This window comes from Procambarus clarkii, chromosome 93 (genome assembly GCF_040958095.1).
Source record: "Procambarus clarkii isolate CNS0578487 chromosome 93, FALCON_Pclarkii_2.0, whole genome shotgun sequence".
Lineage (NCBI taxonomy): Eukaryota > Metazoa > Arthropoda > Malacostraca > Decapoda > Cambaridae > Procambarus > Procambarus clarkii.
Window position 1 is genome coordinate 15,069,185 of NC_091242.1, and position 72,089 is coordinate 15,141,273.

The window sequence follows — 72,089 nt, forward strand, 5'->3', positions numbered from 1 at the left end:
TACTTCATTTTCAACAATCTATTTGTTTCTCGTTAAAATACTGAGTAAGACATTGAAAAAGGGAGAAGTTCTGTTTTTATGGCATATATCGACGTTTCAGCTGGATTAGAGCGGTTTTACGTGTACATCTTCCATCGGTAATATAAACGGAAAATCAGGAACATTTTAGTTAATTATAATGAAAACACATTGATTTTTATCATTTGTATTGGAAGCAACATCTTTATACGTCTTTTCTAGGGTCTAAAAAATACGAAACGTCGCTCTATGATTCTAAGTTAAAATCCTCAAATTTCGTATAATAATGACTTTTTTCACGTTTTTGATGTAGTTTGATATTACGTAAATATATTAATTTTTACCAATATTTCGATAATATTTCATGTAGTATCACGATATGTGTTTTGGCCTTCAAATCTCAGATTTTCGCATAAAATTGCATTTTTAAGCAAGTTTTCTTGCATTTTGTTTTGTACTAAAAATCATCGAATTTAGCAATATTTTGACCTTTATCATCCCCTTTTCCTTTATGTGATTTAGACAAAATATCATCGAATTAGGCAATATTTTGCTGTTTTTCCACGTTTTTGTGAATTTTCAGTTTATTGTTATTAATTCATAAAATATACGATAAAAATTATACAAACACATAATTGATCAGAAAATAACCTAAAATACTTCATTTTCAACAATCTATTTGTTTCTCGTTAAAATACTGAGTAAGACATTGAAAAGGGGAGAAGTTCTGTTTTTATTGCATATATCGACGTTTCAGCCGGATTAGAGCGGTTTTACGTGTACATCTTCCATCGGTAATATAAACGGAAAATTAGGAACATTTTAGTTAATTCTAATGAAAACACATTGATTTTTATCATTTGAATTTGAAACAACATTGTCTTTCCTTGGATCTAAATAATACGAAACCTCGCTCTATGATTTGAAGTTAAAATCCTCAAATATGGTAACATAGTGACTTTTTTCACGTTATTCAAGTAGTGTGATTTTACGTATGTATATTCGTTTTTACCAATATTTCGATACTACTTCATGTTTTCTAACATTATGTGATTTGGCCTTCAAATCTCAGAATTTCGCAAATTTTGCATTTTTAAGCAAGTTTTCTTGCATTATGTTTTGTACTAAAAATCATCGAATTTAGCAATATTTTGACCTTTATCATCCCCTTTTCCTTTATGGGATTTAGACAAAATATCATCGAATTAGGCAATATTTTGCTGATTTTCCACGTTTTTGTGAATTTTCAGTTTATTGTTATTAATTCATTAAATATACGATAAAAATTATACAAACATATAATTGATCAGAAAATAACCTAAAATACTTAATTTTCAACAATCTATTTGTTTCTCGTTAAAATACTGAGTAAAATACTGAAAAGGGGAGAAGTTCTGTTTTTATGGCATATATCGACGTTTCAGCTGGATTAGAGCGGTTTTACGTGTACATCTTCCATCGGTAATATAAACGGAAAATCAGGAACATTTTAGTTAATTCTATTGAAAACACATTGATTTTTATCATTTGCATTTGAAACAACATTGTTATATTTCTTGGATCTAAATAATACGAACCATCGCTCTATGATTTGAAGTTAAAATCCTCAAATATGGTAATATAGTGACTTTTTTCACGTTATTCATGTAGTGTGATTTTACGTATATATATTCGTTTTTACCAATATTTCGATACTACTTCATTTTTTCTAACAATATGTGATTTGGCCTTCAAATCTCAAATTTTCGCATAAAATTGCATTTTAAGCAAGTTTTCTTGCATTTTGTTTCGTACTAAAAATCATCGAATTCAGCAATATTTTGACGTTTATCATCCCCTTTTCATTTAAGTGATATAAAAAAATATCATCGAATTAGGCAATATTTTGCTGTTTTTCCACGTTTTTGTGAGCTTTCAGTTTATTGCTATTAATTCAATAAATATACGATAAAAATGATCATTTGTATTGGAAGCAACATCTTTATACGTCTTTTCTCGGGTCTAAAAAATACGAAACGTCGCTCTATTATTCGAAGTTAAAATCCTCAAATTTGGTATTTAAATGACTTTTTTCACGTTTTTGATATAGTTTGATATTACGTAAATATATTCATTTTTACCAATATTTCGATACTATTTCACGTAGTATCACGATATGTGTTTTGGCCTTCAAATCTCAGATTTTCGCATAAAATTGCATTTTAAGCAAGTTTTCTTGCATTTTGTTTCGTACTAAAAATCATTGAATTCAGCAATATTTTGACGTTTATCATCCCCTTTTCCTTTATGTGATATAAACAAAATATCATCGAATTAGGCAATATTTTGCTGTTTTTCCACGTTTTTGTGAGTTTTCAGTTTATTGCTATTAATTTATTAAATATACGATAAAAATGATGCAAACACATAATTGATTAGAAATTAACCGTAAACACTTCATTTTCAATCAACTATTTGTTTCTCGTTAAAATACTGAGTAAGATATTGGAAAGGGGAGAAGTTCTGTTTTTATTGCATATATCGACGTTTCAGCCGGATTAGAGCGGTTTTATGTGTACATCTTTCGTCGGTAATATAAACGGAAAATTAGGAACATTTTAGTTAATTCTAATGAAAACACATTGATTTTTATCATTTGAATTTGAAACAACATTGTCTTTCCTTGGATCTAAATAATACGAAACCTCGCTCTATGATTTGAAGTTAAAATCCTCAAATATGGTAATATAGTGACTTTTTTCACGTTATTCATGTAGTGTGATTTTACGTATATATATTCGTTTTTACCAATATTTCGATACTACTTCATTTTTTCTAACAATATGTGATTTTCCCTTCAAATCTCAGAATTTAGCAAATTTTGCATTTTTAAGCAAGTTTTCTTGCATTTTGTTTTGTACTAAAAATCATCGAATTTAGCAATATTTTGACCTTTATCATCCCCTTTTCCTTTATGGGATTTAGACAAAATATCATCGAATTAGGCAATATTTTGCTGATTTTCCACGTTTTTGTGAATTTTCAGTTTATTGTTATTAATTCATTAAATATACGATAAAAATTATACAAACATACAATTGATCAGAAAATAACCTAAAATACTTAATTTTCAACAATCTATTTGTTTCTCGTTAAAATACTGAGTAAGATATTGAAAAGGGGAGAAGTTCTGTTTTTATTGCATATATCGACGTTTCAGCCGGATTAGAGCGGTTTTACGTGTACATCTTCCATCGGTAATATAAACAAAAAATCAGGAACATTTTAGTTAATTCTAATGAAAACACATTGATTTTTATCATTTGCATTTGAAACAACATTGTCATATGTCTTTTCTTGGATCTAAATAATATGAAACCTCGCTCTATGATTTGAAGTTAAAATCCTCAAATATGGTAATATAGTGACTTTTTTCACGTTATTCATGTAGTGTGATTCTCCGTATATATATTCGTTTTTACCAATTTTTCGATACTACTTCATGTTTTCTAACAATATGTGATTTGGCCTTCAAATCTCAGAATTTCGCAAATTTTGCATTTTTAAGCAAGTTTTCTTGCATTTTATTTTGTACTAAAAATCATCGAATTTAGCAATATTTTGACCTTTATCATCCCCTTTTCCTTTATGTGATTTAGACAAAATATCATCGAATTAGGCAATATTTTGCCGTTTTTCCACGTTTTTGTGAATTTTCAGTTTATTGGTTTTAATTCATTAAATATACGATAAAAATTATACAAACATATAATTGATCAGAAAATAACCTTAAATACTTCATTTTCAACTATCTATTTGTTTCTCGTTAAAATACTGAGTAAAATATTAAAAAGGGGAGAAGTTCTGTTTTTATGGCATATATCGACGTTTCAGCAGGATTAGAGCGGTTTTATGTGTACATCTTCCATCGGTAATATAAACGGAAAATCAGGAACATTTTAGTTAATTCTAATGAAAACACATTGATTTTTATCATTTGCATTTGAAACAACATTGTCATATTTCTTGGATCTAAATAATACGAACCATCGCTCTATGATTTGAAGTTAAAATCCTCAAATATGGTAATAAAGTGACTTTTTTCACGTTATTCATGTAGTGTGATTTTACGTATATATATTCGTTTTTACCAATATTTCGATACTACTTCATTTTTTCTAACAATATGTGATTTGGCCTTCAAATCTCAAATTTTCGCATAAAATTGCATTTTAAGCAAGTTTTCTTGCATTTTGTTTCGTACTAAAAATCGTCGAATTCAGCAATATTTTGACGTTTATCATCCCCTTTTCATTTAAGTGATATAAAAAAATATCATCGAATTAGGCAATATTTTGCTGTTTTTCCACGTTTTTGTGAGCTTTCAGTTTATTGCTATTAATTCAATAAATATACGATAAAAATGATCATTTGTATTGGAAGCAACATCTTTATACGTCTTTTCTCGGGTCTAAAAAATACGAAACGTCGCTCTATTATTCGAAGTTAAAATCCTCAAATTTGGTATTTAAATGACTTTTTTCACGTTTTTGATATAGTTTGATATTACGTAAATATATTCGTTTTTACCAATATTTCGATACTATTTCATGTAGTATCACGATATGTGCTTTGGCCTTCAAATCTCAGAATTTCGCAAAATTTGCATTTTTAAGCAAGTTTTCTTTCATTTTCTTTTGTACTAAAAATCATCGAATTTAGCAATATTTTGACCTTTATCATCCCCTTTTCCTTTATGTGATATAAACAAAATATCATCGAATTAGGCAATATTTTGCTGTTTTTCCACGTTTTTGTGAGTTTTCAGTTTATTGCTATTAATTTATTAAATATACGATAAAAATGATGCAAACACATAATTGATTAGAAATTAACCGTAAACACTTCGTTTCATCAATCTATTTGTTTCTCGTTAAAATACTGAGTAAGATATTGGAAAGGGGAGAAGTTCTGTTTTTATTGCATATATCGACGTTTCAGCCGGATTAGAGCGGTTTTATGTGTACATCTTCCGTCGGTAATATAAACGGAAAATTAGGAACATTTTAGTTAATTCTAATGAAGACACATTGATTTTTATCATTTGAATTTGAAACAACATTGTCTTTCCTTGGATCTAAATAATACGAAACCTCGCTCTATGATTTGAAGTTAAAATCCTCAAATATGGTAATATAGTGACTTTTCTCACGTTATTCATGTAGTGTGATTTTACGTATATATATTCGTTTTTACCAATATTTCGATACTACTTCATGTTTTCTAACATTATGTGATTTGGCCTTCAAATCTCAGAATTTAGCAAATTTTGCATTTTTAAGCAAGTTTTCTTGCATTTTGTTTTGTACTAAAAATCATCGAATTTAGCAATATTTTGACCTTTATCATCCCCTTTTCCTTTATGGGATTTAGAGAAAATGTCATCGAATTAGGTAATATTTTGCTGATTTTCCACGTTTTTGTGAATTTTCAGTTTATTGTTATTAATTCATTAAATATACGATAAAAATTATACAAACATATAATTGATCAGAAAATAACCTAAAATACTTCATTTTCAACAATCTATTTGTTTCTCGTTAAAATACTGAGTAAGATATTGAAAAGGGGAGAAGTTCTGTTTTTATTGCATATATCGACGTTTCAGCCGGATTAGAGCGGTTTTACGTGTACATCTTCCATCGGTAATATAAACAAAAAATCAGGAACATTTTAGTTAATTCTAATGAAAACACATTGATTTTTATCATTTGCATTTGAAACAACATTGTCATATGTCTTTTCTTGGATCTAAATAATACGAAACCTCGCTCTATGATTTGAAGTTAAAACCCTCAAATATGGTAATATAGTGACTTTTTTCACGTTATTCATGTAGTGTGATTTTACGTATATATATTCGTTTTTACCAATTTTTCGATACTACTTCATGTTTTCTAACAATATGTGATTTGGCCTTCAAATCTCAGAATTTCGCAAATTTTGCATTTTTAAGCAAGTTTTGTTGCATTTTGTTTTGTACTAAAAATCATCGAATTTAGCAATATTTTGACCTTTATCATCCCCTTTTCCTTTATGTGATTTAGACAAAATATCATCGAATTAGGCAATATTTTGCCGTTTTTCCACGTTTTTGTGAATTTTCAGTTTATTGTTATTAATTCATTAAATATACGATAAAAATTATACAAACATATAATTGATCAGAAAATAACCTTAAATACTTCATTTTCAACTATCTATTTGTTTCTCGTTAAAATACTGAGTAAAATATTGAAAAGGGGAGAAGTTCTGTTTTTATGGCATATATCGACGTTTCAGCTGGATTAGAGCGGTTTTACGTGTACATCTTCCATCGGTAATATAAACGGAAAATCAGGAACATTTTAGTTAATTCTATTGAAAACACATTGATTTTTATCATTTGCATTTGAAACAACATTGTTATATTTCTTGGATCTAAATAATACGAACCATCGCTCAATGATTTGAAGTTAAAATCCTCAAATATTGTAATATAGTGACTTTTTTCACGTTATTCATGTAGTGTGATTTTACGTATATATATTCGTTTTTACCAATATTTCGATACTACTTCATTTTTCTAACAATATGTGATTTGGCCTTCAAATCTCAAATTTTCGCATAAAATTGCATTTTAAGCAAGTTTTCTTGCATTTTGTTTCGTACTAAAAATCATCGAATTCAGCAATATTTTGACGTTTATCATCCCCTTTTCATTTAAGTGATATAAAAAAATATCATCGAATTAGGCAATATTTTGCTGTTTTTCCACGTTTTTGTGAGCTTTCAGTTTATTGCTATTAATTCAATAAATATACGATAAAAATGATCATTTGTATTGGAAGCAACATCTTTATACGTCTTTTCTCGGGTCTAAAAAATACGAAACGTCGCTCTATTATTCGAAGTTAAAATCCTCAAATTTGGTATTTAAATGACTTTTTTCACGTTTTTGATATAGTTTGATATTACGTATATATATTCATTTTTACCAATATTTCGATACTATTTCATGTAGTATCACGATATGTGTTTTGGCCTTCAAATCTCAGATTTTCGCATAAAATTGCATTTTTAGCAAGTTTTCTTGCATTTTGTTTCGTACTAAAAATCATTGAATTCAGCAATATTTTGACGTTTATCATCCCCTTTTCCTTTATGTGATATAAACAAAATATCATCGAATTAGGCAATATTTTGCTGTTTTTCCACGTTTTTGTGAGTTTTCAGTTTATTGCTATTAATTTATTAAATATACGATAAAAATGATGCAAACACATAATTGATTAGAAATTAACCGTAAACACTTCATTTTCAATCAACTATTTGTTTCTCGTTAAAATACTGAGTAAGATATTGGAAAGGGGAGAAGTTCTGTTTTTATTGCATATATCGACGTTTCAGCCGGATTAGAGCGGTTTTATGTGTACATCTTTCGTCGGTAATATAAACGGAAAATTAGGAACATTTTAGTTAATTCTAATGAAAACACATTGATTTTTATCATTTGAATTTGAAACAACATTGTCTTTCCTTGGATCTAAATAATACGAAACCTCGCTCTATGATTTGAAGTTAAAATCCTCAAATATGGTAATATAGTGACTTTTTTCACGTTATTCATGTAGTGTGATTTTACGTATATATATTCGTTTTTACCAATATTTCGATACTACTTCATGTTTTCTAACATTATGTGATTTGGCCTTCAAATCTCAGAATTTAGCAAATTTTGCATTTTTAAGCAAGTTTTCTTGCATTTTGTTTTGTACTAAAAATCATCGAATTTAGCAATATTTTGACCTTTATCATCCCCTTTTCCTTTATGGGATTTAGACAAAATATCATCGAATTAGGCAATATTTTGCTGATTTTCCACGTTTTTGTGAATTTTCAGTTTATTGTTATTAATTCATTAAATATACGATAAAAATTATACAAACATATAATTGATCAGAAAATAACCTAAAATACTTCATTTTCAACAATCTATTTGTTTTTCGTTAAAATACTGAGTAAGATATTGAAAAGGGGAGAAGTTCTGTTTTTATTGCATATATCGACGTTTCAGCCGGATTAGAACGGTTTTACGTGTACATCTTCCATCGGTAATATAAACAAAAAATCAGGAACATTTTAGTTAATTCTAATGAAAACACATTGATTTTTATCATTTGCATTTGAAACAACATTGTCATATGTCTTTTCTTGGATCTAAATAATACGAAACCTCGCTCTATGATTTGAAGTTAAAATCCTCAAATATGGTAATATAGTGACTTTTTTTACGTTATTCATGTAGTGTGATTTTACGTATATATATTCGTTTTTACCAATTTTTCGATACTACTTCATGTTTTCTAACAATATGTGATTTGGCCTTCAAATCTCAGAATTTCGCAAATTTTGCATTTTTAAGCAAGTTTTCTTGCATTTTGTTTTGTACTAAAAATCATCGAATTTAGCAATATTTTGACCTTTATCATCCCCTTTTCCTTTATGTGATTTAGACAAAATATCATCGAATTAGGCAATATTTTGCCGTTCTTCCACGTTTTTGTGAATTTTCAGTTTATTGTTATTAATTCATTAAATATACGATAAAAATTATACAAACATATAATTGATCAGAAAATAACCTTAAATACTTCATTTTCAACTATCTATTTGTTTCTCGTTAAAATACTGAGTAAAATATTGAAAAGGGGAGAAGTTCTGTTTTTATGGCATATATCGACGTTTCAGCTGGATTAGAGCGGTTTTACGTGTACATCTTCCATCGGTAATATAAACGGAAAATCAGGAACATTTTAGTTAATTCTAATGAAAACACATTGATTTTTATTATTTGCATTTGAAACAACATTGTTATATTTCTTCGATCTAAATAATACGAACCATCGCTCTATGATTTGAAGTTAAAATCCTCAAATATGGTAATATAGTGACTTTTTTCACGTTATTCATGTAGTGTGATTTTACGTATATATATTCGTTTTTACCAATATTTCGATACTACTTCATTTTTTCTAACAATATGTGATTTGGCCTTCAAATCTCAAATTTTCGCATAAAATTGCATTTTAAGCAAGTTTTCTTGCATTTTGTTTCGTACTAAAAATCATCGAATTCAGCAATATTTTGACGTTTATCATCCCCTTTTCATTTAAGTGATATAAAAAAATATCATCGAATTAGGCAATATTTTGCTGTTTTTCCACGTTTTTGTGAGCTTTCGGTTTATTGCTATTAATTCAATAAATATACGATAAAAATGATCATTTGTATTGGAAGCAACATCTTTATACGTCTTTTCTCGGGTCTAAAAAATACGAAACGTCGCTCTATTATTCGAAGTTAAAATCCTCAAATTTGGTATTTAAATGACTTTTTTCACGTTTTTGATATAGTTTGATATTACGTAAATATATTCATTTTTACCAATATTTCGATACTATTTTATAGTAGTATCACGATATGTGCTTTGGCCTTCAAATCTCAGAATTTCGCATAAAATTGCATTTTAAGCAAGTTTTCTTGCATTTTGTTTCGTACTAAAAATCATTGAATTCAGCAATATTTTGACGTTTATCATCCCCTTTTCCTTTATGTGATATAAACAAAATATCATCGAATTAGGCAATATTTTGCTGTTTTTCCACGTTTTTGTGAGTTTTCTGTTTATTGCTATTAATTTATTAAATATACGATAAAAATGATGCAAACACATAATTGATTAGAAATTAACCGTAAACACTTCATTTTCAATCAACTATTTGTTTCTCGTTAAAATACTGAGTAAGATATTGGAAAGGGGAGAAGTTCTGTTTTTATTGCATATATCGACGTTTCAGCCGGATTAGAGCGGTTTTATGTGTACATCTTCCATCGGTAATATAAACGGAAAATCAGGAACATTTTAGTTAATTCTAATGAAAACACATTGATTTTTATCATTTGCATTTGAAACAACATTGTCATATTTCTTGGATCTAAATAATACGAACCCTCGCTCTATGATTTGAAGTTAAAATCCTCAAATATGGTAATATAGTGACTTTTTTCACGTTATTCATGTAGTGTGATTTTACGTATATATATTCGTTTTTACCAATATTTCGATACTACTTCATTTTTTCTAACAATATGTGATTTGGCCTTCAAATCTCAAATTTTCGCATAAAATTGCATTTTAAGCAAGTTTTCTTGCATTTTGTTTCGTACTAAAAATCGTCGAATTCAGCAATATTTTGACGTTTATCATCCCCTTTTCATTTAAGTGATATAAAAAAATATCATCGAATTAGGCAATATTTTGCTGTTTTTCCACGTTTTTGTGAGCTTTCAGTTTATTGCTATTAATTCAATAAATATACGATAAAAATGATCATTTGTATTGGAAGCAACATCTTTATACGTCTTTTCTCGGGTCTAAAAAATACGAAACGTCGCTCTATTATTCGAAGTTAAAATCCTCAAATTTGGTATTTAAATGACTTTTTTCACGTTTTTGATATAGTTTGATATTACGTAAATATATTCATTTTTACCAATATTTCGATACTATTTTATGTAGTATCACGATATGTGCTTTGGCCTTCAAATCTCAGAATTTCGCAAAATTTGCATTTTTAAGCAAGTTTTCTTGCATTTTCTTTTGTACTAAAAATAATCGAATTTAGCAATATTTGGACCTTTATCATCCCCTTTTCCTTTATGTGATTTAGACAAAATATCATCGAATTAGGCAATATTTTGCCGTTTTTCCACGTTTTTGTGAATTTTCAGTTTATTGTTATTAATTCATTAAATATACGATAAAAATTATACAAACATATAATTGATCAGAAAATAACCTTAAATACTTCGTTTCATCAATCTATTTGTTTCTCGTTAAAATACTGAGTAAGATATTGAAAAGGGGAGAAGTTTTGTTTTTATGGCATATATCGACGTTTCAGCCGGATTAGAGCGGTTTTACGTGTACATCTTCCATCGGTAATATAAACGGAAAATCAGGAACATTTTAGTTAATTATAATAAAAACACATTGATTTTTATCATTTGTATTGGAAGCAACATCTTTATACGTCTTTTCTCGGGTCTAAAAAATACGAAACGTCGCTCTATGATTCGAAGTTAAAATCCTCAAATTTCGTATAATAATGACTTTTTTCACGTTTTTGATGTAGTTTGATATTACGTAAATATATTAATTTTTACCAATATTTCGATACTATTTCATGTAGTATCACGATATGTGTTTTGGCCTTCAAATCTCAGATTTTAGCATAAAATTGCATTTTAAGCAAGTTTTCTTGCATTTTGTTTCGTACTAAAAATCATTGAATTCAGCAATATTTTGACGTTTATCATCCCCTTTTCCTTTATGTGATATAAACAAAATATCATCGAATTAGGCAATATTTTGCTGTTTTTCCACGTTTTTGTGAGTTTTCAGTTTATTGCTAATTAATTTATTAAATATTCGATAAAAATGATGCAAACACATAATTGATTAGAAATTAACCGTAAACACTTCATTTTCAATCAACTATTTGTTTCTCGTTAAAATACTGAGTAAGATATTGGAAAGGGGAGAAGTTCTGTTTTTATTGCATATATCGACGTTTCAGCCGGATTAGAGCGGTTTTATATGTACATCTTCCCATCGGTAATATAAACGGAAAATTAGGAACATTTTAGTTAATTCTAATGAAAACACATTGATTTTTATCATTTGAATTTGAAACAACATTGTCTTTCCTTGGATCTAAATAATACGAAACCTCGCTCTATGATTTGAAGTTAAAATCCTCAAATATGGTAATATAGTGACTTTTTTCACGTTATTCATGTAGTGTGATTTTACGTATATATATTCGTTTTTACCAATTTTTCGATACTACTTCATGTTTTCTAACAATATGTGATTTGGCCTTCAAATCTCAGAATTTCGCAAATTTTGCATTTTTATGCAAGTTTTCTTGCATTTTGTTTTGTACTAAAAATCATCGAATTTAGCAATATTTTGACCTTTATCATCCCCTTTTCCTTTATGTGATTTAGACAAAATATCATCGAATTAGGCAATATTTTGCCGTTTTTCCACGTTTTTGTGAATTTTCAGTTTATTGTTATTAATTCATTAAATATACGATAAAAATTATACAAACATATAATTGATCAGAAAATAACCTTAAATACTTCATTTTCAACTATCTATTTGTTTCTCGTTAAAATACTGAGTAAAATATTGAAAAGGGGAGAAGTTCTGTTTTTATGGCATATATCGACGTTTCAGCTGGATTAGAGCGGTTTTACGTGTACATCTTCCATCGGTAATATAAACGGAAAATCAGGAACATTTTAGTTAATTCTAATTGAAAACACATTGATTTTTATCATTTGCATTTGAAACAACATTGTTATATTTCTTGGATCTAAATAATACGAACCATCGCTCTATGATTTGAAGTTAAAATCCTCAAATATGGTAATATAGTGACTTTTTTCACGTTATTCATGTAGTGTGATTTTACGTATATATATTCGTTTTTACCAATATTTCGATACTACTTCATTTTTTCTAATCAATATGTGATTTGGCCTTCAAATCTCAAATTTTCGCATAAAATTGCATTTTAAGCAAGTTTTCTTGCATTTTGTTTCGTACTAAAAATCATCGAATTCAGCAATATTTTGACGTTTATCATCCCCTTTTCATTTAAGTGATATAAAAAAATATCATCGAATTAGGCAATATTTTGCTGTTTTTCCACGTTTTTGTGAGCTTTCAGTTTATTGCTATTAATTCAATAAATATACGATAAAAATGATCATTTGTATTGGAAGCAACATCTTTATACGTCTTTTCTCGGGTCTAAAAAATACGAAACGTCGCTCTATTATTCGAAGTTAAAATCCTCAAATTTGGTATTTAAATGACTTTTTTCACGTTTTTGATATAGTTTGATATTACGTAAATATATTCATTTTTACCAATATTTCGATACTATTTCATGTAGTATCACGATATGTGTTTTGGCCTTCAAATCTCAGATTTCGCATAAAATTGCATTTTAAGCAAGTTTTCTTGCATTTTGTTTCGTACTAAAAATCATTGAATTCAGCAATATTTTGACGTTTATCATCCCCTTTTCCTTTATGTGATATAAACAAAATATCATCGAATTAGGCAATATTTTGCTGTTTTTCCACGTTTTTGTGAGTTTTCAGTTTATTGCTATTAATTTATTAAATATACGATAAAAATGATGCAAACACATAATTGATTAGAAAATTAACCGTAAACACTTCATTTTCAATCAACTATTTGTTTCTCGTTAAAATACTGAGTAAGATATTGGAAAGGGGAGAAGTTCTGTTTTTATTGCATATATCGACGTTTCAGCCGGATTAGAGCGGTTTTATGTGTACATCTTCCATCGGTAATATAAACGGAAAATCAGGAACATTTTAGTTAATTCTAATGAAAACACATTGATTTTTATCATTTGCATTTGAAACAACATTGTCATATTTCTTGGATCTAAATAATACGAACCCTCGCTCTATGATTTGAAGTTAAAATCCTCAAATATGGTAATATAGTGACTTTTTTCACGTTATTCATGTAGTGTGATTTTACGTATATATATTCGTTTTTACCAATATTTCGATACTACTTCATTTTTTCTAACAATATGTGATTTGGCCTTCAAATCTCAAATTTTCGCATAAAATTGCATTTTAAGCAAGTTTTCTTGCATTTTGTTTCGTACTAAAAATCGTCGAATTCAGCAATATTTTGACGTTTATCATCCCCTTTTCATTTAAGTGATATAAAAAAATATCATCGTAATTAGGCAATATTTTGCTGTTTTTCCACGTTTTTGTGAGCTTTCAGTTTATTGCTATTAATTCAATAAATATACGATAAAAATGATCATTTGTATTGGAAGCAACATCTTTATACGTCTTTTCTCGGGTCTAAAAAATACGAAACGTCGCTCTATTATTCGAAGTTAAAATCCTCAAATTTGGTATTTAAATGACTTTTTTCACGTTTTTGATATAGTTTGATATTACGTAAATATATTCATTTTTACCAATATTTCGATACTATTTCATGTAGTATCACGATATGTGCTTTGGCCTTCAAATCTCAGAATTTCGCAAAATTTGCATTTTTAAGCAAGTTTTCTTGCATTTTCTTTTGTACTAAAAATCATCGAATTTAGCAATATTTTGACCTTTATCATCCCCTTTTCCTTTATGTGATTTAGACAAAATATCATCGAATTAGGCAATATTTTGCCGTTTTTCCACGTTTTTGTGAATTTTCAGTTTATTGTTATTAATTCATTATATATACGATAAAAATTATACAAACATATAATTGATCAGAAAATAACCTTAAATACTTCGTTTCATCAATCTATTTGTTTCTCGTTAAAATACTGAGTAAGATATTGAAAAGGGGAGAAGTTCTGTTTTTATGGCATATATCGACGTTTCAGCTGGATTAGAGCGGTTTTACGTGTACATCTTCCATCGGTAATATAAACGGAAAATCAGGAACATTTTAGTTAATTATAATGAAAACACATTGATTTTTATCATTTGTATTGGAAGCAACATCTTTATACGTCTTTTCTAGGGTCTAAAAAATACGAAACGTCGCTCTATGATTCGAAGTTAAAATCCTCAAATTTCGTATAATAATGACTTTTTTCACGTTATTGATGTAGTTTGATATTACGTAAATATATTAATTTTTACCAATATTTCGATACTATTTCATGTAGTATCACGATATGTGTTTTGGCCTTCAAATCTCAGATTTTCGCATAAAATTGCATTTTAAGCAAGTTTTGTTGCATTTTGTTTCGTACTTAAAAATCATTGAATTCGGCAATATTTTGACGTTTATCATCCCCTTTTCCTTTATGTGATATAAACAAAATATCATCGAATTAGGCAATATTTTGCTATTTTTCCACGTTTTGGTGAGTTTTCAGTTTATTGCTATTAATTTATTAAATATACGATAAAAATGATGCAAACACATAATTGATTAGAAATTAACCGTAAACACTTCATTTTCAATCAACTATTTGTTTCTCGTTAAAATACTGAGTAAGATATTGGAAAGGGGAGAAGTTCTGTTTTTATTGCATATATCGACGTTTCAGCCGGATTAGAGCGGTTTTATGTGTACATCTTCCATCGGTAATATAAACGGAAAATTAGGAACATTTTAGTTAATTCTAATGAAAACACATTGATTTTTATCATTTGAATTTGAAACAACATTGTCTTTCCTTGGATCTAAATAATACGAAACCTCGCTCTATGATTTGAAGTTAAAATCCTCAAATATGGTAATATAGTGACTTTTTTCACGTTATTCATGTAGTGTGATTTTACGTATATATATTCGTTTTTACCAATATTTCGATACTACTTCATGTTTTCTAACATTATGTGATTTGGCCTTCAAATCTCAGAATTTAGCAAATTTTGCATTTTTAAGCAAGTTTTCTTGCATTTTGTTTTGTACTAAAAATCATCGAATTTAGCAATATTTTGACCTTTATCATCCCCTTTTCCTTTATGGGATTTAGACAAAATATCATCGAATTAGGCAATATTTTGCTGATTTTCCACGTTTTTGTGAATTTTCAGTTTATTGTTATTAATTCATTAAATATACGATAAAAATTATACAAACATATAATTGATCAGAAAATAACCTAAAATACTTCATTTTCAACAATCTATTTGTTTCTCGTTAAAATACTGAGTAAGATATTGAAAAGGGGAGAAGTTCTGTTTTTATTGCATATATCGACGTTTCAGCCGGATTAGAGCGGTTTTACGTGTACATCTTCCATTCGGTAATATAAACAAAAAATCAGGAACATTTTAGTTAATTCTAATGAAAACACATTGATTTTTATCATTTGCATTTGAAACAACATTGTCATATGTCTTTTCTTGGATCTAAATAATACGAAACCTCGCTCTATGATTTGAAGTTAAAATCCTCAAATATGGTAATATAGTGACTTTTTTCACGTTATTCATGTAGTGTGATTTTACGTATATATATTCGTTTTTACCAATTTTTCGATACTACTTCATGTTTTCTAACAATATGTGATTTGGCCTTCAAATCTCAGAATTTCTCAAATTTTGCATTTTTAAGCAAGTTTACTTGCATTTTGTTTTGTACTAAAAATCATCGAATTTAGCAATATTTTGACCTTTATCATCCCTTTTTCCTTTATGTGATTTAGACAAAATATCATCGAATTAGGCAATATTTTGCCGTTCTTCCACGTTTTTGTGAATTTTCAGTTTATTGTTATTAATTCATTAAATATACGATAAAAATTATACAAACATATAATTGATCAGAAAATAACCTTAAATACTTCATTTTCAACTATCTATTTGTTTCTCGTTAAAATACTGAGTAAAATATTGAAAAGGGGAGAAGTTCTGTTTTTATGGCATATATCGACGTTTCAGCTGGATTAGAGCGGTTTTACGTGTACATCTTCCATCGGTAATATAAACGGAAAATCAGGAACATTTTAGTTAATTCTAATGAAAACACATTGATTTTTATCATTTGCATTTGAAACAACATTGTTATATTTCTTCGATCTAAATAATACGAACCATCGCTCTATGATTTGAAGTTAAAATCCTCAAATATGGTAATATAGTGACTTTTTTCACGTTATTCATGTAGTGTGATTTTATGTATATATATTCGTTTTTACCAATATTTCGATACTACTTCATTTTTTCTAACAATATGTGATTTGGCCTTCAAATCTCAAATTTTCGCATAAAATTGCATTTTAAGCAAGTTTTCTTGCATTTTGTTTCGTACTAAAAATCATCGAATTCAGCAATATTTTGACGTTTATCATCCCCTTTTCATTTAAGTGATATAAAAAAATATCATCGAATTAGGCAATATTTTGCTGTTTTTCCACGTTTTTGTGAGCTTTCAGTTTATTGCTATTAATTCAATAAATATACGATAAAAATGATCATTTGTATTGGAAGCAACATCTTTATACGTCTTTTCTCGGGTCTAAAAAATACGAAACGTCGCTCTATTATTCGAAGTTAAAATCCTCAAATTTGGTATTTAAATGACTTTTTTCACGTTTTTGATATAGTTTGATATTACGTAAATATATTCATTTTTACCAATATTTCGATACTATTTCATGTAGTATCACGATATGTGTTTTGGCATTCAAATCTCAGATTTTCGCATAAAATTGCATTTTAAGCAAGTTTTCTTGCATTTTGTTTCGTACTAAAAATCATTGAATTCAGCAATATTTTGACGTTTATCATCCCCTTTTCCTTTATGTGATATAAACAAAATATCATCGAATTAGGCAATATTTTGCTGTTTTTCCACGTTTTTGTGAGTTTTCAGTTTATTGCTATTAATTTATTAAATATACGATAAAAATGATGCAAACACATAATTGATTAGAAATTAACCGTAAACACTTCATTTTCAATCAACTATTTGTTTCTCGTTAAAATACTGAGTAAGATATTGGAAAGGGGAGAAGTTCTGTTTTTATTGCATATATCGACGTTTCAGCCGGATTAGAGCGGTTTTATGTGTACATCTTCCATCGGTAATATAAACGGAAAATCAGGAACATTTTAGTTAATTCTAATGAAAACACATTGATTTTTATCATTTGCATTTGAAACAACATTGTCATATTTCTTGGATCTAAATAATACGAACCCTCGCTCTATGATTTGAAGTTAAAATCCTCAAATATGGTAATATAGTGACTTTTTTCACGTTATTCATGTAGTGTGATTTTACGTATATATATTCGTTTTTACCAATATTTCGATACTACTTCATTTTTTCTAACAATATGTGATTTGGCCTTCAAATCTCAAATTTTCGCATAAAATTGCATTTTAAGCAAGTTTTCTTGCATTTTGTTTCAGTACTAAAAATCGTCGAATTCAGCAATATTTTGACGTTTATCATCCCCTTTTCATTTAAGTGATATAAAAAAATATCATCGAATTAGGCAATATTTTGCTGTTTTTCCACGTTTTTGTGAGCTTTCAGTTTATTGCTATTAATTCAATAAATATACGATAAAAATGATCATTTGTATTGGAAGCAACATCTTTATACGTCTTTTCTCGGGTCTAAAAAATACGAAACGTCGCTCTATTATTCGAAGTTAAAATCCTCAAATTTGGTATTTAAATGACTTTTTTCACAGTTTTTGATATAGTTTGATATTACGTAAATATATTCATTTTTACCAATATTTCGATACTATTTTATGTAGTATCACGATATGTGCTTTGGCCTTCAAATCTCAGAATTTCGCAAAATTTGCATTTTTAAGCAAGTTTTCTTGCATTTTCTTTTGTACTAAAAATCATCGAATTTAGCAATATTTTGACCTTTATCATCCCCTTTTCCTTTATGTGATTTAGACAAAATATCATCGAATTAGGCAATATTTTGCCGTTTTTCCACGTTTTTGTGAATTTTCAGTTTATTGTTATTAATTCATTAAATATACGATAAAAATTATACAAACATATAATTGATCAGAAAATAACCTTAAATACTTCGTTTCATCAATCTATTTGTTTCTCGTTAAAATACTGAGTAAGATGTTGAAAAGGGGAGAAGTTCTGTTTTTATGGCATATATCGACGTTTCAGCCGGATTAGAGCGGTTTTACGTGTACATCTTCCATCGGTAATATAAACGGAAAATCAGGAACATTTTAGTTAATTATAATAAAAACACATTGATTTTTATCATTTGTATTGGAAGCAACATCTTTATACGTCTTTTCTAGGGTCTAAAAAATACGAAACGTCGCTCTATGATTCGAAGTTAAAATCCTCAAATTTCGTATAATAATGACTTTTTTCACGTTTTTGATGTAGTTTGATATTACGTAAATATATTAATTTTTACCAATATTTCGATACTATTTCATGTAGTATCACGATATGTGTTTTGGCCTTCAAATCTCAGATTTTCGCATAAAATTGCATTTTAAGCAAGTTTTCTTGCATTTTGTTTCGTACTAAAAATCATTGAATTCAGCAATATTTTGACGTTTATCATCCCCTTTTCCTTTATGTGATATAAACAAAATATCATCGAATTAGGCAATATTTTGCTGTTTTTCCACGTTTTTGTGAGTTTTCAGTTTATTGCTATTAATTTATTAAATATACGATAAAAATGATGCAAACACATAATTGATTAGAAATTAACCGTAAACACTTCATTTTCAATCAACTATTTGTTTCTCGTTAAAATACTGAGTAAGATATTGGAAAGGGGAGAAGTTCTGTTTTTATTGCATATATCGACGTTTCAGCCGGATTAGAGCGGTTTTATGTGTACATCTTCCATCGGTAATATAAACAGAAAATCAGGAACATTTTAGTTAATTCTAATGAAAACACATTGATTTTTATCATTTGCATTTGAAACAACATTGTCATATTTCTTGGATCTAAATAATACGAACCCTCGCTCTATGATTTGAAGTTAAAATCCTCAAATATGGTAATATAGTGACTTTTTTCACGTTATTCATGTAGTGTGATTTTACGTATATATATTCGTTTTTACCAATATTTCGATACTACTTCATTTTTTCTAACAATATGTGATTTGGCCTTCAAATCTCAAATTTTCGCATAAAATTGCATTTTAAGCAAGTTTTCTTGCATTTTGTTTCGTACTAAAAATCGTCGAATTCAGCAATATTTTGACGTTTATCATCCCCTTTTCATTTAAGTGATATAAAAAAATATCATCGAATTAGGCAATATTTTGCTGTTTTTCCACGTTTTTGTGAGCTTTCAGTTTATTGCTATTAATTCAATAAATATACGATAAAATTGATCATTTGTATTGGAAGCAACATCTTTATACGTCTTTTCTCGGGTCTAAAAAATACGAAACGTCGCTCTATTATTCGAAGTTAAAATCCTCAAATTTGGTATTTAAATGACTTTTTTCACGTTTTTGATATAGTTTGATATTACGTAAATATATTCATTTTTACCAATATTTCGATACTATTTTATGTAGTATCACGATATGTGCTTTGGCCTTCAAATCTCAGAATTTCGCAAAATTTGCATTTTTAAGCAAGTTTTCTTGCATTTTCTTTTGTACTAAAAATCATCGAATTTAGCAATATTTTGACCTTTATCATCCCCTTTTCCTTTATGTGATTTAGACAAAATATCATCGAATTAGGCAATATTTTGCCGTTTTTCCACGTTTTTGTGAATTTTCAGTTTATTGTTATTAATTCATTAAATATACGATAAAAATTATACAAACATATAATTGATCAGAAAATAACCTTAAATACTTCGTTTCATCAATCTATTTGTTTCTCGTTAAAATACTGAGTAAGATGTTGAAAAGGGGAGAAGTTCTGTTTTTATGGCATATATCGACGTTTCAGCCGGATTAGAGCGGTTTTACGTGTACATCTTCCATCGGTAATATAAACGGAAAATCAGGAACATTTTAGTTAATTATAATAAAAACACATTGATTTTTATCATTTGAATTGGAAGCAACATCTTTATACGTCTTTTCTAGGGTCTAAAAAATACGAAACGTCGCTCTATGATTCGAAGTTAAAATCCTCAAATTTCGTATAATAATGACTTTTTTCACGTTTTTGATGTAGTTTGATATTACGTAAATACATTAATTTTTTCCAATATTTCGATACTATTTCATGTAGTATCACGATATGTGTTTTGGCCTTCAAATCTCAGATTTTCGCATAAAATTGCATTTAAGCAAGTTTTCTTGCATTTTGTTTCGTACTAAAAATCATTGAATTCAGCAATATTTTGACGTTTATCATCCCCTTTTCCTTTATGTGATATAAACAAAATATCATCGAATTAGGCAATATTTTGCTGTTTTTCCACGTTTTTGTGAGTTTTCAGTTTATTGCTATTAATTTATTAAATATACGATAAAAATGATGCAAACACATAATTGATTAGAAATTAACCGTAAACACTTCATTTTCAATCAACTATTTGTTTCTCGTTAAAATACTGAGTAAGATATTGGAAAGGGGAGAAGTTCTGTTTTTATTGCATATATCGACGTTTCAGCCGGATTAGAGCGGTTTTATGTGTACATCTTCCATCGGTAATATAAACGGAAAATCAGGAACATTTTAGTTAATTCTAATGAAAACACATTGATTTTTATCATTTGCATTTGAAACAACATTGTCATATTTCTTGGATCTAAATAATACGAACCCTCGCTCTATGATTTGAAGTTAAAATCCTCAAATATGGTAATATAGTGACTTTTTTTCACGTTATTCATGTAGTGTGATTTTACGTATATATATTCGTTTTTACCAATATTTCGATCCTACTTCATTTTTTCTAACAATATGTGATTTGGCCTTCAAATCTCAAATTTTCGCATAAAATTGCATTTTAAGCAAGTTTTCTTGCATTTTGTTTCGTACTAAAAATCGTCGAATTCAGCAATATTTTGACGTTTATCATCCCCTTTTCATTTAAGTGATATAAAAAAATATCATCGAATTAGGCAATATTTTGCTGTTTTTCCACGTTTTTGTGAGCTTTCAGTTTATTGCTATTAATTCAATAAATATACGATAAAAATGATCATTTGTATTGGAAGCAACATCTTTATACGTCTTTTCTCGGGTCTAAAAAATACGAAACGTCGCTCTATTATTCGAAGTTAAAATCCTCAAATTTGGTATTTAAATGACTTTTTTCACGTTTTTGATATAGTTTGATATTACGTAAATATATTCATTTTTACCAATATTTCGATACTATTTTATGTAGTATCACGATATGTGCTTTGGCCTTCAAATCTCAGAATTTCGCAAAATTTGCATTTTTAAGCAAGTTTTCTTGCATTTTCTTTTGTACTAAAAATCATCGAATTTAGCAATATTTTGACCTTTATCATCCCCTTTTCCTTTATGTGATTTAGACAAAATATCATCGAATTAGGCAATATTTTGCCGTTTTTCCACGTTTTTGTGAATTTTCAGTTTATTGTTATTAATTCATTAAATATACGATAAAAATTATACAAACATATAATTGATCAGAAAATAACCTTAAATACTTCGTTTCATCAATCTATTTGTTTCTCGTTAAAATACTGAGTAAGATATTGAAAAGGGGAGAAGTTCTGTTTTTATGGCATATATCGACGTTTCAGCCGGATTAGAGCGGTTTTACGTGTACATCTTCCATCGGTAATATAAACGGAAAATCAGGAACATTTTAGTTAATTATAATAAAAACACATTGATTTTTATCATTTGTATTGGAAGCAACATCTTTATACGTCTTTTCTAGGGTCTAAAAAATACGAAACGTCGCTCTATGATTCGAAGTTAAAATCCTCAAATTTCGTATAATAATGACTTTTTTCACGTTTTTGATGTAGTTTGATATTACGTAAATATATTAATTTTTACCAATATTTCGATACTATTTCATGTAGTATCACGATATGTGTTTTGGCCTTCAAATCTCAGATTTTCGCATAAAATTGCGTTTTAAGCAAGTTTTCTTGCATTTTGTTTCGTACTAAAAATCATTGAATTCAGCAATATTTTGACGTTTATCATCCCCTTTTCCTTTATGTGATATAAACAAAATATCATCGAATTAGGCAATATTTTGCTGTTTTTCCACGTTTTTGTGAGTTTTCAGTTTATTGCTATTAATTTATTAAATATACGATAAAAATGATGCAAACACATAATTGATTAGAAATTAACCGTAAACACTTCATTTTCAATCAACTATTTGTTTCTCGTTAAAATACAGAGTAAGATATTGGAAAGGGGAGAAGTTCTGTTTTTATTGCATACATCGACGTTTCAGCCGGATTAGAGCGGTTTTATGTGTACATCTTCCATCGGTAATATAAACGGAAAATTAGGAACATTTTAGTTAATTCTAATGAAAACACATTGATTTTTATCATTTGAATTTGAAACAACATTGTCTTTCCTTGGATCTAAATAATACGAAACCTCGCTCTATGATTTGAAGTTAAAATCCTCAAATATGGTAATATAGTTATTTTTTTCACGTTATTCATGTAGTGTGATTTTACGTATATATATTCGTTTTTACCAATTTTTCGATACCACTTCATGTTTTCTAACAATATGTGATTTGGCCTTCAAATCTCAGAATTTCGCAAATTTTGCATTTTTAAGCAAGTTTTCTTGCATTTTGTTTTGTACTAAAAATCATCGAATTTAGCAATATTTTGACCTTTATCATCCCCTTTTCCTTTATGTGATTTAGACAAAATATCATCGAATTAGGCAATATTTTGCCGTTTTTCCACGTTTTTGTGAATTTTCAGTTTATTGTTATTAATTCATTAAATATACGATAAAAATTATACAAACATATAATTGATCAGAAAATAACCTTAAATACTTCATTTTCAACTATCTATTTGTTTCTCGTTAAAATACTGAGTAAAATATTGAAAAGGGGAGAAGTTCTGTTTTTATGGCATATATCGACGTTTCAGCTGGATTTCAGCGGTTTTACGTGTATATCTTCCATCGGTAATATAAACGGAAAATCAGGAACATTTTAGTTAATTCTAATGAAAACACATTGATTTTTATCATTTGCATTTGAAACAACATTTTCATATTTCTTGGATCTAAATAATACGAACCATCGCTCTATGATTTGAAGTTAAAATCCTCAAATATGGTAATATAGTGACTTTTTTCACGTTATTCATGTAGTGTGATTTTACGTATATATATTCGTTTTTACCAATATTTCGATACTACATCATTTTTTCTAACAATATGTGATTTGGCCTTCAAATCTAAAATTTTCGCATGAAATTGCATTTTAAGCAAGTTTTCTTGCATTTTGTTTCGTACTAAAAATCATCGAATTCAGCAATATTTTGACGTTTATCATCCCCTTTTCATTTAAGTGATATAAAAAAATATCATCGAATTAGGCAATATTTTGCTGTTTTTCCACGTTTTTGTGAGCTTTCAGTTTATTGCTATTAATTCAATAAATATACGATAAAAATGATCATTTGTATTGGAAGCAACATCTTTATACGTCTTTTCTCGGGTCTAAAAAATACGAAACGTCGCTCTATTATTCGAAGTTAAAATCCTCAAATTTGGTATTTAAATGACTTTTTTCACGTTTTTGATATAGTTTGATATTACGTAAATATATTCATTTTTACCAATATTTCGATACTATTTCATGTAGTATCACGATATATGTTTTGGCCTTCAAATCTCAGATTTTCGCATAAAATTGCATTTTAAGCAAGTTTTCTTGCATTTTGTTTCGTACTAAAAATCATTGAATTCAGCAATATTTTGACGTTTATCATCCCCTTTTCCTTTATGTGATATAAACAAAATATCATCGAATTAGGCAATATTTTGCTGTTTTTCCACGTTTTTGTGAGTTTTTAGTTTATTGCTATTAATTTATTAAATATACGATAAAAATGATGCAAACACATAATTGATTAGAAATTAACCGTAAACACTTCATTTTCAATCAACTATTTGTTTCTCGTTAAAATACTGAGTAAGATATTGGAAAGGGGAGAAGTTCTGTTTTTATTGCATATATCGACGTTTCAGCCGGATTAGAGCGGTTTTATGTGTACATCTTCCATCGGTAATATAAACGGAAAATCAGGAACATTTTAGTTAATTCTAATGAAAACACATTGATTTTTATCATTTGCATTTGAAACAACATTGTCATATTTCTTGGATCTAAATAATACGAACCCTCGCTCTATGATTTGAAGTTAAAATCCTCAAATATGGTAATATAGTGACTTTTTCACGTTATTCATGTAGTGTGATTTTACGTATATATATTCGTTTTTACCAATATTTCGATACTACTTCATTTTTTCTAACAATATGTGATTTGGCTTTCAAATCTCAAATTTTCGCATAAAATTGCATTTAAGCAAGTTTTCTTGCATTTTGTTTCGTACTAAAAATCGTCGAATTCAGCAATATTTTGACGTTTATCATCCCCTTTTCATTTAAGTGATATAAAAAAATATCATCGAATTAGGCAATATTTTGCTGTTTTTCCACGTTTTTGTGAGCTTTCAGTTTATTGCTATTAATTCAATAAATATACGATAAAAATGATCATTTGTATTGGAAGCAACATCTTTATACGTCTTTTCTCGGGTCTAAAAAATACGAAACGTCGCTCTATTATTCGAAGTTAAAATCCTCAAATTTGGTATTTAATTACTTTTTTCACGTTTTTGATATAGTTTGATATTACGTAAATATATTCATTTTTACCAATATTTCGATACTATTTCAATGTAGTATCACGATATGTGCTTTGGCCTTCAAATCTCAGAATTTCGCAAAATTTGCATTTTTAAGCAAGTTTTCTTGCATTTTCTTTTGTACTAAAAATCATCGAATTTAGCAATATTTTGACCTTTATCATCCCCTTTTCCTTTTATGTGATTTAGACAAAATATCATCGAATTAGGCAATATTTTGCCGTTTTTCCACGTTTTTGTGAATTTTCAGTTTATTGTTATTAATTCATTAAATATACGATAAAAATTATACAAACATATAATTGATCAGAAAATAACCTTAAATACTTCGTTTCATCAATCTATTTGTTTCTCGTTAAAATACTGAGTAAGATATTGAAAAGGGGAGAAGTTCTGTTTTTATGGCATATATCGACGTTTCAGCCGGATTAGAGCGGTTTTACGTGTACATCTTCCATCGGTAATATAAACGGAAAATCAGGAACATTTTAGTTAATTATAATAAAAACACATTGATTTTTATCATTTGTATTGGAAGCAACATCTTTATACGTCTTTTCTAGGGTCTAAAAAATACGAAACGTCGCTCTATGATTCGAAGTTAAAATCCTCAAATTTCGTATAATAATGACTTTTTTCACGTTTTTGATGTAGTTTGATATTACGTAAATATATTAATTTTTACCAATATTTCGATACTATTTCATGTAGTATCACGATATGTGTTTTGGCCTTCAAATCTCAGATTTTCGCATAAAATTGCGTTTTAAGCAAGTTTTCTTGCATTTTGTTTCGTACTAAAAATCATTGAATTCAGCAATATTTTGACGTTTATCATCCCCTTTTCCTTTATGTGATATAAACAAAATATCATCGAATTAGGCAATATTTTGCTGTTTTTCCACGTTTTTGTGAGTTTTCAGTTTATTGCTATTAATTTATTAAATATACGATAAAAATGATGCAAACACATAATTGATTAGAAATTAACCGTAAACACTTCATTTTCAATCAACTATTTGTTTCTCGTTAAAATACTGAGTAAGATATTGGAAAGGGGAGAAGTTCTGTTTTTATTGCATACATCGACGTTTCAGCCGGATTAGAGCGGTTTTATGTGTACATCTTCCATCGGTAATATAAACGGAAAATTAGGAACATTTTAGTTAATTCTAATGAAAACACATTGATTTTTATCATTTGAATTTGAAACAACATTGTCTTTCCTTGGATCTAAATAATACGAAACCTCGCTCTATGATTTGAAGTTAAAATCCTCAAATATGGTAATATAGTTATTTTTTTCACGTTATTCATGTAGTGTGATTTTACGTATATATATTCGTTTTTACCAATTTTTCGATACTACTTCATGTTTTCTAACAATATGTGATTTGGCCTTCAAATCTCAGAATTTCGCAAATTTTGCATTTTTAAGCAAGTTTTCTTGCATTTTGTTTTGTACTAAAAATCATCGAATTTAGCAATATTTTGACCTTTATCATCCCCTTTTCCTTTATGTGATTTAGACAAAATATCATCGAATTAGGCAATATTTTGCCGTTTTTCCACGTTTTTGAGAATTTTCAGTTTATTGTTATTAATTCATTAAATATACGATAAAAATTATACAAACATATAATTGATCAGAAAATAACCTTAAATACTTCATTTTCAACTATCTATTTGTTTCTCGTTAAAATACTGAGTAAAATATTGAAAAGGGGAGAAGTTCTGTTTTTATGGCATATATCGACGTTTCAGCTGGATTTCAGCGGTTTTAAGTGTATATCTTCCATCGGTAATATAAACGGAAAATCAGGAACATTTTAGTTAATTCTAATGAAAACACATTGATTTTTATCATTTGCATTTGAAACAACATTTTCATATTTCTTGGATCTAAATAATACGAACCATCGCTCTATGATTTGAAGTTAAAATCCTCAAATATGGTAATATAGTGACTTTTTTCACGTTATTCATGTAGTGTGATTTTACGTATATATATTCGTTTTTACCAATATTTCGATACTACATCATTTTTTCTAACAATATGTGATTTGGCCTTCAAATCTAAAATTTTCGCATGAAATTGCATTTTAAGCAAGTTTTCTTGCATTTTGTTTCGTACTAAAAATCATCGAATTCAGCAATATTTTGACGTTTATCATCCCCTTTTCATTTAAGTGATATAAAAAAATATCATCGAATTAGGCAATATTTTGCTGTTTTTCCACGTTTTTGTGAGCTTTCTGTTTATTGCTATTAATTCAATAAATATACGATAAAAATGATCATTTGTATTGGAAGCAACATCTTTATACGTCTTTTCTCGGGTCTAAAAAATACGAAACGTCGCTCTATTATTCGAAGTTAAAATCCTCAAATTTGGTATTTAAATGACTTTTTTCACGTTTTTGATATAGTTTGATATTACGTAAATATATTCATTTTTACCAATATTTCGATACTATTTCATGTAGTATCACGATATGTGTTTTGGCCTTCAAATCTCAGATTTTCGCATAAAATTGCATTTTAAGCAAGTTTTCTTGCATTTTGTTTCGTACTAAAAATCATTGAATTCAGCAATATTTTGACGTTTATCATCCCCTTTTCCTTTATGTGATATAAACAAAATATCATCGAATTAGGCAATATTTTGCTGTTTTTCCACGTTTTTGTGAGTTTTTAGTTTATTGCTATTAATTTATTAAATATACGATAAAAATGATGCAAACACATAATTGATTAGAAATTAACCGTAAACACTTCATTTTCAATCAACTATTTGTTTCTCGTTAAAATACTGAGTAAGATATTGGAAAGGGGAGAAGTTCTGTTTTTATTGCATATATCGACGTTTCAGCCGGATTAGAGCGGTTTTATGTGTACATCTTCCATCGGTAATATAAACGGAAAATCAGGAACATTTTAGTTAATTCTAATGAAAACACATTGATTTTTATCATTTGCATTTGAAACAACATTGTCATATTTCTTGGATCTAAATAATACGAACCCTCGCTCTATGATTTGAAGTTAAAATCCTCAAATATGGTAATATAGTGACTTATTCACGTTATTCATGTAGTGTGATTTTACGTATATATATTCGTTTTTACCAATATTTCGATACTACTTCATTTTTTCTAACAATATGTGATTTGGCTTTCAAATCTCAAATTTTCGCATAAAATTGCATTTAATCAAGTTTTCTTGCATTTTGTTTCGTACTAAAAATCGTCGAATTCAGCAATATTTTGACGTTTATCATCCCCTTTTCATTTAAGTGATATAAAAAAATATCATCGAATTAGGCAATATTTTGCTGTTTTTCCACGTTTTTGTGAGCTTTCAGTTTATTGCTATTAATTCAATAAATATACGATAAAAATGATCATTTGTATTGGAAGCAACATCTTTATACGTCTTTTCTCGGGTCTAAAAAATACGAAACGTCGCTCTATTATTCGAAGTTAAAATCCTCAAATTTGGTATTTAAATTACTTTTTTCACGTTTTTGATATAGTTTGATATTACGTAAATATATTCATTTTTACCAATATTTCGATACTATTTCAAGTAGTATCACGATATGTGCTTTGGCCTTCAAATCTCAGAATTTCGCAAAATTTGCATTTTTAAGCAAGTTTTCTTGCATTTTCTTTTGTACTAAAAATCATCGAATTTAGCAATATTTTGACCTTTATCATCCCCTTTTCCTTTTATGTGATTTAGACAAAATATCATCGAATTAGGCAATATTTTGCCGTTTTTCCACGTTTTTGTGAATTTTCAGTTTATTGTTATTAATTCATTAAATATACGATACAAATTATACAAACATATAATTGATCAGAAAATAACCTTAAATACTTCATTTTCAACTATCTATTTGTTTCTCGTTAAAATACTGAGTAAAATATTGAAAAGGGGAGAAGTTCTGTTTTTATGGCATATATCGACGTTTCAGCTGGATTAGAGCGGTTTTACGTGTATATCTTCCATCGGTAATATAAACGGAAAATCAGGAACATTTTAGTTAATTCTAATGAAAACACATTGATTTTTATCATTTGCATTTGAAACAACATTGTCATATTTCTTGGATCTAAATAATACGAACCATCGCTCTATGATTTGAAGTTAAAATCCTCAAATATGGTAATATAGTGACTTTTTTCACGTTATTCATGTAGTGTGATTTTACGTATATATATTCGTTTTTACCAATATTTCGATACTACTTCATTTTTTCTAACAATATGTGATTTGGCCTTCAAATCTCAAATTTTCGCATAAAATTGCATTTTAAGCAAGTTTTCTTGCATTTTGTTTCGTACTAAAAATCATCGAATTCAGCAATATTTTGACGTTTATCATCCCCTTTTCATTTAAGTGATATAAAAAAATATCATCGAATTAGGCAATATTTTGCTGTTTTTCCACGTTTTTGTGAGCTTTCAGTTTATTGCTATTAATTCAATAAATATACGATAAAAACGATCATTTGTATTGGAAGCAACATCTTTATACGTCTTTTCTCGGGTCTAAAAAATACGAAACGTCGCTCTATTATTCGAAGTTAAAATCCTCAAATTTGGTATTTAAATGACTTTTTTCACGTTTTTGATATAGTTTGATATTACGTAAATATATTCATTTTTACCAATATTTCGATACTATTTTATGTAGTATCACGATATGTGCTTTGGCCTTCAAATCTCAGAATTTCGCAAAATTTGCATTTTTAAGCAAGTTTTCTTGCATTTTCTTTTGTACTAAAAATCATCGAATTTAGCAATATTTTGACCTTTATCATCCCCTTTTCCTTTATGTGATTTAGACAAAATATCATCGAATTAGGCAATATTTTGCCGTTTTTCCACGTTTTTGTGAATTTTCAGTTTATTGTTATTAATTCATTAAATATACGATAAAAATTATACAAACATATAATTGATCAGAAAATAACCTTAAATACTTCGTTTCATCAATCTATTTGTTTCTCGTTAAAATACTGAGTAAGATATTGAAAAGGGGAGAAGTTCTGTTTTTATGGCATATATCGACGTTTCAGCCGGATTAGAGCGGTTTTACGTGTACATCTTCCATCGGTAATATAAACGGAAAATCAGGAACATTTTAGTTAATTATAATAAAAACACATTGATTTTTATCATTTGTATTGGAAGCAACATCTTTATACGTCTTTTCTAGGGTCTAAAAAATACGAAACGTCGCTCTATGATTCGAAGTTAAAATCCTCAAATTTCGTATAATAATGACTTTTTTCACGTTTTTGATGTAGTTTGATATTACGTAAATATATTAATTTTTACCAATATTTCGATACTATTTCATGTAGTATCACGATATGTGTTTTGGCCTTCAAATCTCAGATTTTCGCATAAAATTGCATTTTAAGCAAGTTTTCTTGCATTTTGTTTCGTACTAAAAATCATTGAATTCAGCAATATTTTGACGTTTATCATCCCCTTTTCCTTTATGTGATATAAACAAAATATCATCGAATTAGGCAATATTTTGCTGTTTTTCCACGTTTTTGTGAGTTTTCAGTTTATTGCTATTAATTTATTAAATATACGATAAAAATGATGCAAACACATAATTGATTAGAAATTAACCGTAAACACTTCATTTTCAATCAACTATTTGTTTCTCGTTAAAATACTGAGTAAGATATTGGAAAGGGGAGAAGTTCTGTTTTTATTGCATATATCGACGTTTCAGCCGGATTAGAGCGGTTTTATGTGTACATCTTCCATCGGTAATATAAACGGAAAATTAGGAACATTTTAGTTAATTCTAATGAAAACACATTGATTTTTATCATTTGAATTTGAAACAACATTGTCTTTCCTTGGATCTAAATAATACGAAACCTCGCTCTATGATTTGAAGTTAAAATCCTCAAATATGGTAATATAGTGACTTTTTTCACGTTATTCATGTAGTGTGATTTTACGTATATATATTCGTTTTTACCAATTTTTCGATACTACTTCATGTTTTCTAACAATATGTGATTTGGCCTTCAAATCTCAGAATTTCGCAAATTTTGCATTTTTAAGCAAGTTTTCTTGCATTTTGTTTTGTACTAAAAATCATCGAATTTAGCAATATTTTGACCTTTATCATCCCCTTTTCCTTTATGTGATTTAGACAAAATATCATCGAATTAGGCAATATTTTGCCGTTTTTCCACGTTTTTGTGAATTTTCAGTTTATTGTTATTAATTCATTAAATATACGATAAAAATTATACAAACATATAATTGATCAGAAAATAACCTTAAATACTTCATTTTCAACTATCTATTTGTTTCTCGTTAAAATACTGAGTAAAATATTGAAAAGGGGAGAAGTTTTGTTTTTATGGCATATATCGACGTTTCAGCTGGATTAGAGCGGTTTTACGTGTATATCTTCCATCGGTAATATAAACGGAAAATCAGGAACATTTTAGTTAATTCTAATGAAAACACATTGATTTTTATCATTTGCATTTGAAACAACATTGTCATATTTCTTGGATCTAAATAATACGAACCATCGCTCTATGATTTGAAGTTAAAATCCTCAAATATGGTAATATAGTGACTTTTTTCACGTTATTCATGTAGTGTGATTTTACGTATATATATATTCGTTTTTACCAATATTTCGATACTACTTCATTTTTTCTAACAATATGTGATTTGGCCTTCAAATCTCAAATTTTCGCATAAAATTGCATTTTAAGCAAGTTTTCTTGCATTTTGTTTCGTACTAAAAATCATCGAATTCAGCAATATTTTGAAGTTTATCATCCCCTTTTCATTTAAGTGATATAAAAAAATATCATCGAATTAGGCAATATTTTGCTGTTTTTCCACGTTTTTGTGAGCTTTCAGTTTATTGCTATTAATTCAATAAATATACGATAAAAATGATCATTTGTATTGGAAGCAACATCTTTATACGTCTTTTCTCGGGTCTAAAAAATACGAAATGTCGCTCTATTATTCGAAGTTAAAATCCTCAAATTTGGTATTTAAATGACTTTTTTCACGTTTTTGATATAGTTTGATATTACGTAAATATATTCATTTTTACCAATATTTCGATACTATTTCATGTAGTATCACGATATGTGTTTTGGCCTTCACATCTCAGATTTTCGCATAAAATTGCATTTTAAGCAAGTTTTCTTGCATTTTGTTTCGTACTAAAAATCATTGAATTCAGCAATATTTTGACGTTTATCATCCCCTTTTCCTTTATGTGATATAAACAAAATATCATCGAATTAGGCAATATTTTGCTGTTTTTCCACGTTTTTGTGAGTTTTCAGTTTATTGCTATTAATTTATTAAATATACGATAAAAATGATGCAAACACATAATTGATTAGAAATTAACCGTAAACACTTCATTTTCAATCAACTATTTGTTTCTCGTTAAAATACTGAGTAAGATATTGGAAAGGGGAGAAGTTCTGTTTTTATTGCATATATCGACGTTTCAGCCGGATTAGAGCGGTTTTATGTGTACATCTTCCATCGGTAATATAAACGGAAAATCAGGAACATTTTAGTTAATTCTAATGAAAACACATTGATTTTTATCATTTGCATTTGAAACAACATTGTCATATTTCTTGGATCTAAATAATACGAACCCTCGCTCTATGATTTGAAGTTAAAATCCTCAAATATGGTAATATAGTGACTTTTTTCACGTTATTCATGTAGTGTGATTTTACGTATATATATTCGTTTTTACCAATATTTCGATACTACTTCATTTTTTCTAACAATATGTGATTTGGCCTTCATATCTCAAATTTTCGCATAAAATTGCATTTTAAGCAAGTTTTCTTGCATTTTGTTTCGTACTAAAAATCGTCGAATTCAGCAATATTTGACGTTTATCATCCCCTTTTCATTTAAGTGATATAAAAAAATATCATCGAATTAGGCAATATTTTGCTGTTTTTCCACGTTTTTGTGAGCTTTCAGTTTATTGCTATTAATTCAATAAATATACGATAAAAATGATCATTTGTATTGGAAGCAACATCTTTATACGTCTTTTCTCGGGCCTAAAAAATACGAAACGTCGCTCTATTATTCGAAGTTAAAATCCTCAAATTTGGTATTTAAATGACTTTTTTCACGTTTTTGATATAGTTTGATATTACGTAAATATATTCATTTTTACCAATATTTCGATACTATTTTATGTAGTATCACGATATGTGCTTTGGCCTTCAAATCTCAGAATTTCGCAAAATTTGCATTTTTAAGCAAGTTTTCTTGCATTTTCTTTTGTACTAAAAATCATCGAATTTAGCAATATTTTGACCTTTATCATCCCCTTTTCCTTTATGTGATTTAGACAAAATATCATCGAATTAGGCAATATTTTGCCGTTTTTCCACGTTTTTGTGAATTTTCTGTTTATTGTTATTAATTCATTAAATATACGATAAAAATTATACAAACATATAATTGATCAGAAAATAACCTTAAATACTTCGTTTCATCAATCTATTTGTTTCTCGTTAAAATACTGAGTAAGATATTGAAAAGGGGAGAAGTTCTGTTTTTATGGCATATATCGACGTTTCAGCCGGATTAGAGCGGTTTTACGTGTACATCTTCCATCGGTAATATAAACGGAAAATCAGGAACATTTTAGTTAGTTATAATAAAAACACATTGATTTTTATCATTTGTATTGGAAGCAACATCTTTATACGTCTTTTCTAGGGTCTAAAAAATACGAAACGTCGCTCTGTGATTCGAAGTTAAAATCCTCAAATTTCGTATAATAATGACTTTTTTCACGTTTTTGATGTAGTTTGATATTACGTAAATATATTAATTTTTACCAATATTTCGATACTATTTCATGTAGTATCACGATATGTGTTTTGGCCTTCAAATCTCAGATTTTCGCATAAAATTGCATTTTAAGCAAGTTTTCTTGCATTTTGTTTCGTACTAAAAATCATTGAATTCAGCAATATTTTGACGTTTATCATCCCCTTTTCCTTTATGTGATATAAACAAAATATCATCGAATTAGGCAATATTTTGCTGTTTTTCCACGTTTTTGAGAGTTTTCAGTTTATTGCTATTAATTTATTAAATATACGATAAAAATGATGCAAACACATAATTGATTAGAAATTAACCGTAAACACTTCATTTTCAATCAACTATTTGTTTCTCGTTAAAATACTGAGTAAGATATTGGAAAGGGGAGAAGTTCTGTTTTTATTGCATATATCGACGTTTCAGCCGGATTAGAGCGGTTTTATGTGTACATCTTCCATCGGTAATATAAACGGAAAATTAGGAACATTTTAGTTAATTCAAATGAAAACACATTGATTTTTATCATTTGAATTTGAAAAAACATTGTCTTTCCTTGGATCTAAATAATACGAAACCTCGCTCTATGATTTGAAGTTAAAATCCTCAAATATGGTAATATAGTGACTTTTTTCACGTTATTCATGTAGTGTGATTTTACGTATATATATTCGTTTTTACCAATATTTCGATACTACTTCATTTTTTCTAACAATATGTGATTTGGCCTTCAAATCTCAAATTTTCGCATAAAATTGCATTTTAAGCAAGTTTTCTTGCATTTTGTTTCGTACTAAAAATCGTCGAATTCAGCAATATTTTGACGTTTATCATCCCCTTTTCATTTAAGTGATATAAAAAAATATCATCGAATTAGGCAATATTTTGCTGTTTTTCCACGTTTTTGTGAGCTTTCAGTTTATTGCTATTAATTCAATAAATATACGATAAAAATAATCATTTGTATTGGAAGCAACATCTTTATACGTCTTTTCTCGGGTCTAAAAAATACGAAACGTCGCTCTATTATTCGAAGTTAAAATCCTCAAATTTGGTATTTAAATGACTTTTTTCACGTTTTTGATATAGTTTGATATTACGTAAATATATTCATTTTTACCAATATTTCGATACTATTTTATGTAGTATCACGATATGTGCTTTGGCCTTCAAATCTCAGAATTTCACAAAATTTGCATTTTTAAGCAAGTTTTCTTGCATTTTCTTTTGTACTAAAAATCATCGAATTTAGCAATATTTTGACCTTTATCATCCCCTTTTCCTTTATGTGATTTAGACAAAATATCATCGAATTAGGCAATATTTTGCCGTTTTACCACGTTTTTGTGAATTTTCAGTTTATTGTTATTAATTCATTAAATATACGATAAAAATTATACAAACATATAATTGATCAGAAAATAACCTTAAATACTTCGTTTCATCAATCTATTTGTTTCTCGTTAAAATACTGAGTAAGATATTGAAAAGGGGAGAAGTTCTGTTTTTATGGCATATATCGACGTTTCAGCCGGATTAGAGCGGTTTTACGTGTACATCTTCCATCGGTAATATAAACGGAAAATCAGGAACATTTTAGTTAATTATAATAAAAACACATTGATTTTTATCATTTGTATTGGAAGCAACATCTTTATACGTCTTTTCTAGGGTCTAAAAAATACGAAACGTCGCTCTATGATTCGAAGTTAAAATCCTCAAATTTCGTATAATAATGACTTTTTTCACGTCTTTGATGTAGTTTGATATTACGTAAATATATTAATTTTTACCAATATTTCGATACTATTTCATGTAGTATCACGATATGTGTTTTGGCCTTCAAATCTCAGATTTTCGCATAAAATTGCATTTTAAGCAAGTTTTCTTGCATTTTGTTTCGTACTAAAAATCATTGAATTCAGCAATATTTTGACGTTTATCATCCCCTTTTCCTTTATGTGATATAAACAAAATATCATCGAATTAGGCAATATTTTGCTGTTTTTCCACGTTTTTGTGAGTTTTCAGTTTATTGCTATTAATTTATTAAATATACGATAAAAATGATGCAAACACATAATTGATTAGAAATTAACAGTAAACACTTCATTTTCAATCAACTATTTGTTTCTCGTTAAAATACTGAGTAAGATATTGGAAAGGGGAGAAGTTCTGTTTTTATTGCATATATCGACGTTTCAGCCGGATTAGAGCGGTTTTATGTGTACATCTTCCATCGGTAATATAAACGGAAAATTAGGAACATTTTAGTTAATTCTAATGAAAACACATTGATTTTTATCATTTGAATTTGAAACAACATTGTCTTTCCTTGGATCTAAATAATACGAAACCTCGCTCTATGATTTGAAGTTAAAATCCTCAAATATGGTAATATAGTGACTTTTTTCAAGTTATTCATGTAGTGTGATTTTACGTATATATATTCGTTTTTACCAATATTTTGATACTACTTCATTTTTTCTAACAATATGTGATTTGGCCTTCAAATCTCAAATTTTCGCATAAAATTGCATTTTAAGCAAGTTTTCTTGCATTTTGTTTCGTACTAAAAATCATCGAATTCAGCAATATTTTGACGTTTATCATCCCCTTTTCATTTAAGTGATATAAAAAAATATCATCGAATTAGGCAATATTTTGCTGTTTTTCCACGTTTTTGTGAGCTTTCAGTTTATTGCTATTAATTCAATAAATATACGATAAAAATGATCATTTGTATTGGAAGCAACATCTTTATACGTCTTTTCTCGGGTCTAAAAAATACGAAACGTCGCTCTATTATTCGAAGTTAAAATCCTCAAATTTGGTATTTAAATGACTTTTTTCACGTTTTTGATATAGTTTGATATTACGTAAATATATTCATTTTTACCAATATTTCGATACTATTTCATGTAGTATCACGATATGTGTTTTGGCCTTCAAATCTCAGATTTTCGCATAAAATTGCATTTTAAGCAAGTTTTCTTGCGTTTTGTTTCGTACTAAAAATCGTTGAATTCAGCAATATTTTGACGTTTATCATCCCCTTTTCCTTTATGTGATATAAACAAAATATCATCGAATTAGGCAATATTTTGCTGTTTTTCCACGTTTTTGTGAGTTTTCAGTTTATTGCTATTAATTTATTAAATATACGATAAAAATGATGCAAACACATAATTGATTAGAAATTAACCGTAAACACTTCATTTTCAATCAACTATTTGTTTCTCGTTAAAATACTGAGTAAGATATTGGAAAGGGGAGAAGTTCTGTTTTTATTGCATATATCGACGTTTCAGCCGGATTAGAGCGGTTTTATGTGTACATCTTCCATCGGTAATATAAACGGAAAATTAGGAACATTTTAGTTAATTCTAATGAAAACACATTGATTTTTATCATTTGAATTTGAAAAAACATTGTCTTTCCTTGGATCTAAATAATACGAAACCTCGCTCTATGATTTGAAGTTAAAATCCTCAAATATGGTAATATAGTGACTTTTTTCACGTTATTCATGTAGTGTGATTTTACGTATATATATTCGTTTTTACCAATATTTCGATACTACTTCATTTTTTCTAACAATATGTGATTTGGCCTTCAAATCTCAAATTTTCGCATAAAATTGCATTTTAAGCAAGTTTTCTTGCATTTTGTTTCGTACTAAAAATCGTCGAATTCAGCAATATTTTGACGTTTATCATCCCCTTTTCATTTAAGTGATATAAAAAAATATCATCGAATTAGGCAATATTTTGCTGTTTTTCCACGTTTTTGTGAGCTTTCAGTTTATTGCTATTAATTCAATAAATATACGATAAAAATAATCATTTGTATTGGAAGCAACATCTTTATACGTCTTTTCTCGGGTCTAAAAAATACGAAACGTCGCTCTATTATTCGAAGTTAAAATCCTCAAATTTGGTATTTAAATGACTTTTTTCACGTTTTTGATATAGTTTGATATTACGTAAATATATTCATTTTTACCAATATTTCGATACTATTTTATGTAGTATCACGATATGTGCTTTGGCCTTCAAATCTCAGAATTTCACAAAATTTGCATTTTTAAGCAAGTTTTCTTGCATTTTCTTTTGTACTAAAAATCATCGAATTTAGCAATATTTTGACCTTTATCATCCCCTTTTCCTTTATGTGATTTAGACAAAATATCATCGAATTAGGCAATATTTTGCCGTTTTTCCACGTTTTTGTGAATTTTCAGTTTATTGTTATTAATTCATTAAATATACGATAAAAATTTTACAAACATATAATTGATCAGAAAATAACCTTAAATACTTCGTTTCATCAATCTATTTGTTTCTCGTTAAAATACTGAGTAAGATATTGAAAAGGGGAGAAGTTCTGTTTTTATGGCATATATCGACGTTTCAGCCGGATTAGAGCGGTTTTACGTGTACATCTTCCATCGGTAATATAAACGGAAAATCAGGAACATTTTAGTTAATTATAATAAAAACACATTGATTTTTATCATTTGTATTGGAAGCAACATCTTTATACGTCTTTTCTAGGGTCTAAAAAATACGAAACGTCGCTCTATGATTCGAAGTTAAAATCCTCAAATTTCGTATAATAATGACTTTTTTCACGTCTTTGATGTAGTTTGATATTACGTAAATATATTAATTTTTACCAATATTTCGATACTATTTCATGTAGTATCACGATATGTGTTTTGGCCTTCAAATCTCAGATTTTCGCATAAAATTGCCTTTTAAGCAAGTTTTCTTGCATTTTGTTTCGTACTAAAAATCATTGAATTCAGCAATATTTTGACGTTTATCATCCCCTTTTCCTTTATGTGATATAAACAAAATATCATCGAATTAGGCAATATTTTGCTGTTTTTCCACGTTTTTGTGAGTTTTCAGTTTATTGCTATTAATTTATTAAATATACGATAAAAATGATGCAAACACATAATTGATTAGAAATTAACAGTAAACACTTCATTTTCAATCAACTATTTGTTTCTCGTTAAAATACTGAGTAAGATATTGGAAAGGGGAGAAGTTCTGTTTTTATTGCATATATCGACGTTTCAGCCGGATTAGAGCGGTTTTATGTGTACATCTTCCATCGGTAATATAAACGGAAAATTAGGAACATTTTAGTTAATTCTAATGAAAACACATTGATTTTTATCATTTGAATTTGAAACAACATTGTCTTTCCTTGGATCTAAATAATACGAAACCTCGCTCTATGATTTGAAGTTAAAATCCTCAAATATGGTAATATAGTGACTTTTTTCAAGTTATTCATGTAGTGTGATTTTACGTATATTTATTCGTTTTTACCAATATTTTGATACTACTTCATTTTTTCTAACAATATGTGATTTGGCCTTCAAATCTCAAATTTTCGCATAAAATTGCATTTTAAGCAAGTTTTCTTGCATTTTGTTTCGTACTAAAAATCATCGAATTCAGCAATATTTTGACGTTTATCATCCCCTTTTCATTTAAGTGATATAAAAAAATATCATCGAATTAGGCAATATTTTGCTGTTTTTCCACGTTTTTGTGAGCTTTCAGTTTATTGCTATTAATTCAATAAATATACGATAAAAATGATCATTTGTATTGGAAGCAACATCTTTATACGTCTTTTCTCGGGTCTAAAAAATACGAAACGTCGCTCTATTATTCGAAGTTAAAATCCTCAAATTTGGTATTTAAATGACTTTTTTCACGTTTTTGATATAGTTTGATATTACGTAAATATATTCATTTTTACCAATATTTCGATACTATTTCATGTAGTATCACGATATGTGTTTTGGCCTTCAAATCTCAGATTTTCGCATAAAATTGCATTTTAAGCAAGTTTTCTTGCGTTTTGTTTCGTACTAAAAATCGTTGAATTCAGCAATATTTTGACGTTTATCATCCCCTTTTCCTTTATGTGATATAAACAAAATATCATCGAATTAGGCAATATTTTGCTGTTTTTCCACGTTTTTGTGAGTTTTCAGTTTATTGCTATTAATTTATTAAATATACGATAAAAATGATGCAAACACATAATTGATTAGAAATTAACCGTAAACACTTCATTTTCAATCAACTATTTGTTTCTCGTTAAAATACTGAGTAAGATATTGGAAAGGGGAGAAGTTCTGTTTTTATTGCATATATCGACGTTTCAGCCGGATTAGAGCGGTTTTATGTGTACATCTTCCATCGGTAATATAAACGGAAAATTAGGAACATTTTAGTTAATTCTAATGAAAACACATTGATTTTTATCATTTGAATTTGAAAAAAACATTGTCTTTCCTTGGATCTAAATAATACGAAACCTCGCTCTATGATTTGAAGTTAAAATCCTCAAATATGGTAATATAGTGACTTTTTTCACGTTATTCATGTAGTGTGATTTTACGTATATATATTCGTTTTTACCAATATTTCGATACCACTTCATTTTTTCTAACAATATGTGATTTGGCCTTCAAATCTCAAATTTTCGCATAAAATTGCATTTTAAGCAAGTTTTCTTGCATTTTGTTTCGTACTAAAAATCGTCGAATTCAGCAATATTTTGACGTTTATCATCCCCTTTTCATTTAAGTGATATAAAAAAATATCATCGAATTAGGCAATATTTTGCTGTTTTTCCACGTTTTTGTGAGCTTTCAGTTTATTGCTATTAATTCAATAAATATACGATAAAAATAATCATTTGTATTGGAAGCAACATCTTTATACGTCTTTTCTCGGGTCTAAAAAATACGAAACGTCGCTCTATTATTCGAAGTTAAAATCCTCAAATTTGGTATTTAAATGACTTTTTTCACGTTTTTGATATAGTTTGATATTACGTAAATATATTCATTTTTACCAATATTTCGATACTATTTTATGTAGTATCACGATATGTGCTTTGGCCTTCAAATCTCAGAATTTCACAAAATTTGCATTTTTAAGCAAGTTTTCTTGCATTTTCTTTTGTACTAAAAATCATCGAATTTAGCAATATTTTGACCTTTATCATCCCCTTTTCCTTTATGTGATTTAGACAAAATATCATCGAATTAGGCAATATTTTGCCGTTTTTCCACGTTTTTGTGAATTTTCAGTTTATTGTTATTAATTCATTAAATATACGATAAAAATTTTACAAACATATAATTGATCAGAAAATAACCTTAAATACTTCGTTTCATCAATCTATTTGTTTCTCGTTAAAATACTGAGTAAGATATTGAAAAGGGGAGAAGTTCTGTTTTTATGGCATATATCGACGTTTCAGCCGGATTAGAGCGGTTTTACGTGTACATCTTCCATCGGTAATATAAACGGAAAATCAGGAACATTTTAGTTAATTATAATAAAAACACATTGATTTTTATCATTTGTATTGGAAGCAACATCTTTATACGTCTTTTCTAGGGTCTAAAAAATACGAAACGTCGCTCTATGATTCGAAGTTAAAATCCTCAAATTTCGTATAATAATGACTTTTTTCACGTCTTTGATGTAGTTTGATATTACGTAAATATATTAATTTTTACCAATATTTCGATACTATTTCATGTAGTATCACGATATGTGTTTTGGCCTTCAAATCTCAGATTTTCGCATAAAATTGCATTTTAAGCAAGTTTTCTTGCATTTTGTTTCGTACTAAAAATCATCGAATTCAGCAATATTTTGACGTTTATAAACAAAATATCATCGAATTAGGCAATATTTTGCTGTTTTTCCACGTTTTTGTGAGTTTTCAGTTTATTGCTATTAATTTATTAAATATACGATAAAAATGATGCAAACACATAATTGATTAGAAATTAACCGTAAACACTTCATTTTCAATCAACTATTTGTTTCTCGTTAAAATACTGAGTAAGATATTGGAAAGGGGAGAAGTTCTGTTTTTATTGCATATATCGACGTTTCAGCCGGATTAGAGCGGTTTTATGTGTACATCTTCCATCGGTAATATAAACGGAAAATTAGGAACATTTTAGTTAATTCTAATGAAAACACATTGATTTTTATCATTTGAATTTGAAACAACATTGTCTTTCCTTGGATCTAAATAATACGAAACCTCGCTCTATGATTTGAAGTTAAAATCCTCAAATATGGTAATATAGTGACTTTTTTCAAGTTATTCATGTAGTGTGATTTTACGTATATATATTCGTTTTTACCAATATTTTGATACTACTTCATTTTTTCTAACAATATGTGATTTGGCCTTCAAATCTCAAATTTTCGCATAAAATTGCATTTTAAGCAAGTTTTCTTGCATTTTGTTTCGTACTAAAAATCATCGAATTCAGCAATATTTTGACGTTTATCATCCCCTTTTCATTTAAGTGATATAAAAAAATATCATCGAATTAGGCAATATTTTGCTGTTTTTCCACGTTTTTGTGAGCTTTCAGTTTATTGCTATTAATTCAATAAATATACGATAAAAATGATCATTTGTATTGGAAGCAACATCTTTATACGTCTTTTCTCGGGTCTAAAAAATACGAAACGTCGCTCTATTATTCGAAGTTAAAATCCTCAAATTTGGTATTTAAATGACTTTTTTCACGTTTTTGATATAGTTTGATATTACGTAAATATATTCATTTTTACCAATATTTCGATACTATTTCATGTAGTATCACGATATGTGTTTTGGCCTTCAAATCTCAGATTTTCGCATAAAATTGCATTTTAAGCAAGTTTTCTTGCGTTTTGTTTCGTACTAAAAATCGTTGAATTCAGCAATATTTTGACGTTTATCATCCCCTTTTCCTTTATGTGATATAAACAAAATATCATCGAATTAGGCAATATTTTGCTGTTTTTCCACGTTTTTGTGAGTTTTCAGTTTATTGCTATTAATTTATTAAATATACGATAAAAATGATGCAAACACATAATTGATTAGAAATTAACCGTAAACACTTCATTTTCAATCAACTATTTGTTTCTCGTTAAAATACTGAGTAAGATATTGGAAAGGGGAGAAGTTCTGTTTTTATTGCATATATCGACGTTTCAGCCGGATTAGAGCGGTTTTATGTGTACATCTTCCATCGGTAATATAAACGGAAAATTAGGAACATTTTAGTTAATTCTAATGAAAACACATTGATTTTTATCATTTGAATTTGAAAAAACATTGTCTTTCCTTGGATCTAAATAATACGAAACCTCGCTCTATGATTTGAAGTTAAAATCCTCAAATATGGTAATATAGTGACTTTTTTCACGTTATTCATGTAGTGTGATTTTACGTATATATATTCGTTTTTACCAATATTTCGATACTACTTCATTTTTTCTAACAATATGTGATTTGGCCTTCAAATCTCAAATTTTCGCATAAAATTGCATTTTAAGCAAGTTTTCTTGCATTTTGTTTCGTACTAAAAATCGTCGAATTCAGCAATATTTTGACGTTTATCATCCCCTTTTCATTTAAGTGATATAAAAAAATATCATCGAATTAGGCAATATTTTGCTGTTTTTCCACGTTTTTGTGAGCTTTCAGTTTATTGCTATTAATTCAATAAATATACGATAAAAATAATCATTTGTATTGGAAGCAACATCTTTATACGTCTTTTCTCGGGTCTAAAAAATACGAAACGTCGCTCTATTATTCGAAGTTAAAATCCTCAAATTTGGTATTTAAATGACTTTTTTCACGTTTTTGATATAGTTTGATATTACGTAAATATATTCATTTTTACCAATATTTCGATACTATTTTATGTAGTATCACGATATGTGCTTTGGCCTTCAAATCTCAGAATTTCACAAAATTTGCATTTTTAAGCAAGTTTTCTTGCATTTTCTTTTGTACTAAAAATCATCGAATTTAGCAATATTTTGACCTTTATCATCCCCTTTTCCTTTATGTGATTTAGACAAAATATCATCGAATTAGGCAATATTTTGCCGTTTTTCCACGTTTTTGTGAATTTTCAGTTTATTGTTATTAATTCATTAAATATACGATAAAAATTTTACAAACATATAATTGATCAGAAAATAACCTTAAATACTTCGTTTCATCAATCTATTTGTTTCTCGTTAAAATACTGAGTAAGATATTGAAAAGGGGAGAAGTTCTGTTTTTATGGCATATATCGACGTTTCAGCCGGATTAGAGCGGTTTTACGTGTACATCTTCCATCGGTAATATAAACGGAAAATCAGGAACATTTTAGTTAATTATAATAAAAACACATTGATTTTTATCATTTGTATTGGAAGCAACATCTTTATACGTCTTTTCTAGGGTCTAAAAAATACGAAACGTCGCTCTATGATTCGAAGTTAAAATCCTCAAATTTCGTATAATAATGACTTTTTTCACGTCTTTGATGTAGTTTGATATTACGTAAATATATTAATTTTTACCAATATTTCGATACTATTTCATGTAGTATCACGATATGTGTTTTGGCCTTCAAATCTCAGATTTTCGCATAAAATTGCATTTTAAGCAAGTTTTCTTGCATTTTGTTTCGTACTAAAAATCATCGAATTCAGCAATATTTTGACGTTTATAAACAAAATATCATCGAATTAGGCAATATTTTGCTGTTTTTCCACGTTTTTGTGAGTTTTCAGTTTATTGCTATTAATTTATTAAATATACGATAAAAATGATGCAAACACATAATTGATTAGAAATTAACCGTAAACACTTCATTTTCAATCAACTATTTGTTTCTCGTTAAAATACTGAGTAAGATATTGGAAAGGGGAGAAGTTCTGTTTTTATTGCATATATCGACGTTTCAGCCGGATTAGAGCGGTTTTATGTGTACATCTTCCATCGGTAATATAAACGGAAAATTAGGAACATTTTAGTTAATTCTAATGAAAACACATTGATTTTTATCATTTGAATTTGAAACAACATTGTCTTTCCTTGGATCTAAATAATACGAAACCTCGCTCTATGATTTGAAGTTAAAATCCTCAAATATGGTAATATAGTGACTTTTTTCAAGTTATTCATGTAGTGTGATTTTACGTATATATATTCGTTTTTACCAATATTTTGATACTACTTCATTTTTTCTAACAATATGTGATTTGGCCTTCAAATCTCAAATTTTCGCATAAAATTGCATTTTAAGCAAGTTTTCTTGCATTTTGTTTCGTACTAAAAATCATCGAATTCAGCAATATTTTGACGTTTATCATCCCCTTTTCATTTAAGTGATATAAAAAAATATCATCGAATTAGGCAATATTTTGCTGTTTTTCCACGTTTTTGTGAGCTTTCAGTTTATTGCTATTAATTCAATAAATATACGATAAAAATGATCATTTGTATTGGAAGCAACATCTTTATACGTCTTTTCTCGGGTCTAAAAAATACGAAACGTCGCTCTATTATTCGAAGTTAAAATCCTCAAATTTGGTATTTAAATGACTTTTTTCACGTTTTTGATATAGTTTGATATTACGTAAATATATTCATTTTTACCAATATTTCGATACTATTTCATGTAGTATCACGATATGTGTTTTGGCCTTCAAATCTCAGATTTTCGCATAAAATTGCATTTTAAGCAAGTTTTCTTGCGTTTTGTTTCGTACTAAAAATCGTTGAATTCAGCAATATTTTGACGTTTATCATCCCCTTTTCCTTTATGTGATATAAACAAAATATCATCGAATTAGGCAATATTTTGCTGTTTTTCCACGTTTTTGTGAGTTTTCAGTTTATTGCTATTAATTTATTAAATATACGATAAAAATGATGCAAACACATAATTGATTAGAAATTAACCGTAAACACTTCATTTTCAATCAACTATTTGTTTCTCGTTAAAATACTGAGTAAGATATTGAAAAGGGGAGAAGTTCTGTTTTTATGGCATATATCGACGTTTCAGCTGGATTAGAGCGGTTTTACGTGTACATCTTCCATCGGTAATATAAACGGAAAATCAGGAACATTTTAGTTAATTCTAATGAAAACACATTGATTTTTATCATTTGCATTTTAAACAACATAGTCATATTTCTTGGATCTAAATAATACGAACCATCGCTCTATGATTTGAAGTTAAAATCCTCAAATATGGTAATATAGTGACTTTTTTCACGTTATTCATGTAGTGTGATTTTACTTATATATATTCGTTTTTACCAATATTTCGATACTACTTCATTTTTTCTAACAATATGTGATTTGGCCTTCAAATCTCAAATTTTCGCATAAAATTGCATTTTAAGCAAGTTTTCTTGCATTTTGTTTCGTACTAAAAATCGTCGAATTCAGCAATATTTTGACGTTTATCATCCCCTTTTCATTTAAGTGATATAAAAAATATCATCGAATTAGGCAATATTTTGCTGTTTTTCCACGTTTTTGTGAGCTTTCAGTTTATTGCTATTAATTCAATAAATATACGATAAAAATGATCATTTGTATTGGAAGCAACATCTTTATACGTCTTTTCTCGGGTCTAAAAAATACGAAACGTCGATCTATTATTCAAAGTTAAAATCCTCAAATTTGGTATTTAAATGACTTTTTTCACGTTTTTGATATAGTTTGATATTACGTAAATATATTCATTTTTACCAATATTTCGATACTATTTCATGTAGTATCACGATATGTGCTTTGGCCTTCAAATCTCAGAATTTCGCAAAATTTGCATTTTTAAGCAATTTTTCTTGCATTTTCTTTTGTACTAAAAATCATCGAATTTAGCAATATTTTGACCTTTATCATCCCCTTTTCCTTTATGTGATTTAGACAAAATATCATCGAATTAGGCAATATTTTGCCGTTTTTCCACGTTTTTGTGAATTTTCAGTATATTGTTATTAATTCATTAATTATACGATAAAAATTATACAAACATATAATTGATCAGAAAATAACCTTAAATACTTCATTTTCATCTATCTATTTGTTTCTCGTTAAAATACTGAGTAAAATATTGAAAAGAGGAGAAGTTCTGTTTTTATGGCATATATCGACGTTTCAGCTGGATTAGAGCGGTTTTACGTGTACATCTTCCATCGGTAATATAAACGGAAAATCAGGAACATTTTAGTTAATTCTAATGAAAACACATTGATTTTTATCATTTGCATTTGAAACAACATTGTCATATTTCTTGGATCTAAATAATACGAACCATCGCTCTATGATTTGAAGTTAAAATCCTCAAATATGGTAATATAGTGACTTTTTTCACGTTATTCATGTAGTGTGATTTTACGTATATATATTCGTTTTTACCAATATTTCGCTACTACTTCATTTTTTCTAACAATATGTGATTTGGCCTTCAAATCTCAAATTTTCGCATAAAATTGCATTTTAAGCAAGTTTTCTTGCATTTTGTTTCGTACTAAAAATCATCGAATTCAGCAATATTTTGACGTTTATCATCCCCTTTTCATTTAAGTGATATAAAAAAATATCATCGAATTAGGCAATATTTTGCTGTTTTTCCACGTTTTTGTGAGCTTTCAGTTTATTGCTATTAATTCAATAAATATACGATAAAAATGATCATTTGTATTGGAAGCAACATCTTTATACGTCTTTTCTCGGGTCTAAAAAATACGAAACGTCGCTCTATTATTCGAAGTTAAAATCCTCAAATTTGGTATTTAAATGACTTTTTTCACGTTTTTGATATAGTTTGATATTACGTAAATATATTCATTTTTACCAATATTTCGATACTATTTCATGTAGTATCACGATATGTGTTTTGGCCTTCAAATCTCAGATTTTCACATAAAATTGCATTTTAAGCCAGTTTTCTTGCATTTTGTTTCGTACTAAAAATCATTGAATTCAGCAATATTTTGACGTTTATCATCCCCTTTTCCTTTATGTGATATAAACAAAATATCATCGAATTAGGCAATATTTTGCTGTTTTTCCACGTTTTTGTGAGTTTTCAGTTTATTGCTATTAATTTATTAAATATACGATAAAAATGATGCAAACACATAATTGATTAGAAATTAACCGTAAACACTTCATTTTCAATCAACTATTTGTTTCTCGTTAAAATACTGAGTAAGATATTGGAAAGGGGAGAAGTTCTGTTTTTATTGCATATATCGACGTTTCAGCCGGATTAGAGCGGTTTTATGTGTACATCTTCCATCGGTAATATAAACGGAAAATCAGGAACATTTTAGTTAATTCTAATGAAAACACATTGATTTTTATCATTTGCATTTGAAACAACATTGTCATATTTCTTGGATCTAAATAATACGAACCCTCGCTCTATGATTTGGAGTTAAAATCCTCAAATATGGTAATATAGTGACTTTTTTCACGTTATTCATGTAGTGTGATTTTACGTATATATATTCGTTTTTACCAATATTTCGATACTACTTCATTTTTTCTAACAATATGTGATTTGGCCTTCAAATCTCAAATTTTCGCATAAAATTGCATTTTAAGCAAGTTTTCTTCCATTTTGTTTCGTACTAAAAATCGTCGAATTCAGCAATATTTTGACGTTTATCATCCCCTTTTCATTTAAGTGATATAAAAAAATATCATCGAATTAGGCAATATTTTGCTGTTTTTCCACGTTTTTGTGAGCTTTCAGTTTATTGCTATTAATTCAATAAATATACGATAAAAATGGATTCAATCCATTTAATTATGGATTGAATTATTGAATACAAATTAATTGAATTAATTAATTATTAATTAATTCAATTAATTATTGAATTAATTATTGAATACAAATTATGTGATTTGTATTGGAAGCAACATCTTTATACGTCTTTTCTCGGGTCTAAAAAATACGAAACGTCGATCTATTATTCGAAGTTAAAATCCTCAAATTTGGTATTTAAATGACTTTTTTCACGTTTTTGATATAGTTTGATATTACGTAAATATATTCATTTTTACCAATATTTCGATACTATTTCATGTAGTATCACGATATGTGCTTTGGCCTTCAAATCTCAGAATTTCGCAAAATTAGCATTTTTAAGCAAGTTTTCTTGCATTTTCTTTTGTACTAAAAATCATCGAATTTAGCAATATTTTGACCTTTATCATCCCCTTTTCCTTTATGTGATTTAGACAAAATATCATCGAATTAGGCAATATTTTGCCGTTTTTCCACGTTTTTGTGAATTTTCAGTTTATTGTTATTAATTCATTAAATATACGATAAAAATTATACAAACATATAATTGATCAGAAAATAACCTTAAATACTTCGTTTCATCAATCTATTTGTTTCTCGTTAAAATACTGAGTAAGATATTGAAAAGGGGAGAAGTTCTGTTTTTATGGCATATATCGACGTTTCAGCTGGATTAGAGCGGTTTTACGTGTACATCTTCCATCGGTAATATAAACGGAAAATCAGGAACATTTTAGTTAATTATAATGAAAAACATTGATTTTTATCATTTGTATTGGAAGCAACATCTTTATACGTCTTTTCTAGGGTCTAAAAAATACGAAACGTCGCTCTATGATTCGAAGTTAAAATCCTCAAATTTCGTATAATAATGACTTTTTTCACGTTTTTGATGTAGTTTGATATTACGTAAATATATTAATTTTTACCAATATTTCGATACTATTTCATGTAGTATCACGATATGTGTTTTGGCCTTCAAATCTCAGATTTTCGCATAAAATTGCATTTTAAGCAAGTTTTCTTGCATTTTGTTTCGTACTAAAAATCATTGAATTCAGCAATATTTTGACGTTTATCATCCCCTTTTCCTTTATGTGATATAAACAAAATATCATCGAATTAGGCAATATTTTGCTGTTTTTCCACGTTTTTGTGAGTTTTCAGTTTATTGCTATTAATTTATTAAATATACGATAAAAATGATGCAAACACATAATTGATTAGAAATTAACCGTAAACACTTCATTTTCAATCAACTATTTGTTTCTCGTTAAAATACTGAGTAAGATATTGGAAAGGGGAGAAGTTCTGTTTTTATTGCATATATCGACGTTTCAGCCGGATTAGAGCGGTTTTATGTGTACATCTTCCATCGGTAATATAAACGGAAAATTAGGAACATTTTAGTTAATTCTAATGAAAACACATTGATTTTTATCATTTGAATTTGAAACAACATTGTCTTTCCTTGGATCTAAATAATACGAAACCTCGCTCTATGATTTGAAGTTAAAATCCTCAAATATGGTAATATAGTGACTTTTTTCACGTTATTCATGTAGTGTGATTTTACGTATATATATTCGTTTTTACCAATATTTCGATACTACTTCATGTTTTCTAACATTATGTGATTTGGCCTTCAAATCTCAGAATTTAGCAAATTTTGCATTTTTAAGCAAGTTTTCTTGCATTTTGTTTTGTACTAAAAATCATAGAATTTAGCAATATTTTGACCTTTATCATCCCCTTTTCCTTTATGGGATTTAGACAAAATATCATCGAATTAGGCAATATTTTGCTGATTTTCCACGTTTTTGTGAATTTTCAGTTTATTGTTATTAATTCATTATATATACGATAAAAATTATACAAACATATAATTGATCAGAAAATAACCTAAAATACTTCATTTTCAACAATCTATTTGTTTCTCGTTAAAATACTGAGTAAGATATTGAAAAGGGGAGAAGTTCTGTTTTTATTGCATATATCGACGTTTCAGCCGGATTAGAGCGGTTTTACGTGTACATCTTCCATCGGTAATATAAACAAAAAATCAGGAACATTTTAGTTAATTCTAATGAAAACACATTGATTTTTATCATTTGCATTTGAAACAACATTGTCATATGTCTTTTCTTGGATCTAAATAATACGAAACCTCGCTCTATGATTTGAAGTTAAAATCCTCAAATATGGTATTATAGTGACTTTTTTCACGTTATTCATGTAGTGTGATTTTACGTATATATATTCGTTTTTACCAATTTTTCGATACTACTTCATGTTTTCTAACAATATGTGATTTGGCCTTCATATCTCAGAATTTCGCAAATTTTGCATTTTTAAGCAAGTTTTCTTGCATTTTGTTTTGTACTAAAAATCATCGAATTTAGCAATATTTTGACCTTTATCATCCCCTTTTCCTTTATGTGATTTAGACAAAATATCATCGAATTAGGCAATATTTTGCCGTTTTTCCACGTTTTTGTGAATTTTCAGTTTATTGTTATTAATTTATTAAATATACGATAAAAATTATACAAACATATAATTGATCAGAAAATAACCTTAAATACTTCATTTTCAACTATCTATTTGTTTCTCGTTAAAATACTGAGTAAAATATTGAAAAGGGGAGAAGTTCTGTTTTTATGGCATATATCGACGTTTCAGCTGGATTAGAGCGGTTTTACGTGTATATCTTCCATCGGTAATATAAACGGAATATCAGGAACATTTTAGTTAATTCTAATGAAAACACATTGATTTTTATCATTTGCATTTGAAACAACATTGTCATATTTCTTGGATCTAAATAATACGAACCATCGCTCTATGATTTGAAGTTAAAATCCTCAAATATGGTAATATAGTGACTTTTTTCACGTTATTCATGTAGTGTGATTTTACGTATATATATTCGTTTTTACCAATATTTCGATACTACTTCATTTTTTCTAACAATATGTGATTTGGCCTTCAAAACTCAAATTTTCGCATAAAATTGCATTTTAAGCAAGTTTTCTTGCATTTTGTTTCGTACTAAAAATCATCGAATTCAGCAATATTTTGACGTTTATCATCCCCTTTTCATTTAAGTGATATAAAGAAATATCATCGAATTAGGCAATATTTTGCTGTTTTTCCACGTTTTTGTGAGCTTTCAGTTTATTGCTATTAATTCAATAAATATACGATAAAAATGATCATTTGTATTGGAAGCAACATCTTTATACGTCTTTTCTCGGGTCTAAAAAATACGAAACGTCGCTCTATTATTCGAAGTTAAAATCCTCAAATTTGGTATTTAAATGACTTTTTTCACGTTTTTGATATAGTTTGATATTACGTAAATATATTCATTTTTACCAATATTTCGATACTATTTCATGTAGTATCACGATATGTGTTTTGGCCTTCAAATCTCAGATTTTCGCATAAAATTGCATTTTAAGCAAGTTTTCTTGCATTTTGTTTCGTACTAAAAATCATTGAATTCAGCAATATTTTGACGTTTATCATCCCCTTTTCCTTTATGTGATATAAACAAAATATCATCGAATTAGGCAATATTTTGCTGTTTTTCCACGTTTTTGTGAGTTTTCAGTTTATTGCTATTAATTTATTAAATATACGATAAAAATGATGCAAACACATAATTGATTAGAAATTAACCGTAAACACTTCATTTTCAATCAACTATTTGTTTCTCGTTAAAATACTGAGTAAGATATTGGAAAGGGGAGAAGTTCTGTTTTTATTGCATATATCGACGTTTCAGCCGGATTAGAGCGGTTTTATGTGTACATCTTCCATCGGTAATATAAACGGAAAATCAGGAACATTTTAGTTAATTCTAATGAAAACACATTGATTTTTATCATTTGCATTTGAAACAACATTGTCATATTTCTTGGACCTAAATAATACGAACCCTCGCTCTATGATTTGAAGTTAAAATCCTCAAATATGGTAATATAGTGACTTTTTTCACGTTATTCATGTAGTGTGATTTTACGTATATATATTCGTTTTTACCAATATTTCGATACTACTTCATTTTTTCTAACAATATGTGATTTGGCCTTCAAATCTCAAATTTTCGCATAAAATTGCATTTTAAGCAAGTTTTCTTGCATTTTGTTTCGTACTAAAAATCGTCGAATTCAGCAATATTTTGACGTTTATCATCCCCTTTTCATTTAAGTGATATAAAAAAATATCATCGAATTAGGCAATATTTTGCTGTTTTTCCACGTTTTTGTGAGCTTTCAGTTTATTGCTATTAATTCAATAAATATGGGATAAAAATGATCATTTGTATTGGAAGCAACATCTTTATACGTCTTTTCTCGGGTCTAAAAAATACGAAACGTCGCTCTATTATTCGAAGTTAAAATCCTCAAATTTGGTATTTAAATGACTTTTTTCACGTTTTTGATATAGTTTGATATTACGTAAATATATTCATTTTTACCAATATTTCGATACTATTTCATGTAGTATCACGATATGTGCTTTGGCCTTCAAATCTCAGAATTTCGCAAAATTTGCATTTATAAGCAAGTTTTCTTGCATTTTCTTTTGTACTAAAAATCATCGAATTTAGCAATATTTTGACCTTTATCATCCCCTTTTCCTTTATGTGATTTAGACAAAATATCATCGAATTAGGCAATATTTTGCCGTTTTTCCACGTTTTTGTGAATTTTCAGTTTATTGTTATTAATTCATTAAATATACGATAAAAATTATACAAACATATAATTGATCAGAAAATAACCTTAAATACTTCGTTTCATCAATCTATTTGTTTCTCGTTTCTCAATTTTGCCGTTTTTCCACGTTTTTGTGAATTTTCAGTTTATTGTTATTAATTCATTAAATATACGATAAAAATTATACAAAATTATACAAATTGATCAGAAAATAACCTTAAATACAAATATAACCTTAAATTTCATCAATCTATTTGTTTCTCGTTAAAATACTGAGTAAGATATTGAAAAGGGGAGAAGTTCTGTTTTTATGGCATATATCGACGTTTCAGCTGGATTAGAGCGGTTTTACGTGTACATCTTCCATCGGTAATATAAACGGAAAATCAGGAACATTTTAGTTAATTATAATGAAAACACATTGATTTTTATCATTTGTATTGGAAGCAACATCTTTATACGTCTTTTCTAGGGTCTAAAAAATACGAAACGTCGCTCTATGATTCGAAGTTAAAATCCTCAAATTTCGTATAATAATGACTTTTTTCACGTTTTTGATGTAGTTTGATATTACGTAAATATATTAATTTTTACCAATATTTCGATACTATTTCATGTAGTATCACGATATGTGTTTTGGCCTGCAAATCTCAGATTTTCGCATAAAATTGCATTTTAAGCAAGTTTTCTTGCATTTTGTTTCGTACTAAAAATCATTGAATTCAGCAATATTTTGACGTTTATCATCCCCTTTTCCTTTATGTGATATAAACAAAATATCATCGAATTAGGCAATATTTTGCTGTTTTTCCACGTTTTTGTGAGTTTTCAGTTTATTGCTATTAATTTATTAAATATACGATAAAAATGATGCAAACACATAATTGATTAGAAATTAACCGTAAACACTTCATTTTCAATCAACTATTTGTTTCTCGTTAAAATACTAAGTAAGATATTGGAAAGGGGAGAAGTTCTGTTTTTATTGCATATATCGACGTTTCAGCCGGATTAGAGCGGTTTTATGTGTACATCTTCCATCGGCAATATAAACGGAAAATTAGGAACATTTTAGTTAATTCTAATGAAAACACATTGATTTTTATCATTTGAATTTGAAACAACATTGTCTTTCCTTGGATCTAAATAATACGAAACCTCGCTCTATGATTTGAAGTTAAAATCCTCAAATATGGTAATATAGTGACTTTTTTCACGTTATTCATGTAGTGTGATTTTACGTATATATATTCGTTTTTACCAATATTTCGATACTACTTCATGTTTTCTAACATTATGTGATTTGGCCTTCAAATCTCAGAATTAAGCAAATTTTGCATTTTTAAGCAAGTTTTCTTGCATTTTGTTTTGTACTAAAAATCATCGAATTTAGCAATATTTTGACCTTTATCATCCCCTTTTCCTTTATGGGATTTAGACAAAATATCATCGAATTAGGCAATATTTTGCTGATTTTCCACGTTTTTGTGAATTTTCAGTTTATTGTTATTAATTCATTAAATATACGATAAAAATTATACAAACATATAATTGATCAGAAAATAACCTAAAATACTTCATTTGCAACAATCTATTTGTTTCTCGTTAAAATACTGAGTAAGATATTGAAAAGGGGAGAAGTTCTGTTTTTATTGCATATATCGACGTTTCAGCCGGATTAGAGCGGTTTTACGTGTACATCTTCCATCGGTAATATAAACAAAAAATCAGGAACATTTTAGTTAATTCTAATGAAAACACATTGATTTTTATCATTTGCATTTGAAACAACATTGTCATATGTCTTTTCTTGGATCTAAATTATACGAAACCTCGCTCTATGATTTGAAGGTAAAATCCTCAAATATGGTAATATAGTGATTTTTTCACGTTATTCATGTAGTGTGATTTTACGTATATATATTCGTTTTTACCAATTTTTTGATACTACTTCATGTTTTCTAACAATATGTGATTTGGCCTTCAAATCTCAGAATTTCGCAAATTTTGCATTTTTAAGCAAGTTTTCTTGCATTTTGTTTTGTACTAAAAATCATCGAATTTAGCAATATTTTGACCTTTATCATCCCCTTTTCCTTTTTGTGATTTAGACAAAATATCATCGAATTAGGCAATATTTTGCTGTTTTTCCACGTTTTTGTGAATTTTCAGTTTATTGTTATTAATTCATTTAATATACGATAAAAATTATACAAACACATAATTGATTAGAAATTAACCGTAAACACTTCATTTTCAATCAACTATTTGTTTCTCGTTAAAATACTGAGTAAGATATTGGAAAGGGGAGAAGTTCTTTTTTTATTGCATATATCGACGTTTCAGCCGGATTAGAAGGGTTTTATGTGTACATCTTCCATCGGTAATATAAACGGAAAATCAGGAACATTTTAGTTAATTCTAATGAAAACACATTGATTTTTATCATTTGCATTTGAAACAACATTGTCATATTTCTTGGATATAAATAATACGAACCCTCGGTCTATGATTTGAAGTTAAAATCCTCATATATGGTAATATAGTGACTTTTTTCACGTTATTCATGTAGTGTGATTTTACGTATATATATTCGTTTTTACCAATATGTCGATACTACTTCATTTTTTTAACAATATGTGATTTGGCCTTCAAATCTCAAATTTTCGCATAAAATTGCATTTCAAGGAAGTTTTCTTGCATTTTGTTTCGTACTAAAAATCATCGAATTCAGCAATATTTTGACGTTTATCATCCCCTTTTCATTTAAGTGATATAAAAAAATATCATCGAATTAGGCAATATTTTGCTGTTTTTCCACGTTTTTGTGAGCTTTCAGTTTATTGCTATTAATTCAATAAATATACGATAAAAATGATCATTTGTATTGGAAGCAACATCTTTATACGTCTTTTCTCGGGTCTAAAAAATACGAAACGTCGCTCTGTTATTCGAAGTTAAAATCCTCAAATTTGGTATTTAAATGACTTTTTTCACGTTTTTGATATAGTTTGATATTACGTAAATATATTCATTTTTACCAATATTTCGATACTAATTCATGTAGTATCACGATATGTGCTTTGGCCTTCAAATCTCAGAATTTCGCAAAATTTGCATTTTTAAGCAAGTTTTCTTGCATTTTCTTTTGTACTAAAAATCATCGAATTTAGCAATATTTTGACCTTTATCATCCCCTTTTCCTTTATGTGATTTAGACAAAATATCATCGAATTAGGCAATATTTTGCCGTTTTTCCACGTTTTTGTGAATTTTCAGTTTATTGTTATTAATTCATTAAATATACGATAAAAATTATACAAACATATAATTGATCAGAAAATAACCTTAAATACTTCATTTCATCAATCTATTTGTTTCTCGTTAAAATACTGAGTAAGATATTGAAAAGGGGAGAAGTTCTGTTTTTATGGCATATATCGACGTTTCAGCTGGATTAGAGCGGTGTTACGTGTACATCTTCCATCGGTAATATAAACGGAAAATCAGGAACATTTTAGTTAATTACAATGAAAACTGTGGGAACCGACCTGTGAGATTTATATTTATTTAATTTATATGAATTTATATTTACGTTAATTTATATACTTCGATAGCAATTTGTATAATGTTAAGTGGACTGTATTTCTGCAATAATCTTATAATCTCACAAATCGATCCTCTACACATTAGGGGGGGGTTATTAAATTTATATATATGCAGCCAATCAAACTATAGTAATAGCTACATACATTGAAGAGGATCCTTATCTTATGGTACAGCAGGTTAGTCCACCAGGTATAACTAGGGTGTAGACACCAAATTATCCTCTTTGAGGTAGCTTCCATATCACCCAGTAACTGGTGCACAAATCTTCCTTCCTCGTCTTGACCTGTCAAAAGTGCGCTAGCTGTGAAGCCAGAATCCTATATATGACAAGTATTTCAGAGAAAACTGTACATGGAACATGAAGACCTGGCTTAATTACCTTTAGTTTGAGGCTTCCACGTGATCTAACCGGATCACCCTATATCCTGACATTAATGGCCATAAATGAATGATAAACGGGTTTCGGAAAGAACACTTAACTTGAATTGTAGACATCGTGTTGGAGATGGTACCTTTGGTTTCCATAACACTACGTCCAAGTAAAATTAACAGGAGCCGAATTTGCTCCCGTGTGAGCCTCTGGTCTCATATAAACAATGGCTGTTTAACACTCCATACTATTGACGTTACTGGCCGACATTGTCCAGATATGATAGGAGCTAAATTTGCTCCACACGTCTCGGAGGTGACACAACAATGGCTCCCTCCTTCCTCCCTGACGCCTGGCCTACTTTGTCCAGATTTCAGAAAGTGATAGAAGGGTCACATTTACTCTACTTTAATATTGATAATTAAGTTAATTTATATAAGATGTTTTTATGATGGTAAAGTCCAAAGACTAATGTATTTAAGAATAATTCCCAGCAGAATAGCTGGTGAATTATAATGGTATGTGGTGATGATATCCCGTTTTCTCTAGACGGTAATTCCACTACAAGTTACGTTTTCTATGGGTAACTTGTTTATACAACACAGCTATTATCTGTATGATATATTAAATGCTGTCGGATTTTCCGACATAATTCCCCAGGGGGCTGCTCACGGGTCGAAGTCCTGTTTAGAACAGACGAACACCGATACTCCTCCTTCGAATTATTAGATTAATTTGATGTTAGTAGTTAGTAATCACACATTTGTGCGTCTGTTCGTGCAGGACGGATGTCCCGTACTAGAGTTGTAGGGGTTAGAAGTCTAATGCGATTTCATTTCCCTGTCAACTCTTGAAAGGCTAATATTCAAGCCTTATTACATATTATTTAACCCAGAAGACTGGATGTGATCAAGTACTACAGTCAAGTATGATTCAGGGACTGCAGTGAGATCAGTGACATTAGATATAACTTGAAGTTTCTTCAGGTAACTGGTCACTGATATATAAACACTGAGGCCCATGGAATACATCTTGATTAAATAATAAATGTATCAAATCAGTCATCAGATTTATTGGGGTTTAATTTAGTTAATTGATTCAGAAGATTGAATAGCTCATCATTAAAGTAAAGTATGGTTCTGAGACTGCAGTGGGTTCAGTGACATTGGTCGCAGTGACTTGTAGCTGTTTTAGGCTACTGTTCACTGATTTGCCACTGAGGCCTCATGAACTCATCTTCAGCTTTAAATGATGATACTAACATCAACCTCTGTTACTATAGTCAGCTGTAATCTCCTTAGTATAATGCTACTGGAGAAATATAATCAGCTGACAAATTTAGGTTTCTACTGGTATTGTTTATCTGCAGGCATAGGTCTCCTCAGGGCCTGAGAGTAATTTACCTCCTGCAGAGTTTAACATGGTTATGCCCTGATATTTAGTAGGGCTACCAATGAATTGATGGTAGTAGTCTGTCCCCACAAGGACAGCCATTTGGCATTTGATTTGCTCAAATTTACCTGCAGCTGCTTGATAATAGCTTTCCAGGTCAGCATAATCAACTTGAGATTGTTGTGACAAATCTTCACATTTCTTGATCTGTCTTGTTAAGTGGCCTTTAAGACCTGCAAGGGTTCTTTTCATTCTCCCTGCATTATCCATCCTGGCTAGTTGGTGAAGCCTTGTGGGGCTTGTACTTGGGCTGCTCATAATACTGAACAAACACTAATGGTAGCCTAGGGTAAATTCTGAACTCACTAGGCAATAATCCTACCTCTACTAGAGGTTAGCACTTAAAATTAATACACATTATATATATACAATCATACACACTAATGATTTGAGTGATAAACCAGTGTCACTGGAAGTACCTTTAGGTTAGCTCTTCTATATCACCCTAGGATGGTAGAGACACTAATTAATCACTCAAAGGTGTAATGATCATAAGTAAATTATTATATATACACAACTCAACTCGAGTTGATAAAAATTACACCCAAAATAGGGTCTGCACCATTCATTAATGGTGTTAGGTTGTTGAATATAGTACAACTGACTATGGTAATAATGGGACTAGGAAGAACAATAATAGTTCAACTAGTCATATCCTACCCTGTTGTGGGTTGGCAATTAGTAAATATTATACTGTGATCACTAGTGCAATATATATTAAATAATTCTCTATTTTGGAGAAATAATATACACAATTATTGATAATAGCCTCTTAATTAGCCTCTATGAAACTTCTAATATTATCTAGAAGTATTAAATATTATTAGTGACCTCGCGAAATAAACTCCACAAAATTCGTAGATAATCTCTCGCGAAATGTAACACCACGAAATCCGTGAACAATCACGCGAAGACACAGTCACTAATTTGGCTGGCTTCTATATTAGCGCTGTCATTTCACGAAATAACACGCCACCAAATCTCTGTGGGTGTGCATGAAACCGCTGATGAGGCTGAACTCAGTTGAGGGAGGCTCCTGAGCTCCCACGAGGCTTCGCCGCTGTCTTTGACTGGCTGGCCTTTGTTTAAATAACACTGCACTAGTATATTTAATGAATCCACTGGTTAACTGGTTCATCCGGTACTAAGATGACCAAATGTGGGTTCAAAGGACCGAATATTCCGGTTCCGAAGGTCCAAATAATGTGGGAACCGACCTGTGAGATTTATATTTATTTAATTTATATGAATTTATATTTACGTTAATTTATATACTTCGATAGCAATTTGTATAATGTTAAGTGGACTGTATTTCTACAATAATCTTATAATCTCACAAATCGATCCTCTACACATTAGGGGGGGGTTATTAAATTAATATATATGCAGCCAATCAAACTACAGTAATAGCTACATACATTGAAGAGGATCCTTATCTTATAGTACAGCAGGTTAGTCCACCAGGTATAACTAGGGTGTAGACACCAAATTATCCTCTTTGAGGTAGCTTCCATATCACCCAGTAACTGGTGCACAAATCTTCCTTCCTCGTCTTGACCTGTCAAAAGTGCGCTAGCTGTGAAGCCAGAATCCTATATATGACAAGTATTTCAGAGAAAACTGTACATGGAACATGAATACCTGGCTTAATTACCTTTAGTTTGAGGCTTCCACGTGATCTAACCGGATCACCCTATATCCTGACATTAATGGCCATAAATGAATGATAAACGGGTTTCGGAAAGAACACTTAACTTGAATTGTAGACATCGTGTTGGAGATGGTACCTTTGGTTTCCATAACACTACGTCCAAGTAAAATTAACAGGAGCCGAATTTGCTCCCGTGTGAGCCTCTGGTCTCATATAAACAATGGCTGTTTAACACTCCATACTATTGACGTTACTGGCCGACATTGTCCAGATATGATAGGAGCTAAATTTGCTCCACACGTCTCGGAGGTGACACAACAATGACTCCCTCCTTCCTCCCTGACGCCTGGCCTACTTTGTCCAGATTTCAGAAAGTGATAGAAGGGTCACATTTACTCTACTTTAATATTGATAATTAAGTTAATTTATATAAGATGTTTTTATGATGGTAAAGTCCAAAGACTAATGTATTTAAGAATAATTCCCAGCAGAATAGCTGGTGAATTATAATGGTATGTGGTGATGATATCCCGTTTTCTCTAGACGGTAATTCCACTACAAGTTACGTTTTCTATGGGTAACTTGTTTATACAACACAGCTATTATCTGTATGATATATTAAATGCTGTCGGATTTTCCGACAAAAACCTATTGATTTTTATCATTTGTATTGGAAGCAACATCTTTATACGTCTTTTCTAGGGTCTAAAAAATACGAAACGTCGCTCTATGATTCGAAGTTAAAATCCTCAAATTTCGTATAATAATGACTTTTTCCACGTTTTTGATGTAGTTTGATATTACGTAAATATATTAATTTTTACCAATATTTCGATACTATTTCATGTAATATCACGATATGTGTTTTGGCCTTCAAATCTCAGATTTTCGCATAAAATTGCATTTTAAGCAAGTTTTCTTGCATTTTGTTTCGTACTAAAAATCATTGAATTCAGCAATATTTTGACGTTTATCATCCCCTTTTCCTTTTTGTGATATAAACAAAATATCATCGAATTTGGCAATATTTTGCTGTTTTTCCACGTTTTTGTGAGTTTTCAGTTTATTGCTATTACTTTATTAAATATACGATAAAAATGATGCAAACACATAATTGATTAGAAATTAACCGTAAACACTTCATTTTCAATCAACTATTTGTTTCTCGTTAAAATACTGAGTAAGATATTGGAAAGGGGAGAAGTTCTGTTTTTATTGCATATATCGACGTTTCAGCCGGATTAGAGCGGTTTTATGTGTACATCTTCCATCGGTAATATAAACGGAAAATTAGGAACATTTTAGTTAATTATAATGAAAACACATTGATTTTTATCATTTGTATTGGAAGCAACATCTTTATACGTCTTTTCTAGGGTCTAAAAAATACGAAACGTCGCTCTATGATTCGAAGTTAAAATCCTCAAATTTCGTATAATAATGACTTTTTCACGTTTTTGATGTAGTTTGATATTACGTAAATATATTAATTTTTACCAATATTTCGATACTATTTCATGTAGTATCACGATATGTGTTTTGGCCTTCAAATCTCAGATTTTCGCATAAAATTGCATTTTTAAGCAAGTTTTCTTGCATTTTGTTTTGTACTAAAAATCATCGAATTTAGCAATATTTTGACCTTTATCATCCCCTTTTCCTTTATGTGATTTAGACAAAATATCATCGAATTAGGCAATATTTTGCTGTTTTTCCACGTTTTTGTGAATTTTCAGTTTATTGTTATTAATTCATAAAATATACGATAAATATTATACAAACACATAATTGATCAGAAAATAACCTTAAATACTTCATTTTCAACAATCTATTTGTTTCTCGTTAAAATACTGAGTAAGACATTGAAAAGGGGAGAAGTTCTGTTTTTATTGCATATATCGACGTTTCCGCCGGATTAGAGCGGTTTTACGTGTACATCTTCCAACGGTAATATAAACGGAAAATCAGGAACATTTTAGTTAATTCTAATGAAAACACATTGATTTTTATCATTTGCATTTGAAACAACATTGTCATATTTCTTGGATCTAAATAATACGAACCATCGCTCTATGATTTGAAGTTAAAATCCTCAAATATGGTAATATAGTGACTTTTTTCACGTTATTCATGTAGTGTGATTTTACGTATATATATTCGTTTTTACCAATATTTCGATACTACTTCATTTTTTCTAACAATATGTGATTTGGCCTTCAAATCTCAAATTTTCGCATAAAATTGCATTTTAAGCAAGTTTTCTTGCATTTTGTTTCGTACTAAAAATCATCGAATTCAGCAATATTTTGACGTATATCATCCCCTTTTCATTTAAGTGATATAAAAAAATATCATCGAATTAGGCAATATTTTGCTGTTTTTCCACGTTTTTGTGAGCTTTCAGTTTATTGCTATTAATTCAATAAATATACGATAAAAATGATCATTTGTATTGGAAGCAACATCTTTATACGTCTTTTCTCGGGTCTAAAAAATACGAAACGTCGCTCTATTATTCGAAGTTAAAATCCTCAAATTTGGTATTTAAATTAATTTTTCACGTTTTTGATATAGTTTGATATTACGTAAATATATTCATTTTTACCAATATTTCGATACTATTTCATGTAGTATCACGATATGTGTTTTGGCCTTCAAATCTCAGATTTTCGCATAAAATTGCATTTTAAGCAAGTTTTCTTGCATTTTGTTTCGTACTAAAAATCATTGAATTCAGCAATATTTTGACGTTTATCATCCCCTTTTCCTTTATGTGATATAAACAAAATATCATCGAATTAGGCAATATTTTGCTGTTTTTCCACGTTTTTGTGAGTTTTCAGTTTATTGCTATTAATTTATTAAATATACGATAAAAATGATGCAAACACATAATTGATTAGAAATTAACCGTAAACACTTCATTTTCAATCAACTATTTGTTTCTCGTTAAAATACTGAGTAAGATATTGGAAAGGGGAGAAGTTCTGTTTTTATTGCATATATCGACGTTTCAGCCGGATTAGAGCGGTTTTATGTGTACATCTTCCATCGGTAATATAAACGGAAAATTAGGAACATTTTAGTTAATTATAATGAAAACACATTGATTTTTATCATTTGTATTGGAAGCAACATCTTTATACGTCTTTTCTAGGGTCTAAAAAATACGAAACGTCGCTCTATGATTCGAAGTTAAAATCCTCAAATTTCGTATAATAATGACATTTTTCACGTTTTTGATGTAGTTTGATATTACGTAAATATATTAATTTTTACCAATATTTCGATACTATTTCATGTAGTATCACGATATGTGTTTTGGCCTTCAAATCTCAGATTTTCGCATAAAATTGCATTTTAAGCAAGTTTTCTTGCATTTTGTTTCGTACTAAAAATCATTGAATTCAGCAATATTTTGACGTTTATCATCCCCTTTTCCTTTATGTGATATAAACAAAATATCATCGAATTAGGCAATATTTTGCTGTTTTTCCACGTTTTTGTGAGTTTTCAGTTTATTGCTATTAATTTATTAAATATACGATAAAAATGATGCAAACACATAATTGATTAGAAATTAACTGTAAACACTTCATTTTCAATCAACTATTTGTTTCTCGTTAAAATACTGAGTAAGATATTGGAAAGGGGAGAAGTTCTGTTTTTATTGCATATATCGACGTTTCAGCCGGATTAGAGCGGTTTTATGTGTACATCTTCCATCGGTAATATAAACGGAAAATTAGGAACATTTTAGTTAATTCTAATGAAAACACATTGATTTTTATGATTTGAATTTGAAACAACATTGTCTTTCCTTGGATCTAAATAATACGAAACCTCGCTCTATGATTTGAAGTTAAAATCCTCAAATATGGTAATATAGTGACTTTTTTCACGTTATTCATGTAGTGTGATTTTAGGTATATATATTCGTTTTTACCAATATTTCGATACTACTTCATTTTTTCTAACAATATGTGATTTGGCCTTCAAATCTCAAATTTTCGCATAAAATTGCATTTTAAGCAAGTTTTCTTGCATTTTGTTTCGTACTAAAAATCATCGAATTCAGCAATATTTTGACGTTTATCATCCCCTTTTCATTTAAGTGCTATTAAAAAATATCATCGAATTAGGCAATATTTTCCTGTTTTTCCACGTTTTTGTGAGCTTTCAGTTTATTGCTATTAATTCAATAAATATACGATAAAAATGATCATTTGTATTGGAAGCAACATCTTTATACGTCTTTTCTCGGGTCTAAAAAATACGAAACGTCGCTCTATTATTTGAAGTTAAAATCCTCAAATTTGGTATTTAAATTAATTTTTCACGTTTTTGATATAGTTTGATATTACGTAAATATATTAATTTTTACCAATATTTCGATACTATTTCATGTAATATCACGATATGTGTTTTGGCCTTCAAATCTCAGATTTTCGCATAAAATTGCATTTTAAGCAAGTTTTCTTGCATTTTGTTTCGTACTAAAAATCATTGAATTCAGCAATATTTTGACGTTTATCATCCCCTTTTCCTTTATGTGATATAAACAAAATATCATCGAATTAGGCAGTATTTTGCTGTTTTTCCACGTTTTTGTGAGTTTTCAGTTTATTGCTATTAATTTATTAAATATACGATAAAAATGATGCAAACACATAATTGATTAGAAATTAACCGTAAACACTTCATTTTCAATCAACTATTTGTTTCTCGTTAAAATACTGAGTAAGATATTGGAAAGGGGAGAAGTTCTGTTTTTATTGCATATATCGACGTTTCAGCCGGATTAGAGCGGTTTTATGTGTACATCTTCCATCGGTAATATAAACGGAAAATTAGGAACATTTTAGTTAATTATAATGAAAACACATTGATTTTTATCATTTGTATTGGAAGCAACATCTTTATACGTCTTTTCTAGGGTCTAAAAAATACGAAACGTCGCTCTATGATTCGAAGTTAAAATCCTCAAATTTCGTATAATAATGACTTTTTTCACGTTTTTGATGTAGTTTCATATTACGTAAATATATTAATTTTTACCAATATTTCGATACTATTTCATATAGTATCACGATATGTGTTTTGGCCTTCAAATCTCAGATTTTCGCATAAAATTGCATTTTAAGCAAGTTTTCTTGCATTTTGTTTCGTACTAAAAATCATTGAATTCAGCAATATTTTGACGTTTATCATCCCCTTTTCCTTTATGTGATATAAACAAAATATCATCGAATTTGGCAATATTTTGCTGTTTTTCCACGTTTTTGTGAGTTTTCAGTTTATTGCTATTAATTTATTAAATATACGATAAAAATGATGCAAACACATAATTGATTAGAAATTAACCGTAAACACTTCATTTTCAATCAACTATTTGTTTCTCGTTAAAATACTGAGTAAGATATTGGAAAGGGGAGAAGTTCTGTTTTTATTGCATATATCGACGTTTCAGCCGGATTAGAGCGGTTTTATGTGTACATCTTCCATCGGTAATATAAACGGAAAATTAGGAACATTTTAGTTAATTCTAATGAAAACACATTGATTTTTATCATTTGAATTTGAAACAACATTGTCTTTCCTTGGATCTAAATAATACGAAACCTCGCTCTATGATTTGAAGTTAAAATCCTCAAATATGGTAATATAGTGACTTTTTTCACGTTATTCATGTAGTGTGATTTTACGTATATATATTCGTTTTTACCAATATTTCGATACTACTTCATTTTTTCTAACAATATGTGATTTGGCCTTCAAATCTCAAATTTTCGCATAAAATTGCATTTTAAGCAAGTTTTCTTGCATTTTGTTTCGTACTAAAAATCGTCGAATTCAGCAATATTTTGACGTTTATCATCCCCTTTTCATTTAAGTGATATAAAAAAATATCATCGAATTAGGCAATATTTTGCTGTTTTTCCACGTTTTTGTGAGCTTTCAGTTTATTGCTATTAATTCAATAAATATGCGATAAAAATGATCATTTGTATTGGAAGCAACATCTTTATTCGTCTTTTCTCGGGTCTAAAAAATACGAAACGTCGCTCTATTATTCGAAGTTAAAATCCTCAAATTTGGTATTTAAATGACTTTTTTCACGTTTTTGATATAGTTTGATATTACGTAAATATATTCATTTTTACCAATATTTCGATACTATTTCATGTAGTATCACGATATGTGCTTTGGCCTTCAAATCTCAGAATTTCGCAAAATTTGCTTTTTTAAGCAAGTTTTCTTGCATTTTCTTTTGTACTAAAAATCATCGAATTTAGCAATATTTTAACCTTTATCATCCCCTTTTCCTTTATGTGATTTAGACAAAATATCATCGAATTAGGCAATATTTTGCCGTTTTTCCACGTTTTTGTGAATTTTCAGTTTATTGTTATTAATTCATTAAATATACGATAAAAATTATACAAACATATAATTGATCAGAAAATAACCTTAAATACTTCGTTTCATCAATCTATTTGTTTCTCGTTTCTCTATTTTGCCGTTTTTCCACGTTTTTGTGAATTTTCAGTTTATTGTTATTAATTCATTAAATATACGATAAAAATTATAGAAACATATAATTGATCAGAAAATAACCTTAAATACTTCGTTTCATCAATCTATTTGTTTCTCGTTAAAATACTGAGTAAGATATTGAAAAGGGGAGAAGTTCTGTTTTTATGGCATATATCGACGTTTCAGCTGGATTAGAGCGGTTTTACGTGTACATCTTCCATCGGTAATATAAACGGAAAATCAGGAACATTTTAGTTAATTATAATGAAAACACATTGATTTTTATCATTTGTATTGGAAGCAACATCTTTATACGTCTTTTATAGGGTCTAAAAAATACGAAACGTCGCTCTATGATTCGAAGTTAAAATCCTCAAATTTCGTATAATAATGACTTTTTTCACGTTTTTGATGTAGTTTGATATTACGTAAATATATTAATTTTTACCAATATTTCGATACTATTTCATGTAGTATCACGATATGTGTTTTGGCCTTCAAATCTCAGATTTTCGCATAAAATTGCATTTTAAGCAAGTTTTCTTGCATTTTGTTTCGTACTAAAAATCATTGAATTCAGCAATATTTTGACGTTTATCATCCCCTTTTCCTTTATGTGATATAAACAAAATATCATCGAATTAGGCAATATTTTGCTGTTTTTCCACGTTTTTGTGAGTTTTCAGTTTATTGCTATTAATTTATTAAATATATGATAAAAATGATGCAAACACATAATTGATTAGAAATTAACCGTAAACACTTCATTTTCAATCAACTATTTGTTTCTCGTTAAAATACTAAGTAAGATATTGGAAAGTGGAGAAGTTCTGTTTTTATTGCATATATCGACGTTTCAGCCGGATTAGAGCGGTTTTATGTGTACATCTTCCATCGGTAATATAAACGGAAAATTAGGAACATTTTAGTTAATTCTAATGAAAACACATTGATTTTTATCATTTGAATTTGAAACAACATTGTCTTTCCTTGGATCTAAATAATACGAAACCTCGCTCTATGATTTGAAGTTAAAATCCTCAAATATGGTAATATAGTGACTTTTTTCACGTTATTCATGTAGTGTGATTTTACGTATATATATTCGTTTTTACCAATATTTCGATACTACTTCATGTTTTCTAACATTATGTGATTTGGCCTTCAAATCTCAGAATTTAGCAAATTTTGCATTTTTAAGCAAGTTTTCTTGCATTTTGTTTTGTACTAAAAATCATCGAATTTAGCAATATTTTGACCTTTATCATCCCCTTTCCCTTTATGGGATTTAGACAAAATATCATCGAATTAGGCAATATTTTGCTGATTTTCCACGTTTTTGTGAATTTTCAGTTTATTGTTATTAATTCATTAAATATACGATAAAAATTATACAAACATATAATTGATCAGAAAATAACCTAAAATACTTCATTTTCAACAATCTATTTGTTTCTCGTTAAAATACTGAGTAAGATATTGAAAAGGGGAGAAGTTCTGTTTTTATTGCATATATCGACGTTTCAGCCGGATTAGAGCGGTTTTACGTGTACATCTTCCATCGGTAATATAAACAAAAAATCAGGAACATTTTAGTTAATTCTAATGAAAACACATTGATTTTTATCATTTGCATTTGAAACAACATTGTCATATGTCTTTTCTTGGATCTAAATAATACGAAACCTCGCTCTATGATTTGAAGGTAAAATCCTCAAATATGGTAATAAAGTGATTTTTTTTACGTTATTCATGTAGTGTGATTTTACGTATATATATTCGTTTTTACCAATTTTTCGATACTACTTCATGTTTTCTAACAATATGTGATTTGGCCTTCAAATCTCAGAATTTCGCAAATTTTGCATTTTTAAGCAAGTTTTCTTGCATTTTGTTTTGTACTAAAAATCATCGAATTTAGCAATATTTTGACCTTTATCATCCCCTTTTCCTTTATGTGATTTAGACAAAATATCATCGAATTAGGCAATATTTTGCTGTTTTTCCACGTTTTTGTGAATTTTCAGTTTATTGTTATTAATTCATTAAATATACGATAAAAATTATACAAACACATAATTGATTAGAAATTAACCGTAAACACTTCATTTTCAATCAACTATTTGTTTCTCGTTAAAATACTGAGTAAGATATTGGAAAGGGGAGAAGTTCTTTTTTTATTGCATATATCGTCGTTTCAGCCGGATTAGAGCGGTTTTATGTGTACATCTTCCATCGGTAATATAAACGGAAAATCAGGAACATTTTAGTTAATTCTAATGAAAACACATTGATTTTTATCATTTGCATTTGAAACAACATTGTCATATTTCTTGGATCTAAATAATACGAACCCTCGCTCTATGATTTGAAGTTAAAATCCTCAAATATGGTAATATAGTGACTTTTTTCACGTTATTCATGTAGTGTGATTTTACGTATATATATTCGTTTTTACCAATATTTCGATACTACTTCATTTTTTCTAACAATATGTGATTTGGCCTTCAAATAACAAATTTTCGCATAAAATTGCATTTTAAGCAAGTTTTCTTGCATTTTGTTTCGTACTAAAAATCGTCGAATTCAGCAATGTTTTGACGTTTATCATCCCCTTTTCATTTAAGTGATATAAAAAAATATCATCGAATTAGGCAATATTTTGCTGTTTTTCCACGTTTTTGTGAGCTTTCAGTTTATTGCTATTAATTCAATAAATATGCGATAAAAATGATCATTTGTATTGGAAGCAACATCTTTATACGTCTTTTCTCGGGTCTAAAAAATACGAAACGTCGTTCTATTATTCGAAGTTAAAATCCTCAAATTTGGTATTTAAATGACTTTTTTCACGTTTTTGATATAGTTTGATATTACGTAAATATATTCATTTTTACCAATATTTCGATACTATTTCATGTAGTATCACGATATGTGCTTTGGCCTTCAAATCTCAGAATTTCGCAAAATTTGCATTTATAAGCAAGTTTTCTTGCATTTTCTTTTGTACTAAAAATCATCGAATTTAGCAATATTTTGACCTTTATCATCCCCTTTTCCTTTATGTGATTTAGACAAAATATCATCGAATTAGGCAATATTTTGCCGTTTTTCCACGTTTTTGTGAATTTTCAGTTTATTGTTATTAATTCATTAAATATACGATAAAAATTATACAAACATATAATTGATCAGAAAATAACCTTAAATACTTCGTTTCATCAATCTATTTGTTTCTCGTTTCTCAATTTTGCCGTTTTTCCACGTTTTTGTGAATTTTCAGTTTATTGTTATTAATTCATTAAATATACGATAAAAATTATACAAACATATAATTGATCAGAAAATAACCTTAAATACAAATATAACCTTAAATTTCATCAATCTATTTGTTTCTCGTTAAAATACTGAGTAAGATATTGAAAAGGGGAGAAGTTCTGTTTTTATGGCATATATCGACGTTTCAGCTGGATTAGAGCGGTTTTACGTGTACATCTTCCATCGGTAATATAAACGGAAAATCAGGAACATTTTAGTTAATTATAATGAAAACATATTGATTTTTATCATTTGTATTGGAAGCAACATCTTTATACGTCTTTTCTAGGGTCTAAAAAATACGAAACGTCGCTCTATGATTCGAAGTTAAAATCCTCAAATTTCGTATAATAATGACTTTTTCCACGTTTTTGATGTAGTTTGATATTACGTAAATATATTAATTTTTACCAATATTTCGATACTATTTCATGTAATATCACGATATGTGTTTTGGCCTTCAAATCTCAGATTTTCGCATAAAATTGCATTTTAAGCAAGTTTTCTTGCATTTTGTTTCGTACTAAAAATCATTGAATTCAGCAATATTTTGACGTTTATCATCCCCTTTTCCTTTATGTGATATAAACAAAATATCATCGAATTTGGCAATATTTTGCTGTTTTTCCACGTTTTTGTGAGTTTTCAGTTTATTGCTATTAATTTATTAAATATACGATAAAATTGATGCAAACACATAATTGATTAGAAATTAACCGTAAACACTTCATTTTCAATCAACTATTTGTTTCTCGTTAAAATACTGAGTAAGATATTGGAAAGGGGAGAAGTTCTTTTTTTATTGCATATATCGACGTTTCAGCCGGTTTAGAGCGGTTTTATGTGTACATCTTCCATCGGTAATATAAACGGAAAATTAGGAACATTTTAGTTAATTCTAATGAAAACACATTGATTTTTATCATTTGAATTTGAAACAACATTGTCTTTCCTTGGATCTAAATAATACGAAACCTCGCTCTATGATTTGAAGTTAAAATCCTCAAATATGGTAATATAGTGACTTTTTTCACGTTATTCATGTAGTGTGATTTTACGTATATATATTCGTTTTTACCAATATTTCGATACTACTTCATTTTTTCTAACAATATGTGATTTGGCCTTCAAATCTCAAATTTTCGCATAAAATTGCATTTTAAGCAAGTTTTCTTGCATTTTGTTTCGTACTAAAAATCGTCGAATTCAGCAATATTTTGACGTTTATCATCCCCTTTTCATTTAAGTGATATAAAAAAATATCATCGAATTAGGCAATATTTTGCTGTTTTTCTACGTTTTTGTGAGCTTTCAGTTTATTGCTATTAATTCAATAAATATGCGATAAAAATGATCATTTGT